This window comes from Momordica charantia, assembly GCF_013281855.1.
Source record: "Momordica charantia cultivar OHB3-1 chromosome 9 unlocalized genomic scaffold, Mcharantia_2.0 BLBB01000009.1, whole genome shotgun sequence".
In the NCBI taxonomy this organism is placed as follows: domain Eukaryota; kingdom Viridiplantae; phylum Streptophyta; class Magnoliopsida; order Cucurbitales; family Cucurbitaceae; genus Momordica; species Momordica charantia.
In genome coordinates this window covers 14,692,647-14,764,735 of record NW_028275167.1, presented here as the reverse complement: position 1 = coordinate 14,764,735, position 72,089 = coordinate 14,692,647, and the positions used below count along the sequence as shown (strand labels likewise).

Below are 72,089 nucleotides of genomic sequence, written 5' to 3'. Positions count from 1 at the left end.
TGCATTGATTTTTCTCCACCACCTATCATTTGGTGTGACAACTTGGACGTTGTTCAATTAAGTGCTAATCCAATTCTTCACTTTCGGAATAAACACATTGAATTGGATATTTACTTTGTTTATAACTTGATTCTCCAAAAGAAGCTCATGGTGCCCCATCTTCCTGCTTCAGCTCAAACTGCAGACATATTCACTGAACCTCTATCTGCAATTTATTTTCTTCCACTCCGTATGAGCTTAAAGTGTTTGATGTCAAGCTACTAGCTTGCTGGGGTATTAAGCCAGCTCACTAACAATAATTGATACGCGTTGTTATTTTCTATTGTATTCATTACACCCACCTTGGTTAGTTAGAAAAATCCTCACTTATTGTTCTCTGTGTTCACAATCTTCTCTATATTAAGAGAATGGTTTGGGTTTGATTCTTGAAAAAAAATAAATACAATTCATTTGTGATAATCTCTCTCAAGTTCTGGGCAACGTTTGACAGAAGGGAGGAATTAGAGCTCTGGTGATTGGCTGGTGAAAATCAGTAACCTCCGGTGAGAACAAGTGGCGATTAGGACAAAAGAAAAAAAAATTATTAATAAGAAAAATTAGCCAATTTTGAGGATTTCTTTAAAAAAAACTGTAGACACCATATTTGGTCCGGCTTCATTTTAATTTTAATTTTTACTATTTAATTTTTGTTTTATTAAGTTTTATTTTTATTATTTTGGTTTAAAATACTATAAGATTACTTTATTATTGGTTATAAGCTAAAGTTAAAATTAAATTAAAAAAAATAGATTTTGTTTTAAAGAATTTGATTTATTATTAAAATAAAAGAAATAAAAAGATTTGATTTTAAATAAAGAATTTGTTTTAAATAAAAAGATTTATTTTAATTTTAAAAAGGAAATAAATTTTCAAGTTTGTTATCTTTTCTCTCGTCAAAATGTTACGTGGCTTCTTCTCCCCCTATTTTCTCTAAGTTTTTTTACCATAATATTACCGTTGGATTCTTTTTCCTGGTATTTAAGGAGGAGAAGCAGTACAGAGAACGGGGAGACACACCGGTAGAAAACAAACAACAAAAATGAGATTTTATTACTTTTTCTCTCTCTTCAAAGACCCCTTTTCCTTTTCCTTTGTATTTTTTTCTTTGCTCTCTTTGCCCTCTTTCTCTCTCTAGAACTCATCTTCATCCTTGGTCTTCTTCCTCCTTCCCACACTCAAACCCCTCTCCCGAATTCACATCCGGCCGGCGACACATCAACCTCCCACGGCGGCAACGTGAGTTGCAGGTTGTGTAACTGCGGCTCCTCTCAAAACCCCGACGGCCGGTGACGCCTTGACGCGAGCTACTCCTTCGGCGACACCAGATCTACACCACCCACGAAAGGCGACGCATTCCTGGTAGGTGACGAGCGGTGGCGCAATCCCCCGGCGACGACCCCTGTCGGCCCATTTCAGCGACACCCGTAGCTTCCGACGACCGAGACTCTGGTAGTACGACGGCAAAGCCTCCGGCATCGGCACAGCCCTATTAATGGCGTAGCAAACCATAGAACCCCGACACCGACACGATAGGACTTCGGCACAGCCCTTCATCTTTTAGGCTACCCATTTTCTGGCTACAGAAAGAGAAATCCTTTTTCAAGGAAGGAGAAGATTTTATTTTAAATAAGGTTTATAAAAGATGATTTTATTTTAAGTTTTAAACTTGTATATTAAAATGCAAATAAAGCACACAAAAAAATGGTCTTTTAAAAATAAACGGAAAGTTTTTTAAATAAATTTCTTAAGAAAGAGAGAAGAGTAAATTTCTTTTTTTAATTTTGTTTTAAATGATAAGGTGGTGTGAATTTTAAAATAAAAGCATATTCTAATGTTTTGTTTTTGTTTTGTTTTATTTATTAATCTTTTCTAAATTTCTTTTTGAATGATGGTGAAAGAACTTGTTTTGGTTTTTTTTTTCTTTAAATAAATGTCTTTAAATGAGTAAATGAGTAAAAATATTTTTTTTTAAGAAAAGTCTTAAAATTAAAATATTTAGAAAAGGTAAGGTTTTTTTTTTAAAAAATAGGACTCTATTTTAAAATAAAAATAGATTTTTTTAAAATTAAATTTTATTTTAAGATAAAATGAATTTTAAATTTCAAATGGTTTTAAAACCGTTTATCTTTAAAGGTATTTCATTTAAAAAAATCTTTAAAATAAAATTTTTTTAAAAAAATAGAAGATTTTTATTTAAAAAAAAACTTAATTTATATCTTTAGATGTTGGCATAATTGCAATAGACTTGTTTGTTAACATTTACAATCCAAGTTCAAGTCCTTTTATGCCCCTTAATTTTTATTATTTTTTTAATTTTTTATTTTACTAAATAATCATTTCGAAATCCCAATGACGAAAATTGGAACCTTCCAGTGATAAAAATTTTTCTAATGGCCTTCGTGCCACTCATACCTATTAATTCATATCTTATTACAAAATGTGAATTAATATAATATGAGACATTTAAAATAAAATAAAAATATTTCCTTTTTTTGGACCAAATAAAATAACAGGATAATTTTTGACAAAATGTGGTACCGTTTTCGAACGGGTGTCGTAAGGTGCTAACACTTTCCCTACGCTCAGTCGACTCCCGAACCAAAAATATGTTTTTCGTAAACCAAGTTTTTAAAATAGGTGACCAATCACACCTCGTAGATGATTGGTGGCGACTTCAAACCCTTATCTCGGAAGAGACCCTTCAGGGGATGACGTCGGCCGCTCCGCGTCGCGATGACGTTGCGACAAAAACAAACAAAAAAAACAAACAAACAAACAAAACAAAATTTAATTTGGACATTATTTCAAATCGATTCCACTCATAAAATCTATATTTACTTCCATGTTTGGTTTCTGTTACCTTTCCCTCATTAATATTATGTTCTTTTTTTTTCGTTTAAAAAAATTTATTCAAACAAATACAAATATTATTTTAAGTTGAGAAATAGATAGATTCAACGGTTGATTTGATCGATTTTACTTTTTGAAATTAGGGAAGCGGTCAGCTTGATAGAAACTTAGCAAGAAGTGACTAATTATGTACTATATTTTGAATCAACTAAATTAATTTTTTTCCTTCATGAATTCTAGGTTTTCAAAGGGTTGTGTTAGGTTTTTCCTAGAATAGAGTATGAATCTCTTGTAGCGTGGTGGAGTTAAAAAAAAAATGAATCCCACGAATTCAAAAAGCCTAAACCGATTGATGCTTAGAATAGAGAACGCTCACTTTTTGTTTTCCTTTTGTAACTACTTTTCTATTTATTCCTCTTTACCAATCACAATAATCCCCACTATTCTAGGATGTGGAGAGGGAAGGTAGAGACATAGAGAACGTGAGGGAGCTCAAATTCAAATTAATATAAATGAATTTATTTATTTATTTAGAGTTACCATCAGTTTGATAAAAGCAAATGGTTTTGATTAAAATTTTCAATGGGGATGTCTCATATTTATCTTACCTCGTCTCATATTGTATATGTATTGTGGTCAAAGCGTGCATAGCTCAATGGTAATTGACATTTATCTCCAACCAAAACGTGAGTTCGAATCCCACCTCCACATGTTGTTCTAAAAAAAATTGTACTTGATAGTGTATATAGGACCTTACTTGGCACATTGTACTAGTGCTATTTCGAGGTATAAACACAGGGTGGCAACATTGATTTGCTATTAAGTGGATTTTACAGTATTTTAAAGGGACTGTCAATTATGGGCTGCAATAATATACTAAAACAGCTCATAATGTATAGTACTTTATAGGATTCATGGATGTCAATTATCCAGCAGACTGACACTGTAAGCTAGATGTCATCTTTACAATCGTTTGTAGCATTATCAACAACTGAATTCGAGTACATGGCTGCAACAGAGGATGAAAAAGAAGCTTTATGACTTCAACACAGGATGGAGGAAGCTTCCTTCTATTTCCCTCAAGGCCTCAACCATCTACGCCTTCTTACTCGAAAAAGAAGGGGAACCTTGAGTGGTCCTTAACCCTTGAATCGATAACCATCTTTCGGCTAACTTAGCCTCCTTATTCCTGGGAGCAAACAATTTTGAAAATTTACCAAACCAATACAAGAATATTCGGGATGGTTATTCTTGGAAACCCTTCCTAAACCATCCACGAACTTTTCGGATAGGTCTGGGAAATGCAAGGTTGTTTCTTTACATGAGATATAAGGAGTTCAAGTCTCAAGATAGTTATATTCTTGTTCTAGTATGACAAGAACCTTGCGTTGTGGCATGGCTTAGTTGCAAGCTTCGTGTTGCAGGTTTAAGAAATTTCATTCCAATGCAAGGAAGGAGAAATGAGGATCCCAAGTTCTTTATTTTATTCTTATTTTAAATATTTTGCCATTTAATTTTTCCTTCTAATTATCCAACTTATTTGTTTTATAATGTAAGAAAAAATGACAAGTCCAGGGTTAAGAGGGCACTTGAAAAAGTGAGGTTGCACTTTAATCGTGTGCCTCCCCAAAGCCTCAAAGCGCAAAGCCCTCGTGCTTTGTGGGCTTCTATTAAAAGAAAAAAAAACTCCGATGACCCTAGTAGAAACCCTTGCATTTAGGGTCTATTTTCTATTTTTGGTTTTTAATTTTCTATTTTTTAAAAAACAAAAACCATATACGTTTGATAAATGTTTTTTGGTTTTTGTTTTTAAAAAACAGATAACCAAACAAATTTTCTAATCATTTTTAGTTTTCTATATTTTAAAAGTTAGAAAATAGAAAACTGAAAATATATATTAGAAAAAATTCTATATAAAATAGAGATGACAATGGTGTGGGGCGGGAGTGAGCATGTCATCTCCCATTCTCGTGTTCGTGAAAAGTTTTAGTCGCCGTCTCCACCTTGTTTTTTGGTTCGAGAATCGAGATCCAAGTTAAAGGATCCTTATTTGGAAACGGGAATATTCGCGGAAAAATTACCGATTATATAATTAATTTTAATTATTTTTATAATTTAAAAATAAAAAGTGTAATAAATATATATTAATTATTTTTAGAATTATTATTCACTAGTATAAATAATTAGTTATAAAAAAATATTTAATATTTTATTCACAATTTAGTAAATATGTCAATAAAATATATATTAATTATTTAAAAATGGAATCAGGGATCGGATCGGGACACGCATTTCCCATTCTTAGAGCGTAGATCTGACCTTGTGGGAGCTCTTGTCATCCCTAATATAGAGACATGAAAATACAAGTTTAGAGAGATAGAAATAAACTTTTGAAATAGAAATTTTAGAGTGATAAAGAAAAAATTTAGATAAAAATAATTAGTGATAAGATGAAAAATATACCCATATTTTATATATTTATTTTACATTTTATTAATTTATTATGTTTAAATATGGGAATTTAATTATAATTTATCATTTTGTGGCAGATTGAAGATATTCAAGAATAATAATTTAAAAACGCAATTTTAGAGGATAATGCGGACTTCACCAAATTGGGAAGAGTTCAATGGATCAATACAGACACAATTATTATGGCGGGAAGCTTCAATTTGAGAATTATGAATTTTTAGAATATTTTGTAAATAAATAGATATAATCAAAGTAGGAAACATAATCCTCAATTGATTAGGAACTCTTTTATTTAATTTGTTTTCTTTTAAAAACGATATTTCCCAATTAGTTAGGAATTCCTTATTAGAGATAATTCGGATAAAGTTAATCTTTATAAATAGAAAAGTCTTATTGGGAGATCCATCATCCAAGTTCCAAGCTCCCTTCTCCAAAATTCAGTTCTCTCCCTCTACCATGAGTGGCTAGGCTTTAATTCTTTCAACTCAAGGGTGATTCAAGTCCGATTGTAAGCTTGGGAGGCTGAAGTTAGATATAGATTTCTTCTTTTTTCAAGTATTCTTTGTTTCTTGTTCTTATAATTTATGAACAGTTTATATTAATTAAATTGACGCCTTAATTCATATTAATTGTTCTATTGCTATCCATGAGTTTGTGATCCGTAATTGTCATCAATGATTGAAATAAGTAGTAAGGGGTTGGCTTATGTGTATGTATTATGACTTTTACATGTTTACATAGCTGGCATAATAGACTCTAGGGAAACAAAGAGACAAAATTAATTAACTTGTAGCTATCTCAAATTAATTAATTTTTGTTTAGTCATTCTCATTATCCTTTAATGCTATTCTTTGACTAATATGGAACACTATTGTGCCCAGTTGATTAATTAATAAGATTTAATTTTGATGTTTGGTCTAAATTAATTAAATTAGGAGAATTAAAACTTACCACGGCTGTTCCAAGTAAGTAGACTAAGTTCTTGAATCAAGATACCAATTTTGTGTAAAGCCTATGATCAAAATTACAATTGGATGAAAATCACACATTTGAATTGGAAGTTTGGTAAGATTGACTTTCGTTTTCCTTTTAGTTTATCTTTTTAAATTTCAAAATTTAATTACAAAACCCCCCATTTTTTAACTTTGAGAAATTAATTTCATTGGTTCCCTTGGGATTTGACCTGGTCTTGCTACTTAAATTTAGTAAAATCAGTAATTATTTTGGAGGGCCTCGACAACCCTTACCAATTAGTGGAAAAAAGTTAAAGACAAGAAAAATTTTAGAGAGGAAGAGTAGAGTTGAGAAGAAAAGATACGTAGAACCATAAATTTTAGGCCAATCATAAACGGCCACGTCATTATTTTTTTAATTTAGGGATCAATTATAAATTAACCCTAAATTAAAATTAAAGACCAATTGACAAATTTGAAATATGTCACATATCTTTCATTGGGCCTCTTAATTGAATTTAATTGGTTGAATTGAGTCATATGAGAATTGGATCGGTAATGAATTTTGTTCACACATCAATTAAATGGTATTTTGGTTCAAAACCCAAATTATCATGAGACCAGGTGGATTAATATTTAAATTTAAATTCAATTAAAGAATTTAGGTTGTGTCCAAAATTATCTAAGCCCAAATATTTTGAAATTAAATTGGGCTCGTAACCCAAATAGAACCCAATCCATGGGTTGAGTCCAAAATCACTCAAGTCCAAAAGCCCACCAAGCCTGTGGAAACCCCCGTAAATAGAGGGAGTCTCCTTCATTTTGAGGGGTTCAAAATTTCAGAATTGAGAGAATTTGCACCAGACTCTCTTGACTTAATCAGAGGATAAAGATTAGAGATTGAATCAACTATACAACATAAACAAAAATCAAAGTTCAACTCTACAAAATATAATTTCTCCAGAAATCTCGTGTGAACGGCATTAAAGAAAAAAAGGAAATTAGAAAGAAAGAAAATTATAGAAAGAAAAAATTTAGAGATAAAAATCATATTCGAAAGATACTTGTTAGAGAAAATAAATAAATACAGAAGAAATAAAAGTTATAGTGAAAGAAAATTGAATGAGAAAAGAATATATAATTTTCAGAGGAAAAATAGACCAAAAAGAGAAAGGAAAGTAATTTTAGATAGAGAAAAGTTCGGGAAAATATTAAATTTTTAGAGAGAAATGAGAGTGATTTGTTAGAACGAAAAGTAAAAAAAAATAAAAATACATAGAGATGAAAATTTTGGAGAAATAGAAATAATGATAAATATTTAAAATATTAAAATTTTAGAAAGAGAAAAATAAATTTCTAGAGAGATATTTATGAAGAAAAAAATTTTAAAGTGAAAAAGAGAGTTGTTAGAGATAAATATGTGACAGGAAAAAAAAGTTGACTATAGGAAGAAAAAAAATGAAATTTTGAAAAACAGAAATCTGTTTTTAAATTATTTTTTTTTGAAGTTTACGTAGAATTATAAAATGGTTTTTGAAAAAAAAAACAGAAAATTGAATTGGTTATCCGTTGTTTTTCAAAAATTTAAAACCAAAAACTACAAACAGAAAATAAAATAAAGTGGCTACCAAACGAACACTTAAATTTTCAAGCTTTCCTTTATTTTTGGAAAAAATAGCAAGCCTTCTGCAAACCTTTCGATTCCCCTTCCATTAATATGAATAAGCCATTTCTCTTGTAGGTCTGTGGAGACGGCAAGTTTTGGTAATATTATCTTAGGGATTGTTTAGCAACGTTTATGTTTTTCGTTTCGTGTTTCTTGTATCTAGTTTTTTAGAAATATAAGTATTTAGAAACTGTCCTTGTTCCTGTTTCTAGCATGAGCATGTAATGACGGTTTCATGGTTATAGTTACTGTTTTGTTTGTTATAGATATACATTTGTGCGTCCATTTCGATCCTCAGCTCAGCTTGTTTATTATAGATATACATTTGTGACAACTTGGTATCTATAACTTTATTCTAGACTAAACATAGTGGTTTTGGCAAATGAAAATTACACAATTTTTTTAGTTGATATTATGGACATTCTCTCGAGTCTTGATTATCAGTTGTAGACTGTAGTTGGGTGTTTAAGGGGAGGTTTTGTTATTCCCTCCATTTTCGAGATAAGGGAAGATTTTTATGGTTGGCTTGTTGTTTTGTTATTTTGTGGGAGATTTGGCTCCAGAGAAATAATAGAATCTTTAGAGGAGTTGAGAGATTTAGGGAGGATACTTGGGATATTATTAGATTTAATACCTTTTGTGGGGGTTTGTTTCTAAGGTTATTTGAAATTATTAGTTAGGTGTTATTCTTTTGAATTGGAGATCCTTTCTTTAGGTGGATCTCCTTTTGTGGTTTTTTTTCTATGCTCTTAAATATTCTTTCATTTCTTTAAATTAAAGCTTGGTTTCTCATTAAAAAAATGTTGTAGATACTAGGTTTAGCATAATTAAATTATGATAGATATGAAAAGTAACATATCATGAGCTTTTGTTGAATGGTCCCTTACTGGAGGTCGATCCCCTTTTATTGGACTTGTTTTTTGTATGCCCTGTGTATATCCTTTCATATTTCTCAATGAAAGTTTGGGTTCTTATAAGAAAAAAGGGGAATTTTTTTTTATGAATGGTTATATTTTTAAATGTTACTATTCTAAGGTTCTAAGAATTTTATTTGTATTAGATATCCATAAATGAATTAAATTTATCCAACCCATCAACTTAAACTTTTGAGTTGAGTGGTATTTTATTCATCTCTAACATGGTATCAGAGCCGGATGTTCTATTATGATTTCTACTTGTTCGGTCTTAAGCTTTTGGGTTGAGTAATAGTTTATTCATCTTAACCATTTGTATAGATCTGTAGTTTTATGAGAAAGGATTTTCTTATTCATTCTTAATACAATAGGATGAAATATATACAAGAGCATCTTCAATCAAAAGATTGGAAATTAGGTATCAATCTAGATCTACAAGGAAAAAATAAATTACATAGTATAAAATGAGATAAATTTAAAGTAATTCCTAAATTTCAGTTTGACTGTCTACACTCTCCGTCAAACTGGATGATATATGCTCGTCATTCCAAGTTTCGAAAGCAATCTACTAAGGCTGGTTCAATGCAATGCCTTAGTTAATATATCAACTACTTGTTGTTGGGAAGACACATATCTTAGATTAATTGCGTGTGTTTTAATCTTCTCACTAATGAAGTGACAGTCTATTTCAACATGTTTCATCCGGTCATGATGTATTGGATTTCTTGCGATGGCTATGACAGATTGATTATCACATATACCTCTATAGTACCTTCAGTCTTGATCTTGAGCTCAGTGAAAAGGCATTTTTAACCAAATTCCTTCACAAATCTCCCATGGGCTAATGATTGAAACTCAGCTTGAGCACTGCTTCAGGCTACAACCTATTGTTTCTTACTACGCCAGATTACTAAGTTCCCCCATACATAGGAACAATATCCTGATGTTGACTTCCAGTCAATTGGAAATCTGACCCAATCTGCATCATTGTAGACTTCAAGAGCTTGGTTTGTGGTCTTCCTGAACATGAGTCCATTTTCAGGATCGTGCTTGAGATATCTCAATATTCTATACGCATCTTCCATATGTTCCTTTGAAGGTTTGTTTAGAAATTGACTTACCACGCTAACCGCAAAGCTAATGTCTAGTCGAGTATGAGTTAAATATATAAGCTTCGCAACTAGACGTTGATATATCCCTCGATCAACTGGTTCATCTTTGGGATTAACTCCAAGTTTTGAGTTCGCATCCATTGGTGTATCTGTTGGTTTGCAGCCACTCATCCTGGTTTTTCTTAGTAGATCTAGGGTGTACTTTCATTGAGTAACAGAGATCCCTTTACTAGATCTTGCGACTTTCATTCCTAAGAAATACCTTGGTGTCCTAAGTCTTTGATCTCAAATTTCTTTGAGAGAAGCAAAGTTTTAAAAGGCTTGAGGTGGGCTTGAGGCGGGCTTGAGGCTTTTATTCAAGGAGAGGCGAGGCGTAAGACTTGAGGCAGTATGAGGCGTAAGACTCATTTTAAATGGAAAGTAAAAAAAGAATAAAATTCATAAAAGATAAAGCATTAAACTTTGTATTCCTAATATTATAATATTCCTATAAAAGCATAAAACACACCTAATAAAGACGAAATGAAAAATCTTGATGGTCTATCGAGGTAAATTAATACATCCAACTTTCTTGAGATAAAAAACTAAGGCTCATCCACAACATCATTATCACTATCACTAATAGGATCTTCCATAGAGTCATCGTCATATCTAATTGCCACATCTTCATTTTCATTGTCACTTTCAATATCCACTCATTCGTCTTCATCCAATGTCGTCAGCATCTTCCCTTTATCTGTTTACAAAATAAATTTTGTAAATTTAGAAGTTAGAACATAAGTTATTACTATACGTAACTTATAAGTTATAACATTAAAAGAGAAAATTAAAATAATTTGCCATAACTTTTAAGTCACGTACCATTACTTCTACATTTTGGTCGTTTCATCTTATCACTAACATCTCTCCATTGGGTACTATTTCCTTTTCCAAGCTCAAAAATATTGATGTTAGGATCATCATCATGCTCAGTAAAGGCATCAACTCCAAATTCACTATCCCTAGTGTTCTCAACAATCCACTCATCATCTGATGCCAAATCATCTAGTACCAATGGTTCTTCTTCTTTGAGAGCCTTTCACTTTAGGTGCTTATCCTTTAATCTTTTATTGTACATGATATAATCTAAGTTATTTAACTTAGTTGCACTCAAACGATTCCTTCTCTTTGTATACACCTATCAATATGAAATAATTTATCACTAAATTTAGCGACAACGTCTTAAACAATTGATTAGAAGTTAAAAATGAAAATTTTCTATAAACCTGATTAAATGTACTCCAATTACGCTTGCAACCAAATGTTGAACAAGTAAGACTCAAAACTTTGATGGCAAATTTAGTTAGTTCTGGTGTGCCATCACCAAATTGGGTACACCAATCAACTACATTGTCAAATATCATATCAAGTTAGGAAACCAAAAGAAATAATAGGTTATATTTCATCTTGTTACCTAAGTCGCTTTTTGCAAGATCCTATTGCCTGTTGGAAGCCAAAAAAATCATTCCCTCATTCGAAATGAATCGATTTGAAGATCAGTTTTTACTCTATCATTTTCATCAACTATCATTTTGTCCATACATGTATATAAACCCAACTTGATCTCTGGATGAATGGAAAAATTATCATCATATTGAAAATGTATGATACATGACAACCCAAGCGTATTGGACTACTCGAGCCACAAGCCACTTGAATCCAATCGTATAGATAGTTCAACCCGAAAGGTTAAGAATTAGACGGATTACCTTTGTAGTCAATGACCTTGAGCAGACAGAATACTCACTATGCTCAAAGTTGGAAACAGTCCACGAGTTTTGTGACTAACCAACCAAGCATGCTCCAAGGGTAAAAATATGGATGGGGGAGGGGTTTGCACATGGCAAGGGTGAAAACACTCTCAATTTTCTATTAAATGATAATTCCAAGATGATCCAAACAAAGGGGTACACGTCTCAGCTAAGGCCCATGGCCTTTTTTATAAAATGTTAAATAATTAAATAAAACATAAAATCAAAATAAAATCAATTCAAAAACAATCCTTGCCGATAATTGAAAATATTTTCTAAAACTAGAAAAAAATAAGAAAAAGATCAACGATATTCCCTAAATGTTCTTGGAACAATTTAGGAAAAGATTTCCTAAAATGTTCCAAGAGTGGGCGGCAAGGAACGTCAAGGGGGCAGGCGCGCGTATGGGCGGCGGTGTAGGGGGCGCTGGCAGGTGAGGCTGGCAGTAGGGTTGGCGCTGGGCGCTGATGGGCATGTGGCGAGGCAGGGCGTGCGAGGAGCGCTGGCAGACGTGCTGGAGCCTGCAGGCGCTGGCGGGGTGAGGCGTGCGCGGATAATACTAACACCCACCCATGATTCTAGATAAAGTTGCTTACTTTTTTGCTTTTATCAAGGCTTTCTTATGTTGAGGCAGTTCACCAAGCTTCTGAAGCATCAATTCGAGACAATGGACAGGACACGGAGTCCAATACAAATGCTTTTGCTTTTCCATCAACTTTTTTCCAGCTGTTTTGTAGTTTGATGCATTGTCTGTCACAACTTGAACTACAAGATTCTCTCCAATTTCAACTACTACATCATCCAAAAGTTGAAAAAACATGTTTGCATCACTCACAGTGTCTAAAGCGTCAATAGATTTCAAAAATACTGTTCCACTGGGTGAGTTTACAAGAAAATTAATAAAACTTCTTACCCTCATATCCTTCCAACCATAAGATAAGATTGACACTCCAGTGTTTATCCATGTCTTGCGTGTGTCATTCACATATTACGCGTAGTTTTCATCTCCTCTCTCAAAATCCATGAACTCAATTCATGCATACTTGGTGGTTTCAAACCTCGACCATAAAAACCAATGAATCGACACATATTTACAAAAGAAAGACTTCTAGCCACGTTAAATGAAATACCATTTTCAGAAAGATACCTCCTAATATCCATACAAACAGAATTGCGAGCCTCTTTCACATTTATAGGAGTGTGACTTGATTTTGAACCTTACTTCCACCATCGGCATCAACATCACCAACATTAGTCACCATGAATCAATCCATTGGTCCTCGAATTCCTCTTGAAGAAATATCCCAGCTACTTGAAGTTACACCACGATAATATGAACCATCTTCAACCATTTCTTCAAATTCCTTCAGACTAGTCATCTTGGTCATTTCTCCATTTTCGAGATAATCTTGAATCTCTTGTTTAACCTCGTTAGGAACTTTATTACCTGGTGCAACATTTGTACGTGTTCCTCCCAGATGACCGTTCATTCTTTTAACACCAACTTTTATAATTTTGTTACAAAAATTACATTTCAGATAAACATAACATTTTTCTATTGCACCTCAGTACCATACTTCCATGCTGGATCTTTTCTAGCCCATTTTAATTGTTTTTTTTTAACATTTCCATCCATCTCTATAGAAATAACAAGAACAAGGAAAGAATTAGGGAAATCCAACAAAAAAAAAAGAAAAACATAATAAAAAAAACCAAAAAGGAAAGGAAATAAACAAAAGAAAAAAATTGAAAAAGAAGGGAAATCGACAGTAAGTAAAGTAACAAATAAACAAAATAAAACAAAAGTGAATACATAGATAAAGGAGAGAAAAACAGAATTGAAAATTTTAATTTGAAAATAAATTGAAAAATAAAATGATAGTAAAGTAGGACTAATAAATCAGAGAACTTAAATAATAAAAAATAAAAAAATAAAAAAATAAAACAGATGAATAGGATATATAACAGAAAGAAAAATAAGAAAAAACAAAGAAGAAGAAAAACAAATTTGAAAGTTTGAAACCAATAACCCAATCAAATAAAATATTAAAAAAAGAAAAAAAACAGAAAGTTGAACATGGAGATAAAAAGAGAAAAAGAAAGGAATAAAAAGTCGTACTTTTCTGCTAGCAGTAGAGCACCACCACCGCTTGACTATTCTTTAGTTGGATTACTTTTCTGCTGAATGCTAGCTTTGGTTGGACTTTATTTGTTTTTCGTTCCAATTCCTTTCCAAATCTTCGGCGGATTTTCATTTTCCAAAATGATAATAATAATATTTTATTAAAATAATTCTAGATATTTGAGATCTCCCAGACAAATAATTAGTTGCCTTTTCAATATTTAGTCCTTTACAGTTATCGAGAATGACCCATCACCATAAAGCCAATACAAAATAAAAGGCTTACGCCTAAGCCTTTAAGGCGTACAAACAGAGGCTTATGCCTCTACCATCAAAGGAGTACGCCTCTTTTTGTTTGTATAAGGCATAGATACTAAGGCTTTTTTCTCCGCCTCGCCTCAAGGCGTGCCTCAAGACGCACACCTCGTCCGCTTTTTAAAACATTGGAGAGAAGTTGCTTCTGTCAAATCATTTCCTCATAAACATTTGCTGTGAGAATTATATCATCAACATTTACTATTAATACAATGATCTTACTTGGTGAGAAATGCTTGATGAATAGGATATGATCGGATTGACACTAAGTATAGTTATCTTGCTTCAACACAGTTCTAAACTTTTCAAAACCAAGACCGAGGTGACTGTTTTAGTCTATAGAGAGACTTCTTGAGTTTACATACCTTTCCTCTAGTATACCTATTCTCAAATCTAGGAGGTATGTCCATGTACACTTCCTATACTGAATCGCCATTTAGAAATGCATTCTTTACATGTAGTTGAAACAAGAGCTAATCTAGAGAAAATTACCCGAATAGTATTCAGCTTGGTAACTAGAGTAAACGTTTCTTGATAGTCAATCCCATAAGCTTGGGTGAATCCTTCAGCCACAAGGCGAGCTTTGAATCACTCTATACTACCATCTGATTTGTGTTTGGTCGAAAAAATTCATTTACAACAAACTGTGCGTTTACTTGGGGGTAAGTTTGTAAGGATCTAAGTCCCATTTTTCTCCGGAGTCTATATCTTTTCTAGGGTAGCAGCTTTCCATTCAGGTCTCTACAGAGCTTCTTGAACCGAGTTGGGAGTTTGTATCTGATCAAGTGATGTTACAAATGCTTTGAAACATGGCGATAGATTAGTGTAAGATAAGTGATACTATATGGGATGTTGAGTATATGAGCGAATACCTTTCCTTACAGCAATGGGCCTATCATCTTCTAACATCTCATGTGCTATTTCAGGGACACTGGGATTTTAGTTTAGATCTTGGCTTTGCTGAACTTGCATAGGTTGTATCTTGGTCCTCTCAGGTTGTCTCACTCATCGAGAATAAACTTGCAGTTCAGGGTCAGAGGTAGATAAGGGAGTTGACTTAGAAGATGGTACATGTGAACTTTTAGATGATAGATTTAAAGTCACTGCTGGAAAATCAGGAGTACAATCCCAATTTTGTGATTTAAGATCATAATGCTTCCCCTCAAGTACAGAATTGGGATAATAGGGTTAATGTTCAAAAAAATGTGACATCCATGGTATGAAATAATTTTTGAGATGGAAAATGATAACATTTGTATCATTTCTGATTCGGTGAGTATCCAAGGAAGAAACATTTTTTGGATCTCGCATCAAGTTTACTACGATGTTGAGGGATATACATGAAAAAATGCAGTACACCCAAATGTTTTCAATGGTAGTTGAGACACCGGATGAGTGTAGGATAGATCGTAAGTAAACTTTGCAAGGGTGTGCTGAATTTGAGAATACAATAAGGCAATTGGTTTATGAGATAGGTAGCAGTGAGAACAGCTTCACCTCAAAAAGATTTTGGAATGTGTGATGTGATCATTAGAGATTAGGCTACATCGAGAAGATGACGTTTTTGCGTTCAACGATACCATTTTGTTGGGGTGTGTCAACACAGAACTTTGGTGAACAATGCCATGAGATTGGAGATATGTTCCAAGGGTAGAGTTGAAAAAGTCACGTGCATTGTCAGTTTTCAGTACTTGGATATTGACTTTAAACTGATTTTGGATCATTTTATAAAAGGCTGTGAATAATTGGTTTATTTCAGATTTATCTTGCATAAGGAATGTCTAACTCAAACGTGTGTAATCATCCACAAAAAGAAGGAACCAACGAGCCCCGTTGATATTTTTTATCCTTGAAGGTCCCCAAATGTCTTCATGAATAAGAGAGAAAGGTTGAGATGGAGAATAAATATGAGGTGAATAATGGGCACGTGTGTGTTTGGAGAGTTGACAAATCTCATACTTGAAAAATTGACTCTTTTTATTGATAAATAAATAAGGAAACAGACGCTCGAGATAGGCAAAATTGGGATGACCAAAACGATAGTGCAACATCATGACACGACTATGTTTATGATTTAAAGACTCAGAAATATAAGCTGACTCAAGATTAGTCTGAACTACAATTTTATTGTATTCATTTGTTAGTGGAAGACTAGTTGCTCTCAGAAGATACAAATCCGACACATAGTTCAACATTGCCAATCATCTTAACCGATCCCAAGTCCTGAAAAATACAAGAGTTTGCAAGGAATTTAGTTTCATAGTTAATGACACAAATAAAACTGACTCAAGAATGAGAGAGCTTGATATTTGAATACTTCCACTACCAGTCACTTTAGCAGGTGTATTGTTAGCAATTCGAACAGAAAGATTACCCATGTAAAGTGAAAAAGATGAGAATAAGCATCTATCACCTGTCTTATAATCCGATGCTTTAGAGTCCACTATCCATTTAGATAGAAGAGTTTGAGTATGGAGAGGAAGGGAATTACTGTTGTTGTACATTGTTTACATTCCCAGAACCACTTATTGTTGTTGATAGATTTGTTTTGTGTAATAGTTGTTACAGCATGTTTAACAACTCTTTAGCATGTGGTTGTTGATTGGAAGTTCCAGATACAACAGCATTCCCGTTAGTTTCTCGATCTGATCTTGTAGTGTTTGGCTTACAATTTGCTGGTTTTCCATGTAGTTTCTAGCAGGTTTCTTTGACATGTCCCACTTTATGACAATGATCGCACCATGGTCGTCCTTTGCAATGCCGACTGTCATCATAGGATTGAGAGTTTCCCCGAGCAGCAAGAGCGATTGGATCATTGGGATTATCTTGTTGGAAAATGAGAGCAAATCCAGTTTGAGTAGGAGGATGTTCAGATGATCCCAACATGACTTGCTTTCGACTTTCCTCCTTGCAAACTTCAAAAAGGACTTCTCGAATACTAGGTAATGGCTTAGTACCAAAAATTTGATCACGAACTTCATCAAAGGATTTATTGAGACCTATCAGGAATTTGAAAATCCTGTTTGTTTCTGCAAATTCTCGAAAGAGAATACGATCATCAGAATATTTCCAATCAATAGTTTCAAATAAATCTAATTGTTGCCAATAGTGAGAATAGTGAGATAAGGTGGAGTAGTAGGTTGTAACAGATAAATCACCTTGTTTGAGATCATAGAGAGTAGTTTATCTGAAAAATTTCAGCAATGTTTTCCTTATTGGAGAAGGTATCACGAACAGCTTCCCAAATCTCTTTGGCAGTAGAAAAAATAAATTACATAGTATACAAGGAAATAAATTTAAAGTAACTCCTAAATTTTAGCTCGACTTTCTACGAGATCTCACAACCAGTTCAAGGAAAAGGAAGATGAGAAATGATGAGCATAGTATTGGTGAGGTCCAAGGGGGCCTACAGATGTTTTCAACGATATTCTGATGGTTCCTTCAAATCAAAACATGAAATCTAGGGTCATTGTTGCACTTGACAAGGCTTCTTTGACACTTGCCCTTGTTGGAAAGGTAACAACTCCCTATGCTGCTTTGCATCTCTTTATAATTTCTAATGTTTTAGTTTTTGTTTTCCTTTTTATTCTATTATTCTTTTTTGAGACTGACCTTTATTCTTAGCTAGCAGTTTATAGACTTCAAATTTAATCGTTCTACTACTTAGCATATATAATGATGCTTTTTTCCATAAATTATAATTATGTATATGTTTCTTTCAGAACTATCAGATTTTGAATCAAGAAAAACATGTTAATTTCTTGGGAAGGAAGAGAATGGATCCATACAAGTATAGACCTGATATAGTTCATGAGTTGTTATTTTTTTAATTTTATAAATAGAAACATTTTTTTGTAGATAAATGAAAAGAAATATTGATCAAGTTAAATGATTGCAAAAGTCCTTTTAGGAGATGAAAAATAAAAAATAAAAAATAAAAAAACCCAAATTACTATCACTTCACTTTTTTTTTTACAAGATATTAACTTTTCATTCAAAATATGAAAAATGAACAGAATGTTCAAAGATACAAACTCTCAAAAGAGTGAAAAGAAAGATACAAATTCTCGAAAGAGTGAAAAGAAAAGCATAATATCAAAAGAATAAAGTAAAAAACATGGAATTACAAATGACTAATGAAAGTGTCCCAATTATTAAAATTAAGAATATGGGGAATAATTTGAAAATGAATCCGCAAGGAACACCGATGAGAAGTCTTGAACTTAGCGGAATTGAGACATTCAAGCACGAATCTATGCTTTCATTCGAAGATCCTCAAGTATCTCTCGAACCATAACTCTGAAAGAAAACTTTTCACAGCATTAATCCACACAACCCACACCATGGAAGAAAGATGAAGAAAACCGCATAGCAATTGGACCAAATTAGCTTCTGCCTTGCAATGCAAAACCCAATCAACACGAAACTGAGAAAAAGGAGAAGACCACCTACCACCAGCATATGAACAATGGAAAAAAAGATGGTTCTTCTGGATAACATCGACAGTTCCAAGAAACAGGAAAAAAACCATTACAAAAACGTCATCCGACTATTATTGATTACATTGAAAGAGTAACTAGAAAAAATTAGAAATTTAGTCAAAATCCCAAGCCAAATTAAGTTTCTTGAAAAGAATTTCCCAGCAGTTGCTAACATTTATCGTGGAGTTCTCAAACCAATCTGAATTAAAAATTTAGAACCATAATTTATTGTTTTCTAATACGACCATTTGTAGAGTTTCTTCGCCCATACACCAATGCTCTTTTCAACTTCCTTTGCTATTTTAGTGACACTTCGCCTCCATCATCAACCGTTACGACTCTATGAAACCGAGTCCAGACGGGCAGCAGCAATCTCTTTGAATTCCTTTGTTAAACACCCACCGGAAATTAAAGAGCATCCTGCTGACTTGTTGCCCATTCTTATTCAGCTTTGCGAATGATACAAGGAACGCACGGGAGAAATTTGCATAAGAATTGAAAACTTTCTGTGTTAACTATTCATCTAAGAAGCATGTAGATGGACACCATATGGATATGGTGTATAGAGTTGTTCAATTAGGAAGAGTATAATTGGTGGGAGTGAACTGTGTAAACTCTTTCTACCTTTCTTAGTATGTTGAAGCTAAAGCTTTATTACTTGTCTATTATTTTCATACAGTTTTGATAATGGAACTTGGGAAATGTCATGGTATTTAGTGTAGGCGTCCGAGTGCAAATTTATTGGATGATACAGTCATCTTTTGCAGTATGGTAGAATAAGACAATAACTCTATTGATGGAATCATAAATGGTTGATGAAATTATTAGTTTTCTTATGTGCAGTTGAATGCTAATGCGAAGTCATTCTTCTTGTCCCATCTTCTTGAGTAGTAGTTACTCTTTGATAGTGTATTCCAATGACTTGCTTAGTTTATCTCATTTAATAGAAGTTCTGTGATGTTTTCTTTTGCACAATTATCTTTCCTTAACGAGGACTGAGCTTTTCATTGAGAAAGATAGAAAAAGAAAGAATATACAAGAACATACAAGAAAAACAATCCGAAAAATAGGAAGCCCATCTAAAGAAAGGGTTTCAATCCTGATAATTCATTTGCACAATTATAATCCTACCTTTTCTTTATGGTTAGGCCCTTGTCCATATTATGTATTCTCGAATGGCGGGAATGGTTCAAGCCGTGTTCGTTAAAACTGATGATGGAGTTCTCATCAGAGTTGATCCACTACTTTAATTTGCCACTGGTTTGAGCCTAATTCGAGCCATATACAACACGCACCCCTCGCCTAAAGTCACCCCACTTGCCGCAAAGGTTACCGTTTTGTTGGTAGGAAGTCTTGTTGTGTGTGTTTGCACTATGAATAGGATTTTGTACATCTTTTAAAGTTATTTTTGTTTTCATTGATTTTTTTATTTTTTGCATAGTTTTTCTTTATTGAGCTTTGACTTCCATTTGTATATTGCTGTCAAGTCCTTAGTACCGAGAGCATTAGGCTCGAGGTAGCATCATATCTTTCCTTGTTTATATCTTGTTTCAATTTTTCTTGTTATTCATTTGGTATCTGTTTGCTACCATTTGATTCTGGTCTTTGGTATCATCTATACCATTGACCCCTAATAAAAAAAAAAGTATTTTTGCATAAGTTGCTTGTAGGCTTGTGCTTGCTTGTTCAAAGGCCAATTCGTCACGAACAATCAAGTCAGCATCTCTAAAAGGGTATCTACACCAACATCCACCCTACTAAAAGGAGAGAAGCCAAGAGGACAAGTAAGGGAGAAAGTGAGTGTTATTAATTGCTTTATTGCTAACCTTTGTTTGTATAGCATTGAGTCACCAAGGAGGATGATACAAGGAGCCACCTACAGAGAAGAAGCAAGTACGTCAAGTAAGTACACTTTAGTTGCTAGAAGATTCTTCAATGCGCAACCAAAGGAAGATACCTTAGGAGAGCAAAGAGATAACCTCTTCTATACCCGGTGCACTATTAATCCTACCCCTGGTAGTGTTCTTATTGATAGTGAGAATCTCTAAGAGGGTATCCGCACCAAAATCCACCCTACCAAAAGGAGAGAAGCTAAGAGGACAAGTAAGGGAGAAGGTGAGTGTTATTAATTGTCTTATTGCTAACCTTTGTTTGTATAGCATTGAGTCACCAAGGAGGATGATACAAGGAGCCACCAACAGAGAAGAATCAAGTACGTCAAGTAAGTACACTTTAGTTGCTGGAAGATTCCTCAATTTGCAACCAAAGGAAGATACCTTGGGAGAGCAAAGAGATAACCTCTTCTATACCCGGTGTACTATTAATCCCACCCCTTGTAGTGTTCTTATTGATAGTGGAAGCTGTGCTAATGTCATTAGCACTTACACCGTGGAAAGACTAAAGTTAGCCATCACACCACATCCACGACCGTATGAACTACAATGGTTGACAAATAGTGGAGAAATCAAGGTCCAAAACCAAGTCCTAGTTCCTTTCTCTATAGGAAGGTACAAGGACGAAGTTATTTGCGACGTTGTACCCATGCACACATGTGATTTGTTACTTGGACGATCTTGGCATTATGACAAGAGGGTAAAGTATGATGGTTTTCACAATAAATTTTCCTTTAGCAACAATGGTAAAAAAACCACACTACTCCCATTATCTCCAAAGGAAGTAAGAAGAATTAATCAAAGGAAATTGGAAGAAAGAAGAAAGGAGAAAGGAGGCCGAAATCAAGGAGATTGCTCAAGTTCGAGAAGAAAGGAACGAACCTCCCATAAAGGGTAAGAAGACCGTAAGTCTCATGACAAGTTCTAGTGAGATCAAAAAGGCCTTGTGTTTTAACCAAATGATCCTCATGTTTATGTGTAAAGGTAAGTGCCTCCTAACTCAAGAACTTAAAGATACATTACCTAGTGCTTTTGTTAAGCTTTTACAGGAGTTCAAGGATGTGATTTCCGAAGAGATGCCCAAGGAGCTACCACCAATAAGAGGAATAGAACACAAAATTGATTTCATCCCGAGGTCTCAAATTCCCAACCGGCTAGCATATCGAACCAACCTCAAGGAGGCCGAAAAGATCCAAAAGCAATTAAAGGAGTTGCTTGCTCACGGGTATGTAAGAGAATCACTTAGCCCTTGTAGTGTCCCCATTTCACTTGTGCCTAAAAATTATGGATCTTGGCCATGTGTGTAGATTGTAGGGCTATTAACAAAATCACCATTAAATATAGACATCCAATATCAAGGTTAGATTATATGCTTGATGAGTTGCATGGCTGTAGATTGTTCACTAAAATTGATTTAAAATTCGGATATCATCAAATTAGGATGCAAGTAGGTAATGAATGGAAGATCGCTTTCAAGACAAAATTTTGGTTTGTATGAATGGTTAGTAATGCCTTGTGGATTGACTAATGCTCCTAGCACTTTTATGAAACATGTTTTGAGAGAGTATCTAGGAAAATTTGTTGTAGTATACTTTGATGACATCCTAATATATTCTAAATTTATGAACGAGCATGTGGAACACGTGAAGTGTGTACTAGCTACCCTTAGGGCCAAGAGGCTCTATGCTAATCTCAAGAAGTGTAGCTTTTGTACGGAGAGAGTCAACTTCCTAGACTTCCCAAGGAGTAGAGCTCGATCAAGAAAATGTCAAAGCCAAGAGTGGCCGACCCCTCAAAGTGTAAGTGAGATACAAATCTTCCATGGTCTAATCGGATTCTATAGACTATTCATCAAGGACTTAGCTATTAAAAATGTCCATTTCTATTTTTCTAAATGTTTTTAATCATTTTTAATTGTTAAAGATTATTTTGCTATTTTTAAAAATTGCATAACAAATACGTACACGTACTAGAAATTCTCATTTAAATACTTGTCCTTAGGACCAACGACCCAGGCGGACAACAATTAAAATAAACAAACTTAGAGCCCTTGGCCAAGAATGGTGTCGTGGTGTAGTTGGTTATCACGTCAGTCTAACAAACTGAAGGTCTCCGGTTCGAATCCCGGCGACGCCATTTATAATTTTTTCAATTACATATATATAATTACATCAGTCCACCTTACATCCATATGATTATTTTCTGAATATTTTCTATGCAAATTGTCAAACATGCTACAATTATTTTCTCTTTTATGCCGTTCTCACCATTCAATTAAAATTCAAGTTGATTTTCTATTTTGCTGTGTTAGTTTTCTTTTATTTTTATTTGAATTTATATAACACTAATTTGGGTCCAAAGATCTCCATTCTAGGTAGGATTCTTGTGTTTTAGTATGATATTTGTTATGTTAATTATTTATTTTGTTTTTTTTTAAGTACGAGCAGGACAATAGGAAGAAAATAAACTAAAAGTATGAGGCGGTTTAAATTTTTGTTAATTATAAATATTTAGATTTAAAAATATAAATTTGAATAGAAATATCTATAAATAGTTTTTTGATTTTCTTTTAATAGTACGTGCCTATTTGTCACCCTGTGGCCAAATAATTTTTGTTAATTAAATCGTCCATTTGTTTTTTTTCAAACTATTTCACAAATTTAATTTTGACCGTTTTATCATTACTGTTTCATTATTATTTTTAAAATCAAAATAACCCCATTGGTTTTTGGGTTTATCTCCTAAATCCTTATCATCAATAGTTTACTTTTGTTATACAGAAGTTTGAGGGTGTAATTTTTAAAATAAAAATTTGAGGGTGTAATTTTTTCACTTGTAAAAGTTGAAGGGTTTAATTTTTACCCTTGAAAGTTTGGGGGTGTTATTGTAACAATCATCATACTTCATGGATAGTTTATGCAATTTATCCTTAAAATTTTTACTTTATTAATTACAATTTCTCACAAATTATAATCAAATAAAAAAAAATTCAACATAACTGAAAGTTCTTAAAACCCAGACTAAATTTGTAAGAGCACAACCACCTGCAATTTAACCTAAAAATTATGATAAACAGTCTTTATCTTTTTTTTTTCCTCCAATATAATAAATAAATTAAAAGCAAAGAAAATAAATCTTCGAGGAGAATGCCTTAACCTGAATAACATTTCTTTACAGCAGGTGACTTTAGGTGCAAAATGAAGGCTATTCTGAATTATAATGTACAAAATGGTTTCATTATATAGGCCTTAGTCCGCCTCAAGTTCAGAACCAAACTGCTCCAATCGAGCTGCGTCTGCTTCCAGATCCCTCACCAAAGCATGGTTCACTGAACCGTCGTCCTCGCTTGCGTGAATTTGTCTTCCACCAAACCTGTCAAAAATCATAAACTAAGCTACCTTAATAAAATAATTCCCCCATGCCATTAAAATCCCATCTTAGTCTCTAAACTTATAAGATTTTTCTATTTTGACCCGACAAACTTTTTAAGTTTACTCCATTTTGATCTTAGAACTTCCAAAACGTCTATTTTAGTTCCGAGACTTTTATAACAACTATTGTTGTCCTTATTAGATAACATATCTCCCAGAAGCATATACATGCTAACATATACATGTATTGAAAACTATATGGGTTGGTTCCGATTAGAACAAGTATTGGATGAGCAAAATATTTAGAGTTAGAACTTATTTCTTTTTTAAGTTTAGAGACTAAAATCAGTACTTTGAAAGTACAGGAACCAAATTGGTTGATTTTTATAAGTTCAAGAACTAAAATGAAATTTAAACTTTTAAATATTCTAAGCAAATGGCTTTTCTTTTGTCCAAGAAAAAGAGAACATAAAAACCAAAAATCTGTTACCATCTGCCGTTCATCAACTCTATACATTTCTGAGCATCCTTCCTATCCTTGAATCTTATCAAAACCACACCCTGTGGATGGTTTTCACAAACCTGAGGCCCACCACAACCAAACAACAAAAAAAATTATTGTTAACACCAGCCTGTTTCCAACAAAACACTCATCTACCGAACACTTAATTTTCGACATTCTAAAATTGCAGCATATGGTCACCAATCAATTTAATAGCATTTTGTTCTTAAGAAACTTGTTTGTTTTCTCTCACAACCAATTTTCAAATCATAGCCAAATTTTACATTAAGGAAATAGTTATGAAAAAGCGTGTTACGTTTTAAAAATTGATTAAGATTTGGTAAAAAGCTAACAAATAAAATAATTAATTTAAGCTTAATTTTAAAAAACGAGACCAACAACAAAATTGTTTTGCAATCAAACAAGCCTACATAATTCATTTCTTTCTCATGGGGAACTCAGCTTATCCAGTATCACTCATCCACATACCTCATCATTAAAGGTAATCAAAATTAGGGAACATGGAAAGAGATACAAGTACAAGGCAACAAACTGTAAGGATCCTTCAAGCGACTAAAAGCCAACTCATGTATATTAGTAAACATATATTGCTTTCCATTCACTTCTCCGAACATCAAGAAAGATCAATATTCGGAAAGGAAATAAAAGGTGAATTACCTTAACCGAATCCACGGGGCCAAATCTTGCGGATTCCTCCTTAACATCTGTTTCTATTTCTGAAGATAAATTTTCATCAGCCTGCAAAAAAAGGAGGACGTTTACTTTTCATTTAACAATTTCCAAACAAGAACCAGCATTTGTTTCATCGATAATTACATGACAAAGCTAGCTAACCCAGACTTCTGGCCAAATATATATTTCAGTCAGATGTAACTTCAAGTTATGCATTCTAAGAGTGGAATGCAAGTACCACAACTCATAATAGAAACTACTGAACACTGAGGTGCATGCACATGCTTACACAACTATATATGAACAAATATACACACTGCATGCGCCAAAAAAAAAAAAGAAAAGAAAAAAAGGACTAGCAATATTGTGCTAGCCAACACCATAGACCAGCTAAGCTAATTCTTCCCAAGGGCAGAGAGGTTCTGTTAAGACGAAAACAGAGCATCACAAAACAAGGGAGATCTTTGAGAGTTCCCCAACCCCTCCCTCAAGAACTCAAAGAGCCTTACAAATTTAAAAAATGCAAAAAGATACCCCTCCCCCTCATCAAAACACTCCTATATAACCTCTCTTCACGTCACAACACTCACCCAACATCGTTCTATCAAACTAACAATATTCCTACAGACCACACAACTCCCCCCCCCCCCCCCCCCCCCCCCCCCCACACACACTAACTATGTGGCCCCCCCTCCCTCACACGCTTGCAGGTGTAAAATTAGGTGATTTTGGGGTCTATCAGGTTTCTAATATTAACAAAACTTGGTGGCTATGTTAGGGTAAGAGTTAGAATTAATATACACATTTACTGCTATATTATCTACAAATATCTGAAAAACAGGATTTAAGTTTATTTCTTGTAATGAAAAAACATGACTTAAAATTTCTGATTAAGAAATTAGAAAACTATGTCTATGTCACAATACTACAATAGTGATATTTTTTTTGTATCTTACCAATTTTATCCAAAAACATAAGATGCTATTCAACTGAAGAATTATCAAGTTAATAGAAGTTGACTCCAGTTTCGTCGTAAAAGATTAATAAAATAACATTAACAATCAAAGTTATCACATGTTAAATCCCATCCCAATTACTTGACGAACGTACAAAAGATTATAGAAAAGAGGGTGATTATGAACTAACCCTAATTTCAGCCGGTGTAAACATATAACGGAGAATAACGGTTGCAGGAATTGAAACTTTAGCATCATCTCGGCCACCTGCACAAAGTGAAAAAACTAAGTCCTCGTACTGAGCAAACTTCAGAGTTATATAGTAGGATGTAGGAGCAATGTTGAAATATGTAAATAAAAGAAAACAAACTCTCATCCAACGATAAAAATGCTTATAGCTAGCTACAAATTTTCAAAGTTAACTAGTTGAGGGTTAAATTTCACCACGTATTTAACTTTAAGATTTAATTTCATGAAATTAAAAGTTTAAGGCTAAATTGACTCCGTAGCTAAATTACCTCGATAAATTTTTTCCAAAAAAAGAGAAAAAGCTTCTCTTTCTTAGTGTCTCATTCATAAGCCCTAGAAAGCTACTACACTTCGAAAAAAGAATGGAAAACTTTATTAGTTGAGGGTTTAATTTCACCACTTCATCAAGTTTAAGATCTAGCTTGATAAAATGGTCTCCTAAGCCAAAACTACATGTTCCAGAAAACATGAGGCTAAATGAGGTTTAGATGATGCAAGGGTGAAAGCTTTTGGGAAGTATTCAGAGTCTTCTTATAGGAAACGGTAGGTAAGGTATTAATAGACGCAATGGGGTAATTAATAATCTTAGGGGCCCTTTGGTTCAAGGATTCAAAAAATATATTTGGGACTAAGATGCCTGAGATTAAGATGCCTGGGAAACAAAGATAATTGTGTTTGGTTGGATTAAGATGCCTCGGATTAAGATATCTGAAAATGAATTATATATATGTTTATTTTGTGTGATTCAGAAATATGCATTTTATGTCCTTGTAAACATTGATTAATAACAAATCAAATTAAAATAATATAAATTAAATTATTTTATATTAGCATTCTAAATTTTAAATTAACAATTTAGCTATATTGACAATTTAGCAAAATAATCAATTGAATAATTAATATTAAATGTTATTTAACTAAAATTCAATATTTCAATATATACATATTTAGCAAAATGATATATTTGTATAAAACTTTAAAATCAATAAAAAATTAAATCCCAATAATTAATTTATCTTTATTAAGTTAAAATAATAATTATTTTAAGCAATTATGTTTTAATTTAAGTTTCACTCTTTAATAAATATATTATAAATAATATATCTAAATTTATGTTGTTGATTTTGTTTAGCAATAAACCTTAATAATTATCCTTCTATGTGTTTAACAAAATTAATCATTTTCATCTTATTAATTGCATCAATTAATTAAATTCTTTTATAAAAAAATTAAGTATACACTTTAATAAATTAATTTATTACAATAGAATATTTAATTTAGTACATTATTGACAAAATTTAAATTTTTCTTTATTAATTATAAATTTAATATAAATATTTTAACTAATTTTAATTAATTAATTTGAATAAAATAAAGTAAATAATTACATTAAAAAATTATTTAAAAGAAGAGGAATGAGAGTCTGGCACAAAATCCATGGACAAACCTATGAATCTAGGAGGAAAAAGAAAGCCCTTGTCCATAGGAATAAGGGATGCCTTGGAATAAGCTATTCTCAGAAAAAGATTTCAAATCTGTGTAACAAACAAGAACTTTACTTGCCCATTCCCATTCCCACCCAGAAAATCCCCAACCAAACGGCCCCTTAGGCGGTGGAACAAAGGGGTGATGAGACAGAAGGTTATAAAAAAAGCACGCCAACCTCTCCTTGCCTCCCGTATGGGAACGATGATTTTGCTCATACCTCCATTGCTGTCTATCTTTATTATCTCAACTATGGTCCTTTCCTGTTGAAAGATCTTCCCACCCACAGACTGGTCATCAGTACAAAATTCTTCAAAAAAAATTTAATTGTCTGAAAGGACGACAAATGAAGAAAGTATGGAAATGAAGAAAGCACCATCCTTTAGATCTTTAATCTTGATCCTCTGTATCTCTTCCTTTCAATTATCAATGACCGAGGAGGACATGGTTAACGGAGAGGTTTAGACGGTATATGGAGGGAAAAGGGGGGGGAGAGAGCGTCATTCTTTTTTTATTTTTTTTATAACAAGGAGTCGGAGCTTTGTTCCCCTATACTCAGAGGCACCTATGTCCGCCGCTAGGCCCGGACCCAAGAGTCATCAAGGATTTTTGGTACTAAGCTCACCAAAAGGTTCAGACTTGAAATCTCTAAGCCAATATGACCAAGAGACCCCAAGTCCTTGCCAACCATGCCCTGCCCCTTGGGGCAGAGAGCGTCATTCTTTTCAAAACTATTTTGAAACCTTCCGAAGAAATTATGGTAAATATTTTAATTTTTGCCTTAATAAACTTAGAACTCAAGGAAACAGTTGTACAACCTATAGAACGGATCTTGTTCAAGTAAGGTCGTATGTTTACCTTAATAAATTTACAAAATGAATCCTTCATCTCTACCATGCAATGGAAGTAAACCCACATCATAATCGAGATTACTTTTTGTTTAAAAAAAAAAGAATAAGAATACAAATAAATCGTAATAAAATAATTTTATTCTAATTTTGATAACCAAAAAAAAAAAGAAACTCCTTTAGAAACTAAACCAGAAAGGCGTTAGGACATAATTAGCAATATCATTTTAGGGAATAAGAACATCATACCCCAGCCAAGTATCTTCTCTTCTACCTTCTTAAGCTTCTTTTTCTTCTTGTTGTCTACTTTTTTGGATACAAATGTATCCCCTGCTTGTGAAAGTTCATCAAATAAGACAACAGGCAATGACAAATAACATTCTTATCAGAACATCGAAGACTAAAGTGTTCTAGTTAGATTGTTTAAAGAAAAAACATGCAAGAGGTTCAAATATGAACCAGGAGGGATTTTACAGTACCTTTTTGCTCAAACTTAGCTTGAGTAACAGACATAAGAATTTTGCCACCTGGACGAAGAGATGTGCCATCCAAAATTTGCAAAGCCAGAGCAACAGAGGGTTCCTAGCGAAGTAAACACATAGAGAAGACTATATGGAGACCAAAATATAATATCACAAAAAGCATACGAAGAGATCGGAAAAATAAAGAGGCAGAAGACTCAAACGAGGATAACTAATTACCTTCAGATAGGTCACTAAAGCATCACCCTTCTTCTTCCCTGTCTCTCTATCAACATACAACTTAACACGGGGTTTTTTGGTTTCAGGATCCTGAAAAATAAATACATATTTCTAGATTAACAACAGTATACATTCATACAAGAATTATATATTCAACATATGACGTGTTTGAATAGATAACATCTACCACTCACACTGCAGTCATAAAGAATCTTTGCCTACCATTACAACCCATAAAACTTCTTCACAAGCCACTTCATAACTTGAATTCCTAAACTAGTAGATATGCATAAAGGTATTAGTGGGAATGGCATTCAGATGCAAGATTAAGGATACACCCAGTCCCCCGACCCCACAAACCTTTTATTCTCATCCCACCCTATTACCCAATTTGAATAAACAGAATCAGGGACAAAGATAGAAAATCCCAATTCAAAAATTGGATCCCTAAGATAGCAAGGGAATGCTTCCAAATCGATGTAGAGAAAGGACAGTCCACAAAATGTGATGTTGTGATTCAGTTCCACCTTTGCATGAACCAGCTTAGAGAAATTGACAACCAGGGTCATCTTCTTTGAAGCTTGTCATATGTGTTAAGGCACAAGGACTATGCTCCCAAATTAGAAACCAGTGTTTTCAAGGCGCAAGGCGCACCTCAAGGCGACAAGCATCCTTGTCGCCTTGAGGCGAGAGGCGACAAAAAGGCGTTGCCCGAGTGAAGTGAGGCGCACTTAATAAAATAATAAATAGCAATTTTATGTATAAAAAATACTCTAGATGAAGATATTTGTAAAACTATTTAATGTGCATATAAATTTTAACTTAAGAAAAATAAAAAATTTAAATTTAAAAAGAAAATAATAAAATTAGAGGATAAATAAATAGAATACTAAAATAAAATAAAATTTAAATCACAAATTAACTTAAATAAAATAATTTATTGCTATCTTGCCTTTCTGCCAGATGGCAAGATAATTGCATGCAATTAGTGCCTTGAGAACCTAAAAGGGAATGGGAAAAGACTCCATGAAACATCAAATACCCAACTCTTTTATTCTATTTTTTAATTCTTCTTCTACTTCTTTTCTGATTCTTCTTCTTCTTCTTCGTCTATTACTCTTCTTTTCTTCATTTTCGTGCACAACCAGTTCATATGTGAGTGAGACTAAATCTTTTGGCTGTTTACAAAGGAGAAGGAAAGAGAGATGGCTTCATAGTCGTGCAGTGACTTGGCAAAGGTGGCGGCAACGAAGGAGGAAAGTTTTCGGTTGTGGGTATTTCGATTTTTGGGTCTGGATTTTCATCTTTTTAGAGTTTCTTTAGTGGGTTTTTAACATTATAACAAAAAAAAAAAAAGTGAGGTTGCATCGCTTCAAAGAGGCGCTCGCCTCGGCTTATGGCGATGGCGCCAAGGCGCCCAAAGGCGAGCGCCCGATTGAAGGTGCTCGCCTGGGCACCTTGCAAGGCGCACCTGGGCGAAAACGCCTCGCCTCTCGCCTGAGGCGAGCGCCCGGGTGCACCTTGAAAACACTGTTAGAAACTTGATTTTTTTTTTATACACGGCCATCCAAATAGATTTCTTAAGATTGTTTGAAGAAGATACCAAACCAGAAGAAAGGCTTTCAGCCAACGATTTTGTCGTGAAGATGTCATGTTTTTCTAGGTTTCAAGACCAAAACCACCACTCAGCCAAAAATAGCAAGGAAGTGCTTCCAAATCGATGTAGAGAAATGACAATCCACAAAAATGTGATATTGATATTCAATTCCAGCTTTGCATAAACAGCACCTGCTTAGAGAAATTGACAACTAGGGGCATCTTCTATGAAGCTTGTCATATGTGTTAAGACACCAATGACTTTAACTCCCAAATCAGAAACTTGATTTTGTTTGCATACATGGCCCTCAAAATATATTTGTAAAGATCATTTGAAGAAGATACCAAACCCAAAGCAAGGCTTTGAGCCAACAATTTTGTTGTGAAGATGTCATGTTTTTGTAGGTTCCAAGACCAAACATCAGCTCTATCCGAAGGAAAATTGATGATAAAAGAGCTGATAAGGATGCCCATTTCTCAATTGCCTCCTATTTGAGATTCTACGGAAGTTCATATTCCAGGACTTGTTTTTCTCATCCAATAAATCAGTAATTGAGACATCTTTTTTTGTAGATAGAGCATGCAGTGAGGGGAAGTCAATATAAAGGGGTCTTTGACCCATCCAAAAATTTATCCAAACCGATATATTATGACTATTTCCCACTTTGCAGCAAATATTTGAGAAAATAAGATTTCTCTATCTCTGGATATATTTCCAATGCCCTTTTGATGAATATAAGGACTTCTCATCAGTTTTTAGATAAAAATGCGTGGACCTGTATTTGGCAGCTATGGTTTTCCTCCATAGAGCTTCCTTTTCCAAGTGAAACCTCCAAGTTCACTTTGATATGAGAACTTTGTTTCTTTGCTTTTAATCGATGATGCCCAAACCTCCTTCTGGTAAGATAGCTTCACCAAGTTCCATTTAAGGAGATGAAAACCATCCTTTTACTTGTGACTGGCCAAAAGAAATTTTCTGTAAAATTTGCTCTAGGGAAGTAACGACTTTGGTTGGTATTTGGAAAAGAGATAAAATAGGAAAGTTTAGCAAAGGTTGTTTTAATAAGGGTGAGTCTACCTCCTTTGGATACGTGGGAATGGTTCCAATTATGAAGTCTTCTCTCAACTTTTAGATGGACAGGCTGCCAAAAACAAGTAGATCAGTGTTTACTATGTAGAGGAAGGCACAAGTAGGAGCTCGGCCATGTGCTTACCTTACACCCAAACAGGTTGGCCAAATGGGAAATGTGGTTATCTTCACAGTTAATACCCGAAAACTCAGATTTCTAATGGTTTACATTAAGGCCCAAGGCTTCTTCAAAGCATAAAAACAGATTCTCCATGTCTCTCTTCGTGGGAGAAAAATAAAATTGTGTCCGTGTCATCAATGAATGATAAGATGGCTAATCTACAACTTACCTTTACCCACATGAAATCCCCTTATAAGAATTTTTTATGTTGAATGATATCAGATTCTACAACAGTCAGCAACCAAGATAAAGAAAGGCATGGAGAGGTTCTCCCTGTCAAGGACCCCTGTAGCTCAAATTTTCCACTAGGTTGACCATTTATAATGATGGAGAAATTTGTTTGTTTGATAAGAAACAGAATGCATTAGATTAATAAAGGAGAAAACAGTCTACGGGAAGCCCTTCCCTAGTGAGCTACCACATCACAGTTTTCCGATCTCAGGAAAATATTCACCAAAAGCCTACTTTCAATATCAACTCTAAGAAATTTGTTTCGCGGAAGGAAAATACTTGACTCCTCGACAATGAGGAGGAACCTTCACCATTAAATATTTGACATCATTATTATTTAAAAAAGTCTATTTTTTAATTTCTCTCCCTTAGTTGTCAAACATTTAATGGCGAGGACAAGGTTCCTCCTTATTGTTGAGGAGTCAAGGAATCACTAAATTTGGTTTTAGGAACAAAAAGCAGTGACGTTCTTTTAAAGAGCTCTAAGTATTTCATACTAGTCATCATGAAGTGTTACCTTTGGACCAGTATGGCATTCTCAATGTCAAAAGGCAGAATATTCAAATATGTCCTTTGGTTGTTGGGGTTTTTAGACTTTGGTTGTTCATGCAGTAACTTCGTGTGGTCAGTAGGTTGCCTTCAATAATTTATTTTCCAGCCTTCGTCTTTAGAACCATCTCTTTAAGAGGGTTAAAAGGAGAGGTGAGCCTCGAGTGCATCATAGATATCAGAGTTGTAGTGGAAGATGAGATCAATGAAGGAGCTCTAACCTTTTCTCTATTCACCCACGGGGATAAGAATCCTACTCTTTCCACCATTGTAGTCTAGCTTTATTAGCTCATCAGAGTGTCCATGTTTATTCACCAGCTTTTTCTTTTTTTTTCCTTATAATCAAGAGTGGGAGCTTTGCTCCCATATACCGAGGCACCCGTGCCCACGCCAAGGCCGGGATCCAAGAGACATCAAGAGTCTTTTGTATTAAGCTCACCCGAGGTTCCAAGTTGAGACCTCTAAGCGAATATGACCAAGAGACCATTGTAGTTTAGCGTTATCAGCTCTCAGAGTGTTCACGTTTATTCGCCAGCTGTTTTTTTCTCCCCTGATAATCTAGAGTTGAAGCTCTGCTCCCATATACCCGAGGCACCGTACCCGCCCGAAGACTTGGACCCGAGAGACATCAAGGGTTTTCTTATTAAGCTCACCTGAAGGTTCCAACTTGAGACCTCTAAGTCGATATGACCCAGAGACCCCATGTCCTTGCTAACGAGACTGCCCCTTGGGAGCTTGTCCACCAACTTTTATATCCAAAAAATTTGGTCATCAATCATTCTTTTCACGAAAACTTGTGATTAAGTGGCAAATCTAGGAGGATTTTGAAGCATACAATGACCCATCTCAAGGTACATCAATGGACAACTATGGAGAATGTTTTTTCCTTCGTTGTCTGTGAAGCCCACTACCTTTGAAAATATCATCAATTCTAACCGTAGAAAGCCTTCTTTTTGGCATATCCGACCATCAATCTTAACAATAGAAGGCCTTCTTTTTGACATAAGAAAAGTATGGGCTAAAAATAGAGGTTTGCATGGCTTGGGATGATTAGGTTGAGGAAGGAAGGAGATGAGATGAGCGAGAATGAGGAAGGGAGGGGGAGAGGGAGAGAGCATGGGAAGCCATTTTCTCTATGGTTATAAAAGCATGATGAAGTTCAATGAGTTGATTGAATTATTGAACATTAAAGTGGAAGTCGAATTTAAGATTAGATCCCATTTTCTTCCTACGAAATAGATTTTTTTGTCTATATAATGGATGGAACTTTTCAAAGAATAAGGGTGAATGGAAAAGCTAGAACGGCATCAGATTATTTTACCATTGTTCTTAAAATTTAGTTTGGGGACCACCACCTTTTTGTTTCTCGTATGTTTGGCTAAATAACCAAAAAATGGTTAATATTTATAAAATTATTGAAATTGAGGTGGCCGATTTTAGATTAATCAAAAAATTGGAAGTCTGGAAGACACCATCATAGAATGGGGTATGAATACGGATATAAACAGTGGAATAAAAAAGGAAATAGAAAAAAGAATAGGTGAAATTGAACTTTGGGAAGAAAGAGGATTTGTTGGTTTCAGACAGGATTGAAGAAAGACTAATTTAAAGAAAGAATTCATGAAAACATATCATAAAGAACATTGAAGACTACTCCAGATGGGTAAAATTAAATGGTTATGGTTAAAGGAAGGGGATGAAAATAATGCTTTCTTTCACAGGTTCTAAGCTGCAAAGAAAAGGAAAATATGGGCAGAGATTTTTTCGGAGTGGCATTGAATGGAAGCCACTCAAATACCAGAACTTAATCACTTTACCAATAAAAATTCTTTTTATGAGCACCAAGCTTCCATTGGTAAAAGTGAAAGTCTATAAAGGGCAGACAAAAAGATAGCCCACCAAACGGAGTCAGAGCAAGACCTGAGCTACCATATCAAAAAAAAAAGGCTCCAATCAAAAAGAATTAATAATAAGATTTTGAGATTTATTTAAGTCTGATTTTTTTAACTTATTTGTAGAATTATTTAATAAGGACATCTCCGTTCTCTGTCTCAGTAAAAAAAAAACAAAGGGAGAACTTTTTAACTTATCCAGCAATGGTCACGTTTGCTCATAGGGCCCATCAATCTCTCTGCTCTTCGCCCCTCTCAACTGCCAAGTTATGATTGTGCACGTTTATGTTGATATTTTAAGTAACAGTTACTATCATGGAGCCCCATTAACTCTCTGGCACCTTTTTTCAGCATTCATATTGTATTTAAAATAAAAAAGCGTCCAAAATCAATAGCAAGTCCAAGGAGAGAATAATTTATCAGAGGAAGGTGGTTACAAGTAGTTCACGATGGCATTAGATGTCTCTTACAACACCCTCTCTACAACTCCTTCCACTCTAAAAGAGAAACTAACCCATTTCAGGTGACTACTTATTCGCTTAAAGGGGGTCCCCATTTAAAAGAAAAATCTTAATCAAATATGGAGTTAGCACAACCATGTAAACCACACATTGATTTATCTTCTCATGTAAGCAATGCATGTCAAATTATACATACCTCCTTTATGATTCCACACTTCGAAAAAACTTCAACAACCTGCAACATATAACAGAAAATAACAGCTTCCAATGAGAATAATGCTAAAAGATGCACGAACTAATAGTATGTGTCTAAAACATACTTCATCAATTGTAACATCCTCTGGCAACCCTGTTACATAAACATGTGTATTTATTTTCAGTTCAAACCAACCATCAGGACCTTTGTTAGCTTCCTGTAGAAGGAATCCATCAAGAAGAAAGAAAAATCAAGTTAGAATAAGAAAGAATTTGTCTAGAGCAGCCCCTCTTATACAATAAGAAATAAGTTATAAGTACAATGCAAGGAAAAACCTTTTTTTCAACTTGCTTGTCACACAATTTTCTCTTCCCGTTTTGTTTGGTTTCAATGTCCTCACTTTTACCATTAGCTTCTTTTGTGACAGAATCTTTGTCTTCCTTGATGGAGGTGGAAGGAACAGAATCATCATGTTCTTTGATGCCAGTGCACGTAGCATCTTCTTGAAGGTGTGGAAAGACTTCTTCTTCTTGCATGAATGTCATCTCTTCAGGCCCATATTGCTCATGTTTAAAAAATGCATCATCCTGTTTCAAAATCTAATCATTAGAAATTATATCTAGAGTTCAATACCATACAAGCCAACTTTTGCATAAACGGGAAGCTTCTTTTATGAGAATAGCAGCTTTCATTGAGAACAATGAAAAAAAATACAAGATAGCAAAACAGGAAGAAAAAAAAAAAGGAAAGTCCAAAACAAAAGCCAAAAATCAACAAAAACGTGAGTAAGAATTACAAAAAGGGGCTCCAATTTAAAAGAATGAGAGATAAATGATAATAACTAAAGTTCTTAGTATGGAAGCTTAAAGGGAGGGCATTGCAATTAGTCAAGCCTCAAACCTCCTCCAGCAGGAACTTTTCTTATCACTAAAGATTCTTCTATTTCTCTCCAGCCAAATATTCCATAAATGAGAAGTCTTCCCAACAACCATTAACATCAATCCCCCACCAAGACTTGGACCACCCCACAGAATTTTACAATATCTTTCAAGAAGCAGAAAATGATATAGAGATCATTGAAGACGGGCATTGGTGGTTAAAGAACAAGAAAAGCAGGAGGAGCAGAACAAATTCACGGAACTTTCATCGGATGATGAAGAGGAGACAGAAAACCAATTTCCGTCAACTCGAAAAATGGTTCTTTATCTCTACAAACATAATCTCTGTATAAGAGCTATACCATCCAAAGCTGGAAGTGTCACCAAGAAGAAAGAAACCAAGGAATTGTGTAGTCTATTTAGAACATGGGAGAAAGTAGCAGAATTAGGAGACAATAAACTTTAGCTGAAGGCCAAGAGGTTGTTTTATGAAGATCATCTCTTGGAACACGTAAGAGGGATCGGTGCCCCCTCTAAAAGAGTGCTGATAAAAGATGTCATCTGCAAGGTTGACCCTGATGTAGTTCTTCTGCAGGAATCTAAATTAGATGATGCAGACAGGAAGGTCATAAAGTCCATTTGGAGCTCTAGAAGAATTGGGTGGATCTCGCTTGATGCGGTGGGGCCTCTGGAGGTATCATTGTCATGTGGAATGAGGATACTGTTTATGTGGAAGACTCTGTTCTCGGTAGCTTTTCTGTCTCGATTTTGATCAGATTCGTAGATGGTTTTCAAGGATGGATCTCGGGGGTTTATGGTCCTTCCTCTACCACAAGTAGAGATCTGTTTTGGCAGGAGATGGGAGACCTAGCTGGTTTATGCAATGAAGATTGGTGTGTAGGAGGAGATTTCAACGTGGTTACAACTTACAAGTCCTCTAGAGAAATCAAGAGGAGGAAGGGTTACTAGAAGCATGCGAGATTTTAATGCTTTTATAGAGAGGATACAATGTGGAAGAAGTCCCTGTGAAGAATGGATCCTTCCCCTTGAATTCAGAAGTAGTCCTACTGCCACCAGAATAGATAGGTGTTTTCTATCTTCAAGATGGTTTCAACATTTCAAAGATGTTACCTTGTATAGGCAATCGAGACCTACCTCAGATATTTCCCTCTCCAATTGAATTTAGGTTGGCAGAAATGGGGACCTACTCCCTTTCGTTTCGAAAATATGTGGTTAGAATAACCCAAGTTCCTTGATAATGTTGACAGATGGTGGAATTCTTTGCCTACCAATGGCTGGCCGAGCTACGCCTTTATGGAAAAAATTGAGAAGGCTTAAGCCTTTACTAATACAATGGAACAAAGATGAGTTCAGGAACGTAGCGAACTCTAAGAGAAGCATTTTAGATCAGATTGATGAGATAGACAAAGAAGAAGATAGGGGGCACTTAAATTCTGATCGGTTCTTTGAGGATTTCCTTAAAAGCGGAGCTGTTAGATATAACGTTGAAGGAATAGTAGATGTGGGCTCAAAAATGTAAACTCCAGTGGTTAAAGGAGGGAGATGAGAATTCCCATTTTTTCCATAGATGGGTGTTAACCAAAAGAAACAAAGCAGCTATTCGTTCTCTAGTCGATAGAAATGAGATGGTCCTTTCCTCGGATAGTGAGATTGAAGGAGAAGTTCTAGCCTTTTTCACAAATCTGTACACTAAAGCATATGGCACTAGATTTATTTTTGAAGATATAGAATGGTCCCCTCTAAACTTGCATTGGCAAGAGTGGATTGAATCTCCTTTCAATGAGGAAGAAATTTTTAGGGCAGTCAAAAGTTTGGCAAATTTAAAATCTCCGGGCCCCGATGGTATGACAACGGAGTTCTATAAAAAAGCTTGGAACATTTTGAAGTCTGACATTCTCAAGGTGCTCCAAGAGTTTTTTAAGAATGGTATCATTAATGCTCGTACTAATGAGACTTATGTATGTCTAATCTTGAAGAAAGTACCAGCGAACAAAGTGGGAGGGTTCAAACCTATTAGCCTTGTCTCCTTCCTTTACAAGGTTATTGCAAAGGTGTTGGCTGATCGTCTTAAAAAGGTCCTTCCCTCTATCATTGCGGACCATCAAGCCGCCTTTGTAGAATGTAGGCAGATTCTAGACGTCATTTTAGTGGCTGCAGAGGCGGTTGGCGATTGGAAGTCCTCAAACAAGTCAAGATATCTACTCGAGCTAGATTATGAAAAAGCTTATGATAAAGTGGATTGGGACTATATTGATGCAGTATTACAGAAGAAAGGCTTCGGCCAACAGTGGAGAATGTGGATTAGAGGATGTTTGTCCACGGCAAACTTTTCGATTATTATTAACGGTCGACCAAGGGGCACTCCATGTGACAAGAGGTCTACGGCAAGGAGACCCTCTTTCTCCTTTCCTCTTTACTCTTGTAGGAGACTCTTTTAGCCGGTTGGTACACTTGTGCTATGAGAGAAGGATGATTAAAGGTTTTGAGATAGGGACTAAAAAAGTGATGATTTACCATTTGCAATATGCCGATGATACCATCTTGTTTTGTCCGGATGGGAGGGGATTTTTGAACAAATGGTGGATTGTAGTTAACTGGTTTCTAAGAGCTTCAGGTCTTTCGTAGAACCTCGATAAGGCCTTTCTGGTTGGCATCAATATTAATGAAGCTAGACTAATCTGCCAAGCCTCGAAGCTAGGATGCAGAGTGGAAGACCTTCCCTTCTCTTGCCTTGGCTTACCCCTTGGGGGAAATTTTAAGGCTGCTGCCTTGTGGAGACCTTTGGTAGAAAAACTGGAGCAGAAACTAGAAAAGTGGCAGAAACTTGTTCTCTCAAAAGGATGCAGATTGACCTTGGCTCAATCAGTGTTGAATAGTATGCCAATCTACTATTTATCTCTTCTTAAAGCTCCAATTGGAGTTGCAAAAGACCTAGACAAGATTGTTAGAGATTTCTTTTGGAAGGGAGACAGATTACATCCCCACAGAAACTTGGTCAAATGGGAAACCACTTCCCTGCCTTTGGAAAAAGGAGGCCTTGGCATTGGGGCTTTTCAACAATGAAATAACGCTTTGCTTTTGAAATGGTTATGGAGGTTTACTCAAGAGGAAGGTCCCTTGTGGAAAAGAGTTATTGAAAGTATTTACGGAATAGAGCCCCTCGGTTGGCTGTCCAAAAAGCCTAGGGGTAAGTCGACGGGCAAACCATAGGTTGCTATAGCTAAAAACAGCATCTTCCTCCTCAAATTTTTGTCTTGTAAAGTCTCCCGCGACGATAGAGTCCGTTTTTGGTTGGATAGATGGATGGGGAATACTACTCTAGCTCCTGACTTCCCCGACATTTATGCAGTTTATTTGAAAAAGGAAGCTTCGGTTGCTGATTGTTGGAAAGAGGAGCAGCTTGCTTGGGACCTTGGATTAAGAAGGGGTCTTCAAGATAGAGAAATAGGAAGCTGGGTGGATCTGATGGGAAGGCTGGACACTATTCGAATTGGGAAAGGAGTCGATAAAACAATTTGGTCTCTTGAATCCTCTAGGAAGTATACAGTAAAATCAGCCCTCCAAGCTGCTTTTGAAGTTCCAAGCTCGAGATCTCTCATATCTTCTCTTTTATGGGAGTACTCTATCCCTTAAAAAGTTAAAGTTTTCCTTTGGACTCTAGCTTACACGACAGTAAATACCATAGAAAGACTCCAGAGAAAGTGTCCAAATTGGACCCTCTCTCCTTCTGTTTGTGCTTTATGTCAAAAAATGAGGATACTTTGGACCATGTCTTCCTTCATTGCCAGTTTGCTTCGCGAGGATGGTCCTTTTCGTTTCAAAATTTTGGTTTTTCCATCTGCCTTCCTCAAAATATTGAAGGGTGGCTATACGAAGCTCTAAGAAGGTGGCCTTTCAAAGGAAAGCTAAAATGCTTTGGAGTTGCGCAGTTAGAGCTCTTCTGTGGAATCTTTGGTTGGAAAGGAATGCTAGAATCTTCGAAGATAAGATTTCTTCTTTTGAAAATTTTTGTAATACAGTTCAATTACACACTTCATGGTGGTGTCATAGGCATAGAAAATTCTTTTGTAATTATAGCCTCTCTTCAATTATGCAAGATTGGAGAGCTCTTCTTTTTTAGTTCCTGGAAGGGGTCCCCTTCCCCCTGTCCTTAGGTTGTTTTTTGTGTTTCTATTCTTTTTTTAATCCAAAGTTTCTTATCAAAAAAAAAAATGATTGTCTCACCTCTTTAAACTCATCCAACCACCCTCTTGAAAGCAAGAATCAATCTAATCAGCACACCACCCACACCTACAAGCTAGACCATTGGCAATACGAAAAGGAGATCCGAAAGGTTAAGAACTTCAACAAACCTATTAAAATTTCCCATGAACTAGGAGAAGCCCGCCCCACTTTGCATAGACAGAGACTTCTTAATTCTTTTTCTTCTCAAAATTCTTCCCCTCCCCATACCTCATAAGCCCATACACACTGAAAACCTAGCTCTATGGATTACCAAAGAAGTTGACGATACCAACAACGGACCCTTTCACCACCTCCATTGACAATAGACAACTTAAGAAAATCCCACCTCATCTAAATGTCCCCAATGCAACTATAGCCTCAAGAATAACCCACACCCTTCCTTCTCCAGATACTCTTAATAAAGCTCACAAGAAATATGACCACCAAGAAGCTAAAACATGAACACAAAAAGAATCCCAAGAGTTAGCCTTGTCTTCAAAGGAGTGTGATTTCCTTCCCAACCAAACGTTTCACAATAGAGCTCTAAAGGCACATCCCCACAAGACTCTAGCCTTTCCTTTGAAGTGCCACCCGTGAAAACATTCTAAAATCCAGCTATCCACATCTTTAGGCAAGCTTGTATATATGTCAAAACACTGGAATAAAAACTGCAGCCTTTTGTAGCAAAAGGGCAGTGAAGGAACAAGTGATCCAAAGTTTCTACCCCCTTCAAGCAAAGACAACAAACCGATGGAGAAATGGACCAATTTGGACACTTTCTTTGGAGTTTCTCATGGGTATTCAATGCTCGATGGGCAATAGACCAAAGAAAGACCTTCACTCTTTTCTGGGGATAGGGTCCTTCCAAATAAAAGTTATCATAGAAGACTTTAGTTCGGGAGAAGTTTCTCTCAACTTCAACTAGGCTGACTTGGTTGTGAATCGATCGTGGGGTTCCAAGGGCCATACCACTACATCTTCCTCCTCCCCTAAAGCATAAGCCTCTAGGCGTTGAACCATCCTCATCCAACTATCCATCTCTCTGTCAAACAAGCCTCCTCGAAAGCCTAAGTCCCAAACCTTCTGTTCATAAGCAATCTGCTACCAAAGCCTCTTGTTTAAGGGAGATAACAAACAATTCGGGGAAGTCTTCTGCTAAAGATGTGCCCCCATTCCATTTGTCAAGCCAAAACTTTATTCTGTTTCCTTTTCCTACTTTAAAAATCGTCTATTTATGAAAAGTGGAGGAAATCTTGGCAATGTTGAACCAAGGTCTACCTCTCACTCTTCCTTTGGGATCTCTAGGCTACCCGTGAGGATCAACCCAATAAATACTAGCTATAACCTTTATCCACAAAGCTTCATTTTCTTGAGTGAATCACCACAACCACTTCATAAGCAAAGCCATATTTTTCTGACAGAAGGCGGCAAAGCCTAGGCCCCCCAAACTTAAAATCAGAGAAGAAATATCCCATCTAACCAAATTTCTACAAAGGTGATCACCTCCACCCTCCCAGAAGAAATCTCTAACAATTGTCTAAATCTTTAGTAACACTTACTAACAATTGTCTAAATCTGTAGTAACACTTACTGGTGCTTTCAGCAGAGAAAAGTAGAAAATAAAGAGACTATTGAGTACAAATTGCACCAAGATTAACCTTCCACCTTTGGATAACATCAGATTCTTTCATTTAGTTAGTTGGAGTTTTCCCTTCTCCACCAGCGGCCACCAAAATGCTATGGCCCTATGATTTCCACCAAGAGGAAGACCCAAGTAATGAAAAGGAAGAGCTTCTGTTGAGCACCCTATTCGGGCTACCTTAGCTACAAGTTTAGCACTCCCAATGTTCAAACCAATCAAGGAGGTCTTAGCCAAGTTTATACGCAGTCGCGATCCTTGGATGAACACTGAGATGATATCCCACCATCGTTCTAACTTCTAGGTTGCCTTTGTAAGCTGGAGAAAAAAACTGATTGTGTCATCTGCATACTCTAAGTGGGATACAACCACCTTATCTCTACCAACATCAAACCCTCGGATTATTCTTTGGTCGCAACAATAGTTAACTAACCGACTGAAAGAGTCTCCTATTAGAGTGAAAAGGAAAGGGGAGAGGGGGTCTCCTTGACGCAATCCTCTGTGGGCATGAACTTCCCCCTAGGCCTTCCGTTGATAAAAATGGAAAAGTTTGTTGTGGAGAGACAACCTCTCACCCACAAACGCCATCTTTCTCCCAAAGCCCTGATCTCGTCTAAATACTCCCAATCAACCATGTCATAGAATTCTCATAATCAAGCTTGATTAAATATCCTTTTCTATTGGAATAATTCCAATCCCCCACTGTCTCCGCAGCCACTAGCATTGCATCTAAAATCTGTCTTCCTTCTACAAAGGTAACTTGAGCATCAGCAATAATCGAAAGTAGAACTTTCTTTAACCTTTCGGCCAGCACTTTAGCAACAATTTTATACAATGAAGTGACTAAACTGATAGGTTTAAACTCGTTTACTTTGTTGCTTGCACCTTCTTTGGGATCAAGCAAATATATGTTTCATTTGTACGGCAGTTGATCACTCAATTTTGAAAATACTCTTGGAACACCCTTACTAAGTCAGATTTCAGAATGTTCCAAGTGTTTTTATAAAATGATCTCAAAGCTATGAAAGATGGTTCCAAGGGTGGAGATTTTTTTAACCAAATGAATTGGAGCAAAAGTTGGTAGTTAGAGCTTTTGATGTACGTATTCATGGGTGGCATACTTGTAATTGCAGGGGAGCAAGTTTCATGGCCATGTGGAAAAATAGTCATTAGTATTGGTACAAGAGTTGCTCTTTGGGAAGACAATTTGTGGTGGGTCAGTGGGTGTGTGTTTCTCTTGGGATATAGAGGAAGGGTTCATAAACTTTTATACAGAACTCTTGGTAAAGAAAGATGGTGAAAGATTCCTTCCCTCCCCTATCAGTTGGGCCCCATCTCCCTTTTTCTTTTGAGTTAGAGGCCCCTTATTTGAAAGAAGAAACCTGGCACACTATAAAGGAGCTAGGATCCAATAAAGCTCCAAGGCCCGACAAGATTATAGTGGAATTCTACAAAAATAAAATAAAATAAAAAAATCTTGGAACATTCTGATGTAACTAACAATAGCTAACTCTACTACTATCAGTTACATCACGTTCTTAAGAACGACATATTAGGAGTGTTACAAGATTTTATCCAGAACGGTATCATGAATGCAAGTATCAATGAAACATACATTTTCCTCATTCTAGAAAAAGTTGACTCTAGAGAGATGGAGGATTTTAGGCCCATAAGTCTTATTTCATGTATGTACAAAATCATAGCAAGAGTCCTATCCGGCCGATTGAAGAATGTTATTCCAATCCCAGTTTCTGAATTCCAATTGGCTTTCATGGAGTGCTGGCAAATATTACATGCTTCCTTCATTGTAAATGAGCTTATAAAGGAATGGCATTGTCGTAAAAAGAGAAGATGGATTAGAGGATTAAGGTCCCTCGACATGGGGATGATGCTCTATCACCCTTTCTCTTATTGGTGGTTGATGGGTTTAGTAGATTCTTATCCTATGCATCTATGAAGAATTTGACTAAAGGCTTAGAAGGGAGAACCTCTATATAAATCCTTTGCAATTTGTCGATGACACTATTTTATTCTCATCCCATGAGGAGAGTGTTATCTCCAATCTCTTCTACTTTGTTACTTCTCGAGGAAGCATCAGGTTTGAACATTAAACGCCAAAAGTCCGAAAGAAAAAGAAAGAAATGAGCAATCCACCCTACAGGCTAAGGATTGCAATAAGGAACCCATGAGAAAAAATTCAATTAACATTCTAATTGGGAGGAAAAAAAGGTTCTTGATAGAAAGCACATTGTGAAAAGGCCAACCACTAAGCAAAATTCCAAAACTCCCTTTGCGTTACTTTCAAAAAGTATAGGGTTTATTTTATTCATAACTCCTAAAGGCTCCTTAGCACTAGACAAAGCAATCCTTTTTTTTTATAACTAGGAATCGGAGCTTTGCTCCCCTATACCAGGGGCAGCCGACAAAATAATCTTTGTTAACATAAGTAAAAAAGAAATTCAAGTAGGAAAGATAAGACATCCTCCAATTCATACTAGTGAAATCGAAACTTCTTTAGTTAGGTCTGATTAGACAAGTATTGATCAATCACAAAGAAAGATTACACCATGATTATTAAGTGAAGACTGTATAGGAATCCATGAGAAGATAGGAAACAGGAAACTACAAAAAACTTATGTCAGAAAAACTAAAAGAAATAGCATTACACAGAATTTAGAAATAAAAGAAAGAACTTTCATTTATGGTTGAATTTCTAACCCAAATCCACCTAGTAATTTCCAGTGTAGAAGAAAAATAAAATAAAGGAAAGAAAGAAAGAAAGCCAGAGTAGGGAGAAGAGGACTTAGATCTATAAGGGCATGTTTCAAACTTCATGCCTCTCTTTTCAAGCAAACATACACCACAAAATTAAAATCCTACATGATTCACAAGGCATCTAAGAAAAAAACCTGAGGTACCCACGCCCTGAGAACCCTGTCCCACTTGTATGCAGTCCCATCATCATCAGTGAATTCCTCCTCACCCTCTGGAGGTGTAGTAGGTCTGTCATAATCACCTTCCACCGTACCAAAATTCTTACTACCAGAAGGGCTCAACGGTTCAGCTGTTGCTCCTGCTTCTCTAACCTCCTTCTGATATTTCTCAAGCTCATCATCATCATAGTTGTTGTCAGCAGGGACTGAAACACCCAATGAGCACTAAGCAACAATTTGACTGCAATACTTATCAATAACATAAATAATTAATAAGACATTAACGAGACTTCACCTGTAGTTAATGAATTAACTTCTTGCTGAAACGTTTTTGCTGTCAACCCAGGAATAGATGATAATGGCCGCCATTCACTTTGTCCTTCAGACCAGGCTAGTGTACTCTCCAAGAGATACCCATTTAGATAATGCTCTGCCCATGGCGAATAAATAACTAAATAGATGTTTCAATAGCTCTTTATACCAATTGAACATGATACAGCGTGCTATTGTTTACTTGTACAACTGAAAAATTCAAGAAAAAAAGATTGACAGTAAATTTGAGGAACAACCGGCAATTTACAACATAAAACTAAGAGCTTTCACAACACGAAGTACCAAGGTAGATTTCAATTTCAGTAAGTTGCTCATCTGAATAAAAAAACTACAGGTGATGTTTGGAACAATATCAATAAGCCATATGCAAAAATGTTCTTTTCTTACAACTCACCGCGCAATTCAGAGAAGGCATATGGACCTACATGTTGCTGATCTTCACCAAGAATATACCACCCAGCTTCGTTAACCATTTCAGAGTTCCCAACAGAAGTTTTATCCATACCTGCAAAAAGAGGAGCTGAGCACGCAAATCCACTCCGCCGAAGCTAACCTACGAGGCACCAACATTAAGATTTAACTACGTGTGGGAAAAGTTGACACAAACCCAGTTCGAGGAGATTGCGCCGCTCGAAGTTGGACCCTGAAGACGTCGTGATGCTGTGGAGAGGGGAGTCTTTCGGTTCGCGTGGATTCGCGCCGTCGATCGTCGCCTGAAGGCCTCGCTACTCGTCGACCGTCGCGATTGGGTTTCTGCAGTTCGTCGCCGCAGAGGGGTTGCTGTTCCTGGAGCTGCTGCGCCGCCGCCGTAGCCGGAGTTCGCGTGCGCCGCTGGAGAAGAGATGGTCAAGGTGGGGTGCCAGCGGCTGGGCCTTCACAAGGAGGGGGAGAGCGGCGAGAAATGTGATGGGCTAGGGTTTTGACCAAAAACATAATAATACTATAATGCCCTTTTTCTTTGGATACTAACTTTGACCATCAATTTTAACTTAAATTTTCAATTTCACACCTTATATTTTTTTTTTCCCGAGTACAACGCGTGGTTGTGAGTCGATATATGTCAATTATCGTTGAGCTATGTTCACTTTGGCTATTTCACACCTTATCTTAATCTTAATCTTAAATCTTAAATTATATAATTGCTGCATTTTTAGCAACTTTAAAAATTAGTGCAATTTTCACTCTAAGGGGTTCGTTTATTTTTTGGGAATGCAGATGCCCACAAAATATATAAGGATGTCCAGAAATATCTAGATAGTCAGGTTTGTTTTGCAGGATTTTATTCATGGAAGTTCTAAATTTATATACTGTTCCAAAAACGAATATTCATGTAATTTATATATTAATCTAATATAATTTACATTTATATAATAGATTTTCTTAAAATTAATTTAATATTTTAGGTTTTTTATATTAATTACATATATGTATTAATTTTTGTACATTGTTGGATAGAATTCATATTAATATCAGAATTTTTAAAAGTAATTAATATTCAATATAAATTTCATTTTCAACTTTAATATTTTTTAAAAAATACAGTTATAAAATCAATGTTACATGAGGTATTCTTTCTTTAAAATATGAAAGGTAAGCTAATAGTTAAAAAGTATTACTTTAAAATAATGTATTTAAGATAATAGATATTATTCATAATAATTTATTCCAAATATTAAAAGTAAGTGGAGATATTATATAATTTAATTGAAGTTTATTTTATATGTACATGTAATAAATAAATATACTTAATTGTTTATTAGTCAATGAGTATATTAATTTATTTATATTTAAATTATAAAATTACAAATAAAATCAAAGAAATTTGATAAAATAAAATATATGAAAAATAACGAAGGGTAAAAATGTCAACATACGATGTCTTTGACATGGGAATCATTGAAATCCATGTTTCAAAAGGACATCCAAATCAACTCGGATGTCTTTCAAATGGTCATCTTAAGATACCTGGACATCTCGAGATACCTCGGTATCTTACATTACCACAAAACAAACTTAGAATTCCAGATGTCTGTCTCACCGGAATCTTGGATTCCCACGAAACAAATAGCCTCTAATTGGTTTTGTTTTCGTTTGAAAAAATATTGAAAAAGTAATCTAATGTGAGTCAAATAAATTATAAAACATATAGCTAGTATGAAATTGATAGAAAGTGGACAAATATGACACTAGAACGATTTTTTTTTTTGGTTGAAATTTGTAAGTTTTGACATTAATGGTCAATTTTGTACATTAATGAAACTTAAATTTGTACCGAAGTAAAAAAAAAAAAAAGAAAAAAAACTTAAATTTGTGCAAAGTTTAATTTTTTTTACATTATTGACTTTCAGGAGTTTTTTACATTATTTTTCGATAAATTAGTTGGTGAATTAGCGGAAATTGAATAAAGGGTAAAATTGCAACAATTAATATATATAAGCTTAGGGTTTTATTTTATGAAATTGAAAGTCTACAGTGAAAATTAATACAACTTGCCAAATTTATGAGTAAAAGATAAATTTTTACCATCTTGGTCCGTAGATTTTTTCTTAAACTAAATACTAACTACTGCAATGGAGTCTACGAAAAACCAAAGTGTAATGATCGGAGAATAATCACGTATGGATAATTCTCACTAGTCATAATCTTTAAAAATGATGGGAAATTGACATTTTTACCCCCAAAAAATTCTTTTTATTTAAATTTTACCTCTATTCAAATTTTGAAGTTTTTACGATGCCTCAACGTATATTTTTTTTAACTCATTTTAACTTTGGACACTTATGTAAAGACTAAAACATTCATGTTAAAAAAAGTCTCTCCCCCTCAACTTCTTCTATCTCAGACTTTCTTCCCTATTCTCTCCCTGCTCAATCTCATTCTCGAACCCCTCGACCTCCTCCTTTAATCTCAGCCAACCATAATAACCGAAATCAAATACTGCGAAAATTCAATACTAAATATGCTGGCAATTAAACTTATGCCCCATTTTTTGTTTTGCCACACAAAAAATTAACGACCATACTCTCCCTCTTTGCTTTTTGACATTGGAAAAAAAATATTGCTACAAATTTTCGCCAAGCATGATCTTGGCCTGAGATTATGCAATCTCAATTGAAATTGCATAATCTCAGGTATAATGTTGACCCGAGATTATGCAATCTCAATCTCGATTGAAATTGCATAATCTCGGGTATAATCTCGATTCGGATTTGTAACTGTTGCATGAATCTCGCAAAAAGCCGAAATTGAATGCATTTTATCCAGGATTTTCAGCCATGAATTTTCAAATTAAACGCATTAAAAAATCGTAACAAGATTTCTAATAACATATTTTAAAAAGTTTTATTAAAGCTCGACCCTTTTTCCGCAACAGGTTTCTACCTTCGTCTTCTTTGCTGAGGTACTTTCGACTTTAGTTTTTTTCATTCTCGTATTGTTATGACTCTATGGATTAGGCCTTCAAAAGTATCTCTTATTTCTTTGCGAATTTGACCAATTTAATCCAAAAAAGTTTTCAATTTGCTCAAATGACCTACAATCTAAAATCTCACTTTTCTAACCTAATACCACTTTTTCTGATGTTTTAGAGAGTGTGTAAAGACGAATCTGCCCCTACTTTATATGGACCAGTTAGAAGTATAGAGCCTGAAGTAATAAAAAATTCGGGCATGATCAGTTTGATTCCCGACCATTGTTTAAGAAAAATGCCCCCTCATATACGCAAAATGTGAAGCTTGATAATAAATTATATTCTAAAACTTGCAAGTAAACTCGAGCGCCTAAATAATGAACTCCGCCCAAGTTTTAATTATATCAACCAACCAATTTATTACTCACCAAATTTTCGTACCATTACTAATTATATGGATCTTATACTTCTCATTAATATGACAGAGAACCAAATCTTGCTAGAGTCATTCTGCACATCTTTTTGCACATCTTCCACTTTTTTTGTAACATCTTCCACGTTTTTTCCAATATTTTTTTCATCTTCAACATTTTTGACATCTTCAACCCTTGTAAGAAAGTCATTTTGTCATCTTCAACATCTTGAACGTGATTAGTTTTTTATTCATCCAGAATATGATTTATATTTTTTAAGTCGAAAGTCAAAGTAAAGTAGGTCGACATTATATTTTTGAATATTTACGTGAGTTTTGGTTAACTGAAGTCTGAAAATTTGAAGAAACCCGACGTGTTTCTTTGTAACCCTGATCGTAGTTGGAAAAATTTGGATTGCTGCCCATGTTTGTTACTAAACCTCGTTAAGGTCTAAATTTTTTATTTGTTCCCATGTTTCTTACATAACGTGGCCGAGGTCTCAAAATTTGAGGGTTTAGGGTAAACCTGGGCGGGGTTAAGAAATTCAATATTTTTCGTAATTTTATGTTAATTACTTGTGTGTTGTTTATTATCCACATAGAATGTGTCACCTATTTGTGATCTACGATGGTAATTGGAATGAGGTCGATACAGTGTACGAAAGTGGGGTCATGGGAGGTTTAGACGTTGATGAAACGATAACATATGACGACCTAGTAAATGCTTTGTATATGTTTAATATAATTGATCCTTACCAATTTCACCTTTGTTATACATTCTATATATAAATTTGAACTACAATTCGAAATCCTCAACTACTTAATTTTTATGATACCGGTTGGAGATTCTACTTGAATGGCCCTCCAAATCTCCCTCAAATGCCCTTGTACATATCCGTCCAATCGAAAGGAACATATGGTAGTGGCAGCAACCAAGGAAATATACCATTTTATTCGGAAACTAAACATCGTCTTCATTCCCATACTACCCAGTGTAGAATGATCTATCTTTTGGATCTTCAATTTCTAATTACTCTCCATTGCACAATGTTTCTCCCTCCTTATTTGTCCCACAAATTACACCCTTGACAAATAATGTTGTCCCAAGTAACCTAGGCGATGACGAACCTCCATATTATGGTCAATTGTACAAGAATGAGGTTGAGTACGAGATTCAGAGTGATGCTAAGTATGATTATGATGAAGATCATACTGAGCATGGGGCTAAGGATGATGATGATCAGGTAGAGTCTAAGAATAATGGTGGAAATGGGTATGACAATAGGAACGAGGATGAGATTGACAATCAACCTGAGAAAGAAGGTCAGCCTATCAATGAGTTGCATTCAATAAGTGCAAATGTACCTTGTGAAACTATTGAGGGATTAGTTTCTTGTCCAACGTAGAATATCATAACCGGTGATGTGGCCGATTATGTTGATGAAATTGTCGTTGGAGGTATCTTCATTCGAAGGTAAAACTATGCTTTAAGTTGTCGGTGTTGACGATGAAACTAAATTTTGAATTTCGAGTAAAAAAATCTACGTAGACTTTGTACACTGTTGGATGTACTGAAGCAGGTTGCAAGTGGAGGTTGCGTGTGAAAATGATCCGCGGTTGTCACTCACTCATTATATCAAAGTACACCGATGTCCATAAATACACACGCAAGCCATCGGTACAGACCTGAAGACATTATTAACGATATGCCAAAGTATTATGGGTCAATATTAGATATGAAAAAGGCATTACGTGCGAAAGACGTAGCCTTGAATCTTCTAATGGAATCACCAAAAGATTCATATACTCTATTACGTAAATATGGACATGCATTGAAGTCTGTGAACGCAATCACAATTTTTTTGAAATGGAATTGGAGGAAGATAAGTATTTCAAGTACGCGTTCATGGCTTTAGGTTGTTGTATTAGAGGGTTCTCTAATTGTATCTGCCAATAATTCTGGTGCATATCTGAATGAGAAATATAAAGGGGTTATCTTTATTGCTTCTTCTATGGATGGTAACACTCAAATCTATCCTCTTACATTCGGAATTGTAGATAAAGAGAGTGATCAATCATAGACTTGGTTTTTGGATATGTTGAAACGTTGTATTGGAGAGGTTGGTGGGTTATTATTTGTTTCCGACCAACACGTTTCCATTACAAAATCCGTTAGGGAGGTGTTTCCTGTAGCGGCACACAGTATTTGCATGCACCACTTTTCCATGAACTTAAATGACAAGTTCAAGAATGATGATATGCATGCGATATTTATACTGGCAGTAAAAGGATTCTGGAAATCAGAGTTTAGATACTATTTTTCCCAATTTGCAGGATTTCTAGATGTTAGGACATACTTACAAGAAATCGGTTTTGAAAAATGGACACACATTAGGATTGCCAAGCATTTGGTACTAAGTCTCTTCCTTCGTTTTTAGTAACAAAATGAACTAGAAGTAGGACCAAACTAAGAGTTAGCCAACCGAAATTGAGGTATGACCAAATGACATCTAATATTGTTGAGTCTATGAACGCAGTGCTTGTCCATGCATGTTGTAGACACCGTATTTGGTCCGACTTCATTTTAATTTTTTTTATTATTTAATTTTACTTTATTAAGTTTTATTTAATTGCTTTGGTTAAAAATAACATAAGTTTACTTTATTATTAGTTTTAAGGTAAAGTTTTAATCAAATTAAAAAATAGATTTCGTTTTAAAAGAATTTGATTTTATTATAAACAAAATGATTTGTTTTTAAATTAAATTTGATTTTGTTTTCTCTTTTCCCTCGTCAAAGCCCACTAATGTGGCATTTTCTTCTCCCTACTCTTCCTCCCCTTTTTCTAATTCACTCACTTTAACACAGGTGACCGTTGGTTTTTAAGTATTTAAGAGAAGGTTTCAAACAACACAGAGAGAACAAAAAACAGGGAACAAGGAACAAAATACAAGAAAAACAGAAAGAGTAAGTCTGTTTGATTATAAAACTCAATTTCTTTCTCTCCTTAAAAAAACCACATTCTTCTTTATCTCTTATCTCTCACCACCGACTCTCTCTTTCTCTTTCTCTTCAAACACCCACTTTCTCTTTTTCTTTTTTTTTTAATTTTATTTTCTGTTTCTTCTTTTTCTCTCTCTACAATTAATCTTCTTCCTCCATCTTTTCTTCCTTCTTTCTCCCTTCAAATACCCATTTTCTCTTTTTCTTTTTTATTTTATTTTCTGTTTCTTTTATTTCTCTTTTACAATTCATCTTCTTCCCTCGTCTTTCCTTCTTCCCTCTTTCTCACTTTCAAGCCTCTCTCCCAAACTCACCTACAATACTCACACTTCTAACGACCTCCATGAACGGCAGCAGCAGTAGACGAACTTCCAGCAACCTCCACGACATCTCGACAATGGCGCGATGTGGCGATACTACAGCTCCGGCACAGCGAAGAATCCCGACCGGCGACACCTCCTATAGTAACAACTCCGATAGTGGCGCATACTCAAATCCAGGATTACCCACGAGCTCCAGCGACCACGACTTCGGTGAATGGTGCAGATCCGACAACATTGACCTCCACGGCATCTCCAGCGACAACCCACTTCAACGGCACGACGGCGCACGACCTCCCTCCCCACAATACGTTTAAGTGAGTAAAAGAAAAACAAAAACGTTTTTTTTAAGAACCTTTTTTTTAAATAAGGGAAAAGTCGTTCTGGAAAGCTTGATTTTAATTAAGGAAAGTTTTTTTTTTGTAAGGAAAGGAGAAGAAATTTTTTTAAAATAAGTTTAAATAAATCTTGAAAAAGGAAAGAAAATATTTTGATGAAATTTGTTTTAAAATAAGATTTTTCTTTAATTAAAAAAATTTATTTATTACTGTAATTATTGCGCCCAATAAAGTTTTTTTAAGGAATCATAAATAAGATTCTTTAATTAGTAACGTTTTTTTTATGCAAAGGTAAAGTAAAATATATAAAACAAGAAAGAACATAAAGAGGATCTCACCGCCCGAGATCAAGGCACCAAAAGAAAAAACCACAAAGGCAAACAAAACAATCAAAAATCACGAAAATAAGTCCCATGCAGAGATAAGCATAGGCTCGGAGCTCGTACAACAACTCTTAGGCCAAGTAGTGCAACGAAAATACACCTCAGCCTTAACGGCCCGGAGAAGCACAAACGACGAGCGACCCCGACCACCATGAATCTGCAAATTCTGCTCCCTCCAAATCAGAGAAACAGTCGATGTCCAAGCTAACCGCCACACACGACGACGAGAAGACGACCCAACACTAACATGACAAACCCAAGTAAGCTCAGTAGGGCAATAGGAAACCTGATGGGACAAACTAGCCCACAAAATCATACCAGTCCAAACCTCCCTACTATAAGGTCCGCTCTATCTTGTCTTTAGTTCAATTTAATCCGATCCAAGATCGATGTCGAGGCTTTTGTCTAGTGTAGGCCCTTTTGCATGTTGAGATTCTGCTTGGTATCAAGCTAGACCCATCCATATTGTGCCTTCTTTGAATAAAACTTTTGCTTTCCCAATATTTTGTCTTTTTGCCTTTGTCTACCATTTTTAGTTCTACAACGATACAAAGGGGGCAAGCTGTAGACACTGTATTTGGTGTAGCTTAATTTTAATTATTAATTATTTTATTTTACTTTATTAATTTTTATTTCAATTGTTTTGGTTAAAAATAACATAAGTTTACTTTATTATTCGTTTGAAGGTAAAGTTTTAATTAAATTCAAAAAATAGATTTTGTTTTAAAAGAATTTGATTTTATTCTAAACAAAAGGATTTGTTTTTCAAATTAAATTTGATTTTGCTTCCTCTTTTCCCTCGTCAAAGCACACAAACGTGACATTTTCTTCTCCTTGCTCTTCCTCCCCGTTTTTAAATTTACTTATTTTAGCATAGGTGACCGTTGGATTTTTAGTATTTAAGAGAAGATTTCAGGCAACACACCGAGAGAACAATAGGGAGCAAAATACAAGAAGAGCAGAAAGAGTAAGCCTCCTTTTTGTATTAGAAAACTCAATTTCTTTCTCTTTCTAAAAAAAGGTCACCTTCTTCTTCATCTTCTACCTCTCACCACCACCATCACTCTCTCTTCCTCTCTTTTCAGACACCCACTTTCTTTTTTTATTTTTATTTAATTTTCTGTTTCTTCTCCTTCTCTCTCTACAATTCATCTTCTTCCTCCATCTTTTCTTCCTCCCTTCTTTCTCTCTCTTCAAATACCAAATTTCTCTTTTTTTTAATTGTCTGTTTCTTTTCTTTCTCTTCTCCACTCCATATTCGTCTCCCATATTTCCTTCTTCCCTCTTTCTCACTCTCAAGCCCCTCTCCCAAACTCACCCACCATACTTACACCTCCGGTGACCTCCACGAACGATGGCAGCAGTAGACGAACTTCCGACCATCTTCACGAACGGCGGTAGTAGTAGACGAACTTCCGACGACGTCCACGACACCCCGGCAGTGGCACTACAACTCTAGCGCAACGACAAATCCTGACCGGCGATGCCTCTTGCAGCAGAACTCCGACAATGGCTGCACAGTTAGATCCGAGATTAACCACGAGCTCCGACAACCACGACTTCGATGAACAATGCAGATTCAACGGCATTGACCTCCATAGCATCTTCGGGGACAACCCACTCCGGTGGGACAACGATGTATGATCTCCTTCCCTGTAATACGTTTAAGTGAGTAAAAGAAAAAACAAAAACGTTTTTTTTAAAGAACCTTTTTTTTAAATAAGGGAGAAAATCGTTTTGGAAACTTAATTTTTATTAAGGAAAGTTTTTTTAAGGTTTAAAATAAGTTTAAATAAATCTTGAAAAGGGAACGAAAATATTTTGACGAAATATATTTTAAAATAAAGCTTTTTTAAGATTAAGTAAATTTATTTATTACTGTGATTATTGTGCCCAATAAAGTTTGTTTTAAGGAATCGTAAATAAGTTTCTTTAGTTAATAAAGTTTTTTTAAGGAATTTGTTTTATAAAAAATATTGTTTCTATTAAAAGAAAAAGGTTAACGAATCACACTTGTTTAACAAGATTTTATTTGCATCACTTTTCAATCACTTCACAATCTTCTCTTATTCTCGTCTTATTTTTAAAATAAATAAAAAGTTTTATTTTAGAATAAATGATTTTGTTTCAAAAGTAAAACAAAAAGATTTATTCTAAATAAAATTCTTTTAAAGAAAAAGAGTAAAAGATTTTTCAAAATAAATTTTGTTTTAAAATAAAATGATTTTCAAATTGCAAAGTAAGTAAAAAAAATTGATTCTTAAAATAGAAGATTTCCCTTTAAATAATTTTTAAAATAAAGATTTGTTCTCTTTAAAAAAAAAGCGAGTTTACATCTTAGGGTGTGATACAGTGCCAAGAGGCATGGGTGTTAACACCTATGATATAAGTTTAAGCCCTTTAGGTGCCCTAAAACTTATATTTTATTTAAATTAATTATTATTTAAAAAAAACTCCAATTACGGACTCGAGGTTATTATTTTTTCTAATGGCCTTTGCGCCACTCATAATTGTTAATTCATATTTTATCGTAAAATGAGAATTAATAAATTTGGGACATTTAAAATAAAATAAAAATATTTTTGATTTTTGGACAAAGAAAAATTATGGGATAATTTCTAACAAAATTTGGTAACTGTTTTCGAATGGGTGTCGTAAGGTGCTAACACCTTCCCTACGTTTAACCGACTCCCGAACCAACAATCTACTTTTCGCAAACCTTATTTTTATTTTAGGTGACCAACCACATCTCGTAGATGGTTGGTGGCGACTCCAAACCCTTATCTCGAAATAGATCCTTCAGGGGATGACGTCAGCTGCTCCGCGTCGCGATGAAGTTTCGATACAAGTTCTTTGCCAGACGCCACACTACTTGAACATGCGCAGACACTTATACAATGATGGTTTTACAAGGGGCGAATATATGCATCTATTTATGAAACTATTCTTACTTACTATGCTGAGACTAAGATGCGTAGAGAACCTGTCTCATACACACTCCATTACACCCATTGATCTCCACGAACTAGAGGTGTACGATGGGCTAAAAAAGGTGCTGGTGATTTTAAACGCTAGGACCCGTGGACAAACAGTTTTGAATATTTCCAGCTTCCGTGTTCCCACGCTATTGCTGCAACAACGCATCGAAACGTAAAACATGTATACTCTATGCTCCCCTGCATACAACCTTCCAACCCTAATTATCGCATATCCCAAACCTATCTACCCTCTCTGGGATGAAGAGGATGTTGGGTTTTATGCCTTAAGCTCGTATGTTTGTATTTAATAAACAAATTATTTATTTAATAATGTGATATTTCTTTGCATTACTTGTATTCCAATAAACTAAGATCCAAGGTTATTTAATGTAAATGGAACAATATATAACTGATGTAAGATATATATATCTAATATCCAGTGTATATATTTGATAAACTATATATAATAAATATACAGTATGTTTGGGGGAGGGAATACCCTGGACACGTGGAGGACCCCTATTGGTGCTCCAAGATGGCTCATGAGTCATGCCCAGCTCGGATAGCCGAGATGGCCGCCACCAACGCAGACAAATGCTAAGTATGAGGGCCGAGGTGAACCTGGCCCAGGTCTGACCTACTGGGGAGCTCGGTATGGGCCGAGATGAGCAACTGTCTGCGGCGTGATTATCGGGCGTAACCGTCGGTCCCGAGATTACCGGGTGTAATCGACGGTCCCGGGATTACCGAATGTAACCGTCGCCAGATTAGCGGGACCACCACCCATAAGTAGAGGACTTCACTCCCCGATCAGGTACGATGATTTCTGGCTTCGAACTAAACTTGGAATCCGACCTATACTGACTTAATCGTCGAGTGCTCACCTTTTTGTGCAGGTCCGCCCAAGTGTCCAGGTCGGTCCGGAGGCCGAGTTCGAGCTACGATCAGGAACACGCTGTTGAGCACATTCTTGCATAAACATTTGGCGCCGTCTGTGGGAACGACTGACAATCTAAGTCATCCCAATTCCTTTAAACCAACACGCGAGCGAACATGGTTCAACCAGCGAATTCAACCAATACGACAGATCGAAGGACTCTAGCTGCCAGCGATGCCCACCTGAGGGAGGTCGGAGCAGCGGCGGTAGAGGGGCAAGGTCACGACGGCCTAGCAACGGAACCCCTCCGCAGGTCGGCACGAATCACCGCGCCTGCCCTACCGCCTGCGCACCCGAGGACGTCCAAGGCCACCTGTGGCCGAGGTGGGACCTCTAAGAAGGGCGCCCGGGGTCCAGCCCCGACTCCAACGAGCGAGAACTTTGATGCGCTCCAGAGAGAGATGGAGGCAATGCGCACACAAATGCGCTCCATGGAGGCGATGTATAACGAAATGGTGCTAGCTGCAGGCGCAGGGTCCCGATCTGAAAATCGAGTGACGCGCATGGACGTACGCGAGCAAAGGGGTTCCCACCTCGGCCCAGCCGAGGGAGAACGTCCCGAAGACAACGAGAGTGAGGGGTACACTCGCCAGAGGGGAGACCTCCGCGAGCATCTCAACAGAAAGAGAGGCTCGTCTCTCCAAAAAGGGCAGTCACCATCCCGCTCCCACAGGAGCTCCAACCAGCAGGCTGAATCCTCTCACAATCCCGCAGGGATAATCACAAGGGAGGAGTTCGACCAGCTGAGGGGGGAGCTCGATGCTCAGGTGGAGGCCTTAAAGGCCAAATGTGAGCAGAAAGACGATTCACTGAACAACGGCGACTTGGTAGAATCGCCTTTCACCTCGGACGTTTTGGAAGCACCAATCCCTCCGAAGTTCAAAGCTCCTACCGTGAAGCCTTATGACGGGACGAAGGACCCCAAGGATTATGTTGAGGTCTTTGAAGGCCTCATGGACTTCCAAGCGGCATCAGACGCAATCAAATGCCGCGCCTTTCATATCGCGCTTACTGGCAGCGCGTGATTGTGGTACCGGAGACTGCCAGCCAGGTCGATCTCGACCTACTCTCAGCTGAGAAGGGAGTTCCTCGCCCAGTTCTCTTCTCGGCACTGTGACAAAAAGACAGCGACCCATCTCGCCACCATCAGGCAGAAGGAGGGTGAGACGCTGCGGGAGTATGTCACCAGATTCCAGGAGGAGCAGTTGAAGGTTGCACACTGCTCCGATGACTCGGCCATGTGCCATTTCCTCACCGGTCTAGCCGACGAAGCCCTCACGGTGAAACTTGGAGAGGAGGCCCCGGCCACCTTCGTCGAGGTGCTCCAGAAGGCGAAGAAAGTCATCGATGGACAGGAGCTCCTCCGAACCAAAACCGACCGACCTGAACGAAAGATCAGCCGGGGCAGAAGTGGAAAAGATGAAAGGGCAGATCCCAAGTCCAAGAACAAGGGATCCTTTTCCAGTGGCCGAGCTGAGTATCGAAGGGCGGAGAACGGACCTACCAGTAGCCGACCTTACGAGCGCTTCACCCCAACCACGATTCCAATTTCCGAGATCCTAACGAACATCGAGGATTCTAGAATGGAAAAATTACTCATGCGTCCGGAGAAACTTCGGGGAGCCCTGGAAAGGCGCAGCAAGGACAAGTATTGCCGCTTCCATCGGGAGCACGGCCACAACACGTCGGACTGCTGGGAATTGAAGCGCCAAATTGAGGATCTAATTGAAGACGGCTACTTCAAGAAGTTTGTGGGAAAGCCCAGGACCAGCTCAGCAGAGAAAAAGGAAGAGCGAAAGCGTTCAAGGACGCCACCCCGGCGCACCGACCGACCTGCGGTCATCAATACCATTTTTGGGGGGCCAAGCGGGGGTCAATCCGAACATAAAAGAAAGGAGTTAGCCCGTGCAGCCAGGCGCGAGGTGTGCGTCATCAGGGAGCAGGGGCCGACCTGCCCAATCACCTTCGACGGTGCAGACTTGGAGGAGGTCCACCTGCCCCACAATGATGCGCTTGTGATTGCCCCCTTGATTGATCATGTGGTGGTCAGGAGATGCTGGTAGACGGGGGCGCATCCGCTAACATCCTGTCCTTACCGACCTACCTCGCCTTGGGCTGGACGAGGTCGCAATTGAAGAGAAGCCCGACGCCGCTGGTTGGGTTCTCTGGAGAATCGGTCATCCCAGAGGGTTGTGTCGACTTGCCGGTCACGCTGGGGCAGGACCAAACTCGGGTCACTCAAATGGCCGAGTTCGTGGTAGTTGACGGTAGATCGGCCTATAACGCCATCTTTAGGAGACCCATCATCCATTCATTTCGGGCCATTCCCTCAACACTTCATCAAATTTTGAAGTATTCCACCCCCAATGGCGTGGGCACGGTCCGAGGAGAGCAGACCGCTTCGAAGGAGTGCTATGCCGCCGCACTCAAAGGCTCATCGGTCTGCGCCCTCGAAACTCTCAGGGATGGGACGCCCGAGTTCGAGGCCGACCTGCCGAGGAAAGAGTTTGCCACACCCACTGAGGAGCTCGAGCTTGTTCCTCTGCTTAGTCCCGAGAAGCAGGTAAGCATAGGAACCAAGCTGGGGGCCACCGACAGAGAGGAGCTAATCCACTTCCTCAGATCCAACTCGGACGTCTTTGCGTGGTCCCATGAGGACATGCCTGGCATTGACCCGCAAATTATGACGCATCGCCTCAGCATAGATCCATCATTCCGACCTGTGAAACAAAAGAGAAGACCTATAAACAAGGAGAGGAGTGATGTAATTGTTGAGGAAGTTAACAAACTTTTAAAAGCTGAATACATAAGAGAAATTTCGTATCCCGAGTGGCTCTCCAATGTTGTGTTAGTTAAAAAATCTAACGGCAAGTGGAGAATGTGCGTAGATTTTACGAACTTAAATAAGGCATGTCCGAAAGATTGCTTCCCACTGCCGAGGATTGATCAGCTCGTGGACGCCACAGCCGGGCACGAACTGCTCACCTTCATGGACGCTTACTCTGGGTAGAACCAAATCAAGATGCATGTCCCAGATGAAGGTCATACCGCTTTCATAACAGACCAAGGTCTGTACTGTTACAAGGTCATGCCCTTCGGGTTAAAGAACGCAGGAGCAACCTACCAGAGAATGGTGAACAAAATGTTCGCCAAGCAGATCGGCCGGAATATGGAAGTGTATGTGGACGACATGCTTGTCAAGAGCAAGCAGTCTAAGTCGTATCTCTCCGACCTAGCCGAAGCCTTCGAGGTTCTGAGGGCATATCAAATGAAGCTCAACCCTGCTAAGTGTGCCTTTGGAGTCTCCTCGGGAAAATTCCTTGGCTTCATGGTAAACAACCGGGGAATCGAGGCCAACCCCGAAAAGATTAAAGCCGTGATCGAGATGGAGGCACCTAAAACGCTGAAGCAGCTTCAGTGCCTCAATGGCAGGATTGCGGCCCTGAACCAGTTTGTTTCAAGGTCGACAGATAAGTGCCTCCCTTTCTTCAAGGTCTTACGAAAGAAAGGGTCGTTTGAATGGACAGCGGAGTGCGAGCAAGCGTTTCAGCAATTGAAGAGCTACCTCTGTTCGGCACCCTTGCTTGCCAAGCCCATGCCGGGGGACAAGCTCCAATTGTACCTAGCAGTGTCTGACAGTGCCGTCAGCTCGGCCCTAATCAGGCAAGAGGAAGCGCGGCAAAACCCGGTCTACTACACAAGCAAGGCTATGACCGAAGCCGAGACTAGATACCCTCAGATGGAGAAGTTGGCTCTCGCTTTGGTCACCTCGGCCCGACGACTTAGACCATACTTTCAAGCCCATACGGTGGTGGTGCTCACTAACTTGCCCCTTAAAAGTATCTTCCACAAGCCGGAAGCTTCCGGACGCCTAATGAAGTGGGCAATAGAGCTGAGTGAGTACGACATCCAGTTCGAACCCAGAACTGCGTTGAAAGGACAGGCAGCGGCAGATTTCATAGCCGAGCTCACACCACCTTCCGAGCTGAGCGAGTCCGACCTACCTTGGACAGTCTATGTCGACGGATCCTCCAATGAGAAGGGGTGCGGAGCCGGGGTCCTCTTGCTCGGACCAAGGGGTGAGCGATTTGAGTATGCCTTGCGGTTCAGCTTCCGGACTTCTAACAACGAGGCTGAGTATGAAGCATTTATTGCCGGCCTGCGAATCGCTCGAGCATTGGGGGCCTCTTGTGTTAAGGTCTTCAGTGACTCCCAGCTGGTTGTGAGCCAGATCAAGGACGAATACCAAGCCAAAGACACCCGAACGGAGAAGTATTTGGGCAAGGTCAGATCATACCTCGCCCAGTTTCGAACTTACGAGGTAAGCCGGATTCCGCGAGCAGAAAATTCTAATGCTGACGCCTTGACCAAGTTAGCATCGGCGTACGAGACCGACCTCGCCAGGTCGGTCCCTGTTGAGATCCTAGATAGTCCCTCGATCTTAGAGCCAGATCTGATGGAGATCGGCGCTCCAGAATTCTCATGGATGGACTCGATCACGGACTTCATTAGGGGCAACTCACCACAAGATCCCAAGGAGCGCAGAAAGTTGGCAAGGCGGGCAGCTCGGTTCGTGGTCCGAGATGCTGCATTGTACCGACGTGGCTTTTCCCTGCCTCTATTGAAATGGCTAACCCCTGAAGAGGGCCTGTACGTCCTTAGAGAGATCCACGAAGGAGTGTGCGGCAATCACTCAGGCGCCCGGTCGCTGTCAGCCAAAGTGATCCGGCAGGGATACTATTGGCCGACCCTCAGCCAGGACGCCAAGAAGTTCGTTAGAACTTGCGACAATTGCCAACGCTACAGGGCCATAATCCACCAACCTCCCAAGCTGCTCACCCCCATCTCGGCCCCATGGCCATTCGCGCAGTGGGGGGTAGATATCATTGGTCCTTTCCCTTTGGGCAAGGGCCAGACCAAGTTCGCTGTGGTTGCGGTGGATTACTTCACCAAGTGGGCCGAGGCCGATGCGCTCTCCCACATAACGGAATCCAGGGTCACGTCCTTCGTATGGACGAATATCATATGTCGCTTTGGTATACCGCAGGCCATAGTGACAGACAATGGGAAGCAGTTTGACAACGCCAAGTTCAAAGACTTTTGCAGCAAACTCGGCATAAGTTATCTCAGCTCGTCCCCCGCACATCCGCAAGCAAATGGGCAGGTGGAGGCGGTCAACAAGATCATCAAGCGAGGCATCAAACTTAGCTGGACTCCAAGAAAGACAGGTGGGCCGAGGAGCTACCAGAGGTTCTATGGTCGTACCAGACCACCCAACGAGAGTCGACGGGTGAGACCCCGTTATCCCTGGCCTTCGGCTCCGAAGCTGTAGTCCCGGTTGAGATCGGCATGCCATCTGACAGAGTAGAGCATTACGAGCCTACGACGAATGAGGATGGGCTGCTCCTCAACCTCGACTTGTTGGAAGAAAGAAGAGCAATGGCCCAGCTACGCCTGACGGATTATCAGGGCAGAATGGCCAGACATTACAATGCCCGCGTTCGACCTCGGGCCTTTCAGGTCGGACATCTGGTCTTAAGGAGGGTTCAAACGCATGTGGGTGCCCTTGATCCGGCCTGGGAGGGCCCGTTTGAGATCAAGGGCATAGTCCGACCTGGGACGTACATATTGGCCGATCTGAGAGGAGACGTCCTCGCGCACCCGTGGAACGCGGAGCACCTGAAGCGTTATTATCCTTGAAATGACAAAAGGATTTTCAATGCATCTGTAAAGACTGTTCCAAAAGAATTATGATCGGAATAAATGTGATGATTTAATTTCATGCTTCCGAGTTCGACAAGAAATTAAATGGGGGCCACGGACTCCCACGCGATCGCATTCCAGCAGTTGGTTCAAATTCAATCCTTCGAAGCATAAGGGTACAAGGTGCGATGCCAAAACCACTGACGAACTTAAAATTCAAACCTTCCAGGCAAAGGGGGCGATGTGGAAAGTTCAAAATGATCAAGCCTCCGAACTTGGGGGTACGAGGAACGATGTGAAGAATAGCTACGGACTTAGGATTTTAGCCTTTTTACCTTTTTAATTTAAGGGTGAAATGTTAAAAATCCAGAGTTGGTACAATGTATTGAACATTAAGAGATTCAAACTCAAGCTTTCAAATTATTTTAATTAAAGGCGCGATCTCAAAAGTAAGAGGTGCGAGGTGACATCAGCTGCGGTTCAAAGGAAAAGCAAAGAAAAGAGGTTGCCAACAACAAAGTAGAAGCAAATGGGAGTCTCTTTATTGAATGAAGAGCGGAGCCAAGGCTTATAGACCTTGCAGCTCTGCCCTGACACTTACAAAACCAAAGAAAAGGGAGGAAGAACAGCGAAAAGCCTCGTGAAGGGTGGTCGCCTAAGAGCCCGCTTGAGGAGCGCCCTCTTGAGTGGAGCCGACCTGGTCCTCTTCGGGATCGGAGTAGTCAGAATCCAGATCTCTGACATACTGTTCCACCAACGCTTGGGGGCCAGGGGTGCCGCCAGGACCAGACGCCCACTTCTCGGCATACCTCCTTTTCAGACCACTGAGATCGATCTGAAGGTCGGGCATGTCGGAAGCAATGCCCTTCATGAGGAACTTGAAGCCCGCGTCAGAAAAATCTTTGGCAAATCCATCGAAGTCAGGATGTTGCCTAAACGATTCCTCCAGTAGGACTCCATTGCTGAGGCGCTCCTTCGCCGTCTCCAGCTCGGCAGTCACATGCTCCAGCTCCTTATCCTTCGCTTCAAGCGCCTAGAGCATGTCGTCCTTCTCCTTCAAGAGCTGGAACTTCTCCCTCTCCAGAACCCTGGTAATAGCGTGGGCAGCTCGGAGTTGGGCCTTGCGCCTGTCCTCTTCCTTCTTCAGCAGCTCGGCCTGGGACTCCATCTCGGCCTTCAAAGTCTCCACCTCAGAGTGAGCCTTCAGCAGCTCATCCTTCATGGTGGAGGAAGCAGCCTCCAAGGCAGCAGAGAACTTCTCTTTCTCCCTCGCTGCCAGAACTTCCCTCCCATCCAGCTCGACCTTTACAGCCAGAGCCGATTGAATGGAAGCAACGAACGCCTGAGAAATGATACAAGGAAAAAGTTAGATCGAACTACCTGTTGGGCGAAATCAAGCAAAAATGGGGCACTAGTCTTACCTCGGCGGCGTAGTCGATGGTCCTCTGGAGAACGGACCCAAAGTCGCTCACAAATTTGGACGCCCTCCTTAGGCAGCGGTCCAAGCTTGCAGCTGAGATGCGGGACACCTGGTCCCTCACCCCGGAACTTGACGGCTCAATTCTGAACCGTGCCGTCACGTCAGACGTCCCGCCCATCCTGGCTGCAGGATCGTCCACCCGATCTGCGAAACTTGCAGGCAAGACCCTGCAAGCTCCAACCTCTGAGGGGGAGATCGCCTTCTTTTTCTTCCTTCTTCGCTTCAGAGGGGCTTCCTCACTCGCCTCCTTGCCCAAAGGCGGGGCGTCCACCGCCCTGGTCTGGGCGTCCACCACCTCGGTCTGATCCCTGGGGCGCTTCTCCCTCGAGGGACCCCTAGAAGACTTCAGCTCGATCACCGGGGCTGGGTCTTCCGAGGCGGGCCCTGCCACGGCAGGGGTGGCAAGTTTCAAACTCTGGGCGGCCTCAAGAGCATGAACTCGGCCCTTAGACTTGCGCTTCACGTCGCTTGCAAATCCGCAAACCATGGCTGCGAAATAAAAACAGGGGTCAACACAAGGTTAGAGGAAAAAGGGGGAGGCAAGCTCGGCATACCAAGTTCAGAGTTCGGCCTCGAGGATTCAACGGGACGAACTGCAGGGTTGTAATCTAGCAGCCCGGACTCAAGCAGCAGTTCGTCAGTCACCAGGGTTCCGACCTTCCTACCCCTCGGAAAGCGCTCCTTGTAGTATTTCAGCGTATCGAAGGAGGCTTGCGTAAGCTCGGGGACTGGTCGGATTGAAACTGGACGAAGACAAAATCCGAGTTAGACCTGAATGATAGAAGAAAATTACGAAAAGTAAGAACTACTCCGTACCTAGGTTCCCAAACCTAGTGGGGACGTCGAAGAAGGAACGACCTGACTCGTCCTTTGCGAGCCATTCCCCGGAAGCGTAGAACCACTTCCTCACCCATCCCTTGATGGAGGTCGGCCCCTTAACTATACCGCCTGCGCCTTTCCTTGCGCACATATAGAACCGACCAGGCTTCTTAGCTATCCTTTTCGCCTCGAAGCACGCGAGGAGCTGGTCTACGTCCAACAGCTCGGCCTCCTCACTATCCCGAGCTCGCAGCCAGAAGAGGATGGCCAAAGCGAAAATGACGCCCCACCCATTGGGGGCCACTTGAGCCGGAGCCAACCCAGTCCGGAAGAGAAATTCTTGGACAAAAGGGTGAAGCGGAAGTCTGAGGCCGTACTCAAACATTTTGAAGTAGAGAGTGACCCACCCCTCTGGAGGATTGTCAGCTCTCTCCCCCTCCTCCGGAAGCCTGAGGAGGATGTTCTCAGGGATAGCGAACCCCCTACGAAGGGATCCGAGGTAGTGCTCAAGTATCCTAGAAGGGTATTCCAAACCCTGACCTGAGGTGGAGGCGTCACTATCCTCCCCGTCATCGGAGATTCTAAAGTTTTCTATCTCCTCGAGCTCGGACTCTAACCTACGAGCTAAATCGGATCCTAGGTTGCTACTAATAGAGGACGACATGGCAATTACGTTCGAAAGAGAGAGGGATGAGACCGACCTACCAAGGGTTCGAGCTGCCTTCAGATCGAACTCCAAGAATTCAAGGAACGTAAGGTATGATCTGAAGGATTGGGGGCATTTATAGCCCGTTGGAAGAATTTCCCCACCGTACACGTGTGATCAACGAGCGGCTAGGATCCTTTCTGAGATCCGAAGCGTCGGAATATTTGAATATTCCGACGATAAATCTTCCGCGACGGTTGTATTTTCCCACGAATAGGAAGTCGCCACGTGTCCAAAGTAAGTCGAATGAACTTCTCTGCCAGGTCGAGATCGGACCAGACAGAGAGGGGGCCAATGTTTGGGGGAGGGAATACCCTGGACACGTGGAGGACCCCTATTGGTGCTCCAAGATGGCTCATGAGTCATGCCCAGCTCGGATAGCCGAGATGGCCGCCACCAACGCCGACAAATGCTAAGTATGAGGGCCGAGGTGAACCTGGCTCAGGTGTGACCTACCGGGGAGCTCGGTATGGGTCAAGATGAGCAACTGTCTGCGGCGTGATTATCGGGCGTAACCGTCGGTCCCGGGATCACCGAATGTAACCGTCGCCAGATTAGCGGGACCACCACCCATAAGTAGAGGACTTCACTCCCCGATCAGGTACGATGATTTCTGGCTTCGAACTAAACTTGGAATCCGACCTATACTGACTTGATCGTCGGAGTGCTCACCTTTTTGTGCAGGTCCGCCCAAGTGTCCAGATCGGTCTGGAGGCCGAGTTCGAGCTACGATCAGGAACACGCTGTTGAGCACATTCTTGCATAAACATAGTATATATTCGATATACAAGTGGATAATGTTTTAGTAATAACCCAAATGGTCTATAGTACATGGATAAAGTTGGTTACCTTATCCTGGTAACACTATAGATCCAATCCGCTTTGTAATAGTTACAAATGACTCTATTCAGGTTGTTCATGTTAGGGGTGTTAAAAAAATCTGACAACCTGACGAACCTAACGAACCCAAACCAAACCGTAAGGGTTGGGTTGGGTTAGGTTAGATGACGCATTGAGTTGGGTTGGGTTGTGATTTTCCCAACTTGATCGGGTCGGTTGGGTCTCGGGTTCGTACGTTTTCTTGTCGAGAAACAACTTTAATTCACCCACTGCTACAGCCGATACGACATATCCTGTTTCAACCTTGAGAGTCATCTCGCCAGCTTCAAGCCACTTCCAGGAACTAATTCCGTGAAAAGAAGAATAGACATGATTAGTGGCGCATGAATCAAGTATCCCGAAATAATGAACATTTCCCACTAAACAGGTTTCAAGTACAAGTAAATCATATTTATCTTATTTGACTTTCTTCTTTTCAACCGAGTATTTTGGGTAGTTTCTCTTCTAGTGCCCATCCACGTTGCAGTGGTAACACTTTTCTTTGTCTACAACCTTGGCCTGTCTATTTCAGGCAGCAGCAGTAGTAGGGTCAGCTTTACGTCCTTTACTACTATTCTTATTTTTCTTGAAAGTCTTACTTCCAGAAGGAGAAGGTACATACCAGGTTCCTAAGGTCGAACCTCGATGGAACCGTTTTGAGGTGACAATGTTTGCCTCTCCTTTCTGTCCCTCATTTTTTTTAAGAGACTGAAAAATCTTTAACTCATTTAAAAGTGTGGTAAGGTTGTACTATATCTTGTTATAACAGCATTGTTGCGGAATTCTTCGGAAGAGATTCCAAGATAAAGCTGACCTGACTCCCCTCATTTATGACAACCCCGTTCATCTCGGCCACATTAAAGTTTACCATCATATTGAAAACGTGTTCTCGCACTGATGTTGCCTCGTTCATGTGATCGTTGAAAATGAACTTGAGAGCATCATGCCGGGCTTGAGTGGACGGTTGTCCAAACCTGTCCTACAACAAATCCATGATCTCCCTAGCAGTGACCGTGTTATTATGCTTCTTGGCAAACACGTCAGATGTGCTTGCCAAGATGTAGACCCTGACATTGTCACTGGCCTTAATCCACCTATCATAGGCATCCCGACCAGCTCGAGATGCATTGAGTGTGGAGTCTGAGGACAATCCTGATGGGATATGAATCCCGAGAGGAAACGGTAGAACGAGTTCATGAATTTTCTTTTTGAAATTAACATAGTAAAGCAAAAATATGGAAGAAAACTTTTACCTTTGAAGCTTTTCTTGTTTGTCAATCCAATGAGACAATACCAAAAGTTCTTCCTTGCTACGTCTTCGGCAAGAACCCGGTTTGTGGGAGCCAAGTGAGGTAAAATAGAGTTGTTGTGTGAGAGAGAGAACTTTTTCTCTGTTTTCTTTTGCAGGTTGAACAAGAACGACAATGCAGAACCCTTATGCATTTTAACCAAGTATGACGTGGCGAGTTACCCCACGTCACCACCCTCCAGCAATTGTGCAAGAGAGTTGGGTTTTCCCCTTTATTTTTTTATTTAATTAATAACAAAATTAATTAAATTAATTAATATATCAATTTAATTAAACAATTAATTAATTATTAATCTAATTAATTAATTATTAATTATTGATCTAATTAATTAAATCTAAATATTAATTAAACGATTAATTATTTAATTTTTAATTAAATATCACATATTTAATTAAAATTTAATGTTTGAATCATATTCAAATTCATCTCTCTTATATAACCTATAGTTTTAATATGAATCTAATTCGTATTAATTATTTGAATCCTATTTTCAAATATTTCTCTCCTAATATATAGTATTAATTTTGAATATTTATCCAAAATTAATATATATTTATATATAATGTATCAATATACATTATATATATTCCTTTATATAATTTGAACATTTAAAATTATTTCATAATTCTTGATAATCGTATTACCGTTGTGAGCTAACTAGGGAACCTAATGGACCTACAGATTAAAAGCTCAAATGATGCAAGATTAATTGATTAAACTCATTAACAAAACTAACCAACATTCGTTAACTGCAAATCACTCCACTAAAGACTCGTAGTTGCACTCTTCTCATTGCATAATATTTCGTGTCCATGAAATTTGACCATTGACGGCAAGATAATCCTTCACGAGTGTTCATAACGTCAGTTAGGTTACATTACCACTTTTCCTCTGAGCTACATCTTGCACCTTAAATAATGGTTCTATTTCTCCTTTCCGATACACCATTCTGTTGAGCTGTACCAGGTGTTGAGAGTTGGAATGTAATTCCATGTTCTAGCATATAGTCTTGGAATCTTAAGTTCATATACTTTTCACCCCAATCATATCAAAGTGTCTTTATCGTCTTACATAATTGGTTCTCAACTTTAGTCTTGTACTCCTTAAACTTTTCAAGGGCTTCAGACTTATGTTGCATTAGGTAGAGATATCCATATCTTGAATAATTGTTACGGTTGACGATTTACTACAGAAATGTGTGTTGGTAGGCCTATTTGACCATAAAAATGAACCATTTCCCATTATTATTAGCTAAAAAGGCTTACATATTCTTAAAGTAGAACATGCATAGAACATTTTTAGATAATTTGCAATATTTGGTACTTTAGAAAAAATGTGAGAAAAATGTTGTCAAAGTTGGAAGAAAATAACATAATTCTATTTGTAGGAAAAAAGGGCCTTGTGCTTTTTTGGTCAACATTTATTCAAAACTTGCGTTTCACTTAATAAAGGGCGGATGGATCATTTCCAACATGTTTAAATCAACCCAAAACCGTGAGTCTAAGTCATGGAAGGTTTGTTGAGAGAATCTCAATCCATCCCCACCTAAAATGGTGGGAAGTTCAACCAACTTGAGGGTCTATAAAAGAAAGCCACTCCCCCAGCAGTAAAAGCATCCATTCTCATCTTTTTCATTAAAACGTCGGTAGATTTGCCAATGTTTAGAAAATGTTGGCAGAAAGTCAACTCTACCAACGTTTTTTAAAGGTTGGCAAAAGTATGGTTCTACCAACGTTTTTAAAAAAACGTTGGCAATGTGCTTTCTCAACGCACTTTAGCCAACTTTTTTGTTGACGAATATTTATCGTTGGGAGAAACTACTCATTACATTTTTTTGGTCTTAATTAAAATTCTTGTAGTGGTTGTTCGCTATAGTTTCCGAAACTCATACAACCGACGACCGGGGAACCAAAAGAAAAAGGGGAGAACCTCCCTTTTTATAAGGGAAGGAGGAGTTAAGGGGAAGTCACCACTTCTCCACTCACCACTTCCCCACTTCCCACCATTAATCGTAGGAGATGAGAGGTTTTTCCTCCCATTTTTCTTTTTTTTTTTCCCTTTTTTCCTTTTATTTCATTTAGTTAAAACAATTTTAATTAAATTAATAATTAATTAAATCTAATTTAATTAATTACAAAAATAATTACTAATTTAATTAAATTATGAAGTGGGAAATGGTGATTGCGGAAGTGATGACTTTCTTCTCACTATTCCTCCCGTATAAAAGGAGGTTCTCCCCTTACCTATTTCTTGACTGAACGTCAGTTGAATGACTTTCCCAAAACTTTAACAAGAAACTGCTCTCTCAATCTCTTGATTTCCCTCTCAATTATAAGACGGTTCCCTCAAACCGAGTTTTTAACATCCAGAGAGATCTTTCGGTGGCGTTGGTATCTACACTAAATAAGTGTCTTCAAAGGTATGTTTCGCTATCTTCCTTTAAATTATGCTTATGTCTTTTCTTTGTTGTATTTCCAAAACAAGATAGAAGCACACGCGTTCATGCGCTTCCACTGCGAGATTTGATCCCTTCGATATGAGATTACAAAAAGAATTATTAATTTAATTAAATTGTATCTAATTTAATTTAACCAAATTAATATATCTCATTAATTTAATTAAATCATATTTAATTATATTAAACTTAAATTAATCAACCACATTAGAATCAAATTGTAATATCCATATCTCTCATAATTTTGAATCCATTTCAAAATTAACTTTGTATTATAATATATCAACATACATTATACTAATTGAATTTCATACAATTAACTTAATAACTTACATTAACAAATTTGAACAATTCAAATTCTTTCTAAGACTAAATTTTCTTAAATATCCTTTAGGAGTTATCAAGGGGACCTAATGGACCTACAAATAAGAAGCTCCAACGATACGAGATTAATTGATTCAACTCATTAACCATATTAATCAAGATTCATCAATTGTTGGTCACTCCACTTAATACTCATAGCTGCACTCTTCTCACTTTAGAATATTTTGCGTCCATGGATTTTTGACCATTAACGATAAGTCAATCCTTCATGAATGTTCGCAACCACAGCTTGGTAAAATTATCATTTTATCCCTATGTTACATCTTGAAACTTAAGTACCACTGATCCTCTAAGAACAACCCGACTATGGTCCGACCAATAACCGGTGAAGTTCCTCTCGAGCCAGTGAGAGGGTGGGACCCCTTGTTCAAGTCTTGGAGTAAGCACTAAAGAGAACAGTCATCTACATATCCTAAAGTCAGGAAGGAGTGAATTCCATCTTGTGTAGTTATGTTCCTAGCTACCCACTTAGTCTCGTCCCCAAAATGGTGGGAACATTAAGTCAGCAACTCGGGCCACTCTCACCTATAGAAATCAAAGGACGAGCCCTAACAGGCAAGAGTCCATAACTCACTTCAGGATTGAGATTGAGTTACCTAGTCGTCCTATTGAAATATTAATCTATTAGCTAGTGGTATTACAACTAAAGATTAATTATTTCGCGGTCCAGTCTTATTCAAACTCTTTGTATAAGATACCCCCACTCGCATGTCTCCACACGAGCGATCTGAATCAAGTAATTTGTAATTATCCATATACTATAGACTCTTTAGGTTACTATTGAAACACTATCCACCTTTACATCATATATCAAATATGTACGATGTATATTAATACCGTATATATGTTATGTACTGTTCTAGTTACCTGACATAACGTCAGATGTTAGTTTATTGGATTTAGGTTAATGCAATTCTAAGAAAAACATCAATAACCAACTTTATTGAATAAATATTTGTT

At 37.6% G+C, this 72,089-nt stretch overlaps 1 protein-coding gene, 1 long non-coding RNA gene and 1 other non-coding gene across 3 annotated transcripts; 2 read left to right on the top strand and 1 right to left on the bottom strand.

The window, feature by feature from the left end:
* The first annotated feature begins 20,925 nt into the window (after positions 1-20,925).
* LOC148209042 (uncharacterized) lies at positions 20,926-22,859 on the top strand. Its single transcript, XR_015787259.1, has 2 exons — positions 20,926-22,405; positions 22,608-22,859. It is a non-coding gene; the product is annotated as an uncharacterized LOC148209042 (long non-coding RNA).
* Positions 22,669-22,742, top strand: TRNAV-AAC (transfer RNA valine (anticodon AAC)). The gene has a single exon. It is a non-coding gene; the product is annotated as a tRNA-Val (tRNA).
* An 873-nt stretch (positions 22,860-23,732) lies between the features above and the next one.
* ELF9 (RNA binding (RRM/RBD/RNP motifs) family protein) lies at positions 23,733-46,540 on the bottom strand. Its single transcript, XM_022302955.2, has 14 exons — positions 46,222-46,540; positions 46,009-46,119; positions 45,577-45,711; positions 45,258-45,487; positions 35,922-36,173; positions 35,711-35,803; positions 35,587-35,625; positions 29,412-29,501; positions 29,190-29,292; positions 28,960-29,040; positions 26,319-26,395; positions 25,158-25,238; positions 24,468-24,559; positions 23,733-23,978 (listed from the first exon to the last, which is right to left on the bottom strand). Exons 2-14 carry the CDS (start codon positions 46,115-46,117, stop codon positions 23,855-23,857), a joined length of 1,506 nt encoding a protein of 501 aa, XP_022158647.1. The 5' UTR covers positions 46,118-46,119; positions 46,222-46,540; the 3' UTR covers positions 23,733-23,854.
* Between the last annotated feature and the right edge of the window lie 25,549 nt (positions 46,541-72,089).

Excerpts from the sequence above, each read along its gene's own strand:
- ELF9 (XM_022302955.2), bottom strand. The coding sequence starts at position 46,117 with ATGGATAAAACTTCTGTTGGGAACTCTGAAATGGTTAACGAAGCTGGG. Across the intron at positions 25,239-26,318 it reads TTACACCGGCTGAAATTAGG|GCTGATGAAAATTTATCTTC; the intron begins GTTAGTTCATAA and ends CTTTTTTTGCAG. Across the intron at positions 23,979-24,467 it reads GAGTTGATGAACGGCAGATG|GTTTGGTGGAAGACAAATTC; the intron begins GTAACAGATTTT and ends GATTTTTGACAG.